Genomic DNA, 66,593 nt, shown 5'->3' on the forward strand with positions numbered 1-66,593 from the left:
AATATGTACAGAAATAAAAAAAAAAGGTTCGTGTTTTGAATTTATTATATTATTTTTTTATGAATTTATTTCCTACTGAGCACTTAAATTGTTTTTAATTGTTTTGAGCTCAACTCCACAGTTGAATGAGACGCGACTTCGGTTGGTTTTTCTCTTCCACCCTACAAGCTGCAATGAGAGGAAAAACTCCACAGTGCTTATATGTGGTAGTTTTCCCGTGCATTTTAAATGGCACCAACACATTCAACTGTGGAGTTGAGCTCAAAACAATTAAAAACAATTTAAGTGCTCAGTAGGAAATAAATTCATAAAAAAATAATATAATAAATTCAAAACACGAACCTTTTTTTTTTATTTCTGTACATATTTATTGATAGGTGGGTGTCTGGAGTGAGCTATTTGAGCTATTCAAGTTCATGTACAAACCAAAATCATGTTTAAATTCAAAATTTGTGAGGACATCTACTGGTGAAAGGAAGGTATTAAACGAATTGTACTTTTCACACGTATTCACAGATAGGAAAACAAGAGAAAAATAAGAGAAATTATCTGAAATTAAATTTGCGGGTGTTTTAGGTAAGGGGGGTACGAGTCGGCTCTCTAGGTATTCCTTCCTCTATGCAAACAGGTCCGACCTCGGTCCGAATCCGCTCCGCCTGAGGCGGAGCTGAGTCCGACTTCGGATCAGAAACTGGTCCGAAGGCGGCTCAAATTAGTATGGAAATTATAATCACCGCGAAGTCGATTGCATATGTATTGGTGTGGTGAAAATCTCCATTCCGAGAAAACGGAGCCGAAGGCGGACCTGAGCCGGAGCAGCGAAAACCTACCAGAAAGAGGAATAAGAAAGGGATGACATTTCGCATTTGCGACCAAAAAAAGAACAAGATTTATTTTTTTTTTCACTGAAACTGTTTTATTTTTTATTTTATTTTGGCAAACGAAATTTTCACAATAAATACAATATAAAATACAATACATTTTTTTTCATTTTATTTCATTTGATGCTGCTGCTGTTGTTGGTGTTTTTTTAGATACCCAATCGCATGTTTCACCTTCTAGATTTTTCTTCATCATTAGAGATTACATCTACAACACAAGAAGAAACAACATTTTAACCCAAACACTTTGAGCGATATATAAAACATACCTTTTTTGTTTTCCATATTGTTTATAATTTAATAAAATTGTTTATAATTAATAAACTAACATTATACAAACAACGACACGAGACACGACGCGACCAAACACTTCAACAAAAAATAACAAAATGACGCTTTGGCTCTTGTTGGCCTTGTCTTACTTTTCCTTTTCTCATTTTTCACCACGATTCTCGTTCGACTTTGTGTTCATACACAAAAAGTTGCAAGTGTGTGAGTGCAAGCCCGATTTTCGCGGTCTGAGGTCGGAGTTTCTTTGTTGAACTCAGTTTTCTTGCTTGAAGGGTGGGGAAACTTTTGTTTGGTGGAGGGAAATTTTAAAATTTTAGGTATAAGGGCCAGTAGCACTGGTGCAAGGTCCACATATGTAAAAATAGCCACATCCTTGCTTGAACCGAAGTTGACGCGCAACTAATCCGCCGAAAACGATGGGTAAAATTCCTGGATCCGAGAGGCTGAACCACTTTTGTACAACTGGCCCTAAGCCAGTTCCATGGGGAACTTCCAGTGAATTTCAAATTATGGGGTGGTGAGGTAGTTTGTAAAAAAACGTTTTTTGTACTGAAAAAAAAATCAAAAGCTAGAACTATATACACTTAAAATTAATTTAAAAATTAAGTTATTTTAATCAATTGTTTTTTAAATAAACTATAGTGAGTCTGATAAAGAAAGTAGTTTTTCTATTTTTCAATTTTCTCAAAAACTGGAAGGCATATTAATATATAATTTTCAGTGCTTGATAAGAAATCAATTGAGGCATTTTACTTTGTCAGTCAATTTTGCATTAAAGTCCAAAGTCTTTGTGAAAATAGTAGTAGTCCCCCCTCCAAAACGGGGAGACAACATAAGGTGTGTTTTTTATTACAACCGGTCTTAGCTGGACTAAAAAAAACGCAGTCTGGGCTAAGCAATTTACATGTTAAATACAACAACACCTTAGCCCCTTGGGCTTAGTTGTTTAGCCCGGGGATTTCTCTGGTCTTAACTTTTTGAACAGTTTTAAATCTATGCTACCAAACTATTTTTTTTATAAATTGTTTAGAATTTGTTTACAAACGTGAAAACTGACGTTTGGAAGGACAAAATGTATTTAACTAGTTTTGCTAGCATACATTTTTATATCTGTTTGTAAAACATATATGAAAAATACAAGAAAAATACGAAAGCGAAAAATATGACAACTCTTAATTTTTTGTTGTGTCTGCTGTTTTCGGAACATTCAATTTACAGTGCTCTGTTAAGATTTCAGGTTAAGCCCCGAGGCGTTTTTTTGTCCAGTTAAAGGCTTGGCCACACCCGAGGGTATGCGGTAGCGGTATGGGTAGAGGTAACGCCACTTGTATGAACAAAATTTCAAACTGACATATCAACGTTCAGATGTAGAATTTTTTTCATACGAATATCGTTACCGCTACCCGTACCGCTACCGCATACCCTCCGGTGTGGCCAAGCCTTAAAGGCTTGGCCACACCGGAGGGTACGCGGTAGCGGTACGGGTAGCGGCAACGATATTTGTATTAAACAAATTCCACACCCGAACGTTGATGTGTCAGTTTGGAATTTTTTCCATACAAATACCCGTACCGTTACCTGTACCTCTACCGCGTACCCTCCGGTGTGGCCAAGCCTTAAGACCGGTGGTAATAAAAAACACACCTTTATTCAACAATGATTGTATTTAACCCCTTTACAAAACGTCATTATCAATCCTTTGTTCTAAAGTTATCGTACTTTCCCCTCAAATGTTTCTGTTTTACTTGAGTAAAACTAAAAATCCGAACAAAAGCTAGATTTAAATGACCATATTTCGGTAATTTTCAATATTAAGGTATAACTACAACGGCCACTTTTTGCAAAAAGTCAAAAAGTAAAAATTTTCAAACTCATTTTGTGACAATTTTTCCAACCACAAAATTTAAAATAATGATGCAGAAAGCTTATTTTTTGGGTTAAAAATCAATTTTTTTTTTTTAAGTTTTTTCCAAAAATAAATAGCGCTAGAAAGAAATAAAAAATTTTTACTTTTGTAAATTTTCCACTTTTTCACTTTTTAGATTATTTTAGTCGCAGGCTTAAAGCCTGGTACGCTGCTCGCGCTAAATTTTAGCTGAGATAAAATTCCCATACAAGTTATCGATAACTTGTATGGGATCCATTTTATCTCGGCTAAAAATGTTCGATAATTTGTATGGGAGCTAAAATTTAGCGCGAGCAGCGTACCAGGCTTAAGGCTTAACTTACATTGATCTAAGAAGTGAAAAAGTACAAAATTAAACATTTTCAAACTGATTTTGTGGTGATTTTCCGAAATGAAAAAATTAAATAATTATGCAGAAATCGTATTTTTTGATCTAAAAAAACAATTTGTATTTTGAAATATTTTCACTTTTTGACTTTTGCAAAAAGTGGCCAATGTAGTTAAGGCCTTAATGCCTTCATTCTCCAAAAATAAACTCTCCATTTCAATCTTTTTTATTCTAATCTACTACAATATTTACTTTCGTTAAAAAACTCAAACATTTTGGCATCACTAAATAAAACCCATTTATTTCATCTATTCACCACCATCACCACCAGCGCCACTCTACCATCCCTGTTTTTGCGACCCAAAAAAAAACCCCCATACTTCAAAAAATTTGCACTCAGTTTGACATTTGATTATGAGACGAATGGTTGTGTATTCGCCTCGCCTTCGGAATCTTGTTTTCTAGCGTAGAAAAAAAAAAGACTTGACCTCTTTGTGGATTCGTTTACCATCTCCTCGTTTAAAAAAATAGGTCGCTCGCAAATATCGTCGTGGTCTGTCTTCTTGGTGGTGGTGGTGTCTCTACCGGAATTTTGCACGCACTTGTGTCAGTGGCATTCAAACATAAAGCAACAGATAGAACCAAATTAAAATATGAAAAAAATCTGTTAATTATTGTATTTTTTGTTGTTGTTTTCTTTGAATAAAAATTTCACCAAATAAAACGTGCGTTCAAATAATTTAGAAAAATAAGTAGAAAATTATCACATTTTTTTAACCAAACAGAAAAGTTCTTTTCCAGTTGCCTTTGGTGTTTTTTTTGAGTTAAAATTCTCTTCCAAGAGTTGGCAACAAGTTTAATCTGCGCCTGGTCGTTTTAACTAGTTTCTTCTTCTTCTTCGACTCGTGTGTCTGTCCTCTCGCCAAAGGATCGTGATCATTTTTAGCATTCCTTTTGACTATTCTCATAGAAAAAACTCCTTTTTTTTTTCCTTCTTCCTCGTCGTCGTTTGTTAGAATATCAGTTAAAATGAAAAGATCTGCCCTTAATCGGAATCATTATTTTGTATTCGGTTTCCTTCTCGGACTCATACTCAGTTTTTACATTCCCGAAGACATCTGGGAACTAGTCCAGAATGAATGCCCTCAAACGGCTGAAATTCATTCGTTTGAAAAGAAGTTTGGCCAAGACTTTGAGCCGCACTTGAACCTGATTAATAAACCACTTGCAGCTAAGAAGCCGGTAAGTGAAGATAGAAAAAAGAAAACCTATCTTTTTCTATATCGCTTGTTATTTTTCTTTTCTTTTATTTTGTTTGTTTATCATTTTTTTTTTATTTACCACAATTTATTTTGTGTATCTTGCCTCTTGTGTGCGTACAGAGAGTAGGTAACTATAACTTACTTAAGCATGTGGCAATGTCTTCCAATTGGCTTTTTTTTTTTTCATTATTCACTTTTTTTCAGGGGAATAGGTAATTATTCTAATAATAACAAAAGTATAGAGACAGTCTAGTTAGTATGAAATTGAAATAAGCTTTAACAAAGAGGTAATTTTTTTTTTGTTGGGATTCTCAAGGTTAGACAGATCGCGTGGATGACTTGACTGGATCTGGCTAGCTAGAGGTTATAATATTTTTTTTGTTGTGGTTTTTAGGTACTGCGAGAGAATCTCGTTGTTGTTGGGTCGGTCGTCAATTATCTTATCACAGAGGCAGAGCCAGAAATCTTTAAATAGAATTTAAAAAATGTGTTTAAAAAAATTTGTTTGTTTTAAAATAATTTTTTTTTTACTTGCAAGTACATTTTTTTGAGTAAACAATTGGCAATTTGTGCAGAAAAAAAAAGAAATACCTAAACAATTTTGGTACAGATTTTACGCATTTTAATTAGAAAGTCATAAGTTCGTTATTTTGTTTTTCCTTCATCTGTTTTCTTATTTATTCACATTATCTGTGCAAATAAAACACTAACTTGGTGATTCTTTAGATAGATCACGTCTTTAATATTTTCGGGATGCACGGTATACAATTATACATGTGTACCAACAAAAGTTCAAATATGCTTAAGCTTAAGCTAAGTATACACGATTTCAAGATCTTCCAATATTGGCTTAACTGGTAATAGTCCCGTTCAAAAAATTGCTAGACTTATTGGATGGAAGACAATTTTCTTGACAGAAAGGAAGGAGAATCTGAAACTTTATTCAAAAGTTGGATTGAGACAGAAAAAAAGTCGTATAGGAGATTGTATATTCTCCTCCTAAAGTGGTTGTCTGTAAAGTCGGTTTACGGACGATAATTTTGCGTGATAACGTCATAAGAAAACAGGTTATGCGCTTTTGTTAACAAAAAAATCAATCCATCACCCAAAAACCCAATTTTTTAAATATAACCTATAATAATTTGACGTGATAACGTCTTATAAATCGATGAACCATGGCAGCCATCACGAAAAAGTGACTCCATTTTATCCCGTTCCACTTTAAATTTTTTGAGCAGTGCGACAAAAATTTTCAATTAAAAATTAAAAATAAACTATTATAGATATTCTATAGGTTATTTAAAAGATAATAACCCAAAGTTGAATAAATTTGAAGGATTTAAAAAAAAATTCATCAATAGGGTAAATATGGGTAAAACAAAATTGAAAAAAGTGGCTATTTTCTAAACGCGATGCTGTAGAAAGTAAGGCTGACATTAGTATTGACAAAATTCTAAAAAATTTCAAAACCAAGTTATAAATGGTTTTTTAAAACTAAAACATGAGGTCAACCCCTTTGACAAAGTAGTGATTATAGGTAGGGAACATTTTTTTTGACAATTTGAAAAACATCATTCAAAAGATAATACAAAATAAATTTAGGGTCTGAAACGGATTTTTTTTAAGTCTCTGCGTTTTAAAATATGAATTTTAAAAAAATACTTACATTTTTTGGGTATTTTTGGCTGGGTTTTTATTTTCATAAATTTTTCGTAGCGTTCAAAAAATCTCAAGCTTATAGAACACACAGGCTTTGACCGTGCGCATGCTTGCACAAAAAAAATAGTATTCTTAAATGTTTTTTTTTACCAAATAACGGGAAAAACAAGTTTTTTTGTAACAAGTTTTTTGACTGCTTTCAACCGTTTTTTATTTTTATCTTTTTTTCTTCAACAGATAAATGAATGAAATTTATATTGTAGATGGATAACACTGGTTTACAAGGGTTTTGTTGCCGAAACAAAAACTTTTCTGAAGGTTTTTGGTGTGCTGAACTCGAATCCGGATTCAGAAACAACTAATCAGCTCACGTTTTTGAGATATTACCGTTAGAAAATGCAAAAATAGGTTTTTTTGAATTCTTCGGACCTTATTCTTTTGTATAAAGAAAATTGTTTGAGCATATTTAGTATCGGTTTCTATAAGAACTGTTTTCCATCTTTCGATATCTGTTTAAATCTTTTCAATATCTTTTATATTGCCCGAGATATCTCAAACTGAAGTAAGTGGGTTTGGCTTCATATGTATATCATAAAGAAGATAATGACGTTATAAAATTTATAAAAATATCAAACAACTTAGGATATCTCGGGCAGTAAAAAAGATATCGGAAAGATTTAAACAGATTTACTAAGGTGGTAAATAGTACTTATGAAAACCGTTACTAAATATGCTCAAAAATTTTCCTTATATAAAAGAATAAGGTCCGAAGTACTACATTTTCTAATGGTAATATTTCAAAAACGGGAGCTGATTAATTTTTTTTGACTTCAGATTCGAGTTCAGCACACCGAAAACCTTCAGAAAAGTATATTTTTGTTTCGGCAACAAAAAAAAAAGTTTAATTTTGTTAACCAGTGTAATAGGTGGGACTATATTTGTCCCAATCAATTTCGTATTCACAATTTTGAGATAACGGTAAAATAAAGTTCTATTTTTCAACACGTTCTCTCTTTTGATCTAGAGCACATACAAAATTGATTTAACTTTACTGAGTATGCTGATAAAATTACCTTTGATATAAAATTACATTTGATATATCACACATAACGGTACATTTACTACAACCTACACAATATTAAATTAAAAAACTTCAGAAATACCCTCAAAACACCTGTGGAGATCTGTTGCCCATGACCAGCCAGCCAGCCACCAGTGTGGAAAGTACCGTATTCTCAGTTTGAAATTTCGATATGGTTGGCTTTAAAAAAATTTAACTTTTTTTTGTAGACATCGTAGAAATATGATTTACGCGTCATATAAAAGGTGAAATAATAAGCTTTCTTATGATATAAAATTTAATAGAAATTTTTGTGGCACTGCTAAAAATTTCAAAAAAAGGACGGGACAAATTTTGTCATGTGATATTTGAATATCAAAAAAAACTTGAATAACATTTTAAAACTAATATAGGTACCTACTCTTATTCCTGGTAAAAGCAATTTATGAAATGTAAATGAGATTCTTAGAAAACTCATCAGAGTTCAATCGTACAATTGTACGACGATAAGAAGGAATTCGTTTTATTATATAATAATTACCTTCAATATTATCAATTTGTCAAATTGTTAAAAAAATGAAGCAGATCGGGTTTTGTTTTTCAGTAAACAAAAATCAAACTTGAATTTATCAATCAGCTGGCTATTCCAACACCTAGTGTAAAAACCTCAAACTAGTTTTTTGTCTAAAAAAATAGTTCCCCAAAATTAAAGTGAGGACAAACAAGTTCTATTCTATAGTTATAAAATTTTAAGTTTAGATTTAAAGGATACACATATAGTTAACGTATCCTTGCGTATGTGAGATGAATACCAAACTCACGTCTCAATATGAAGTAATGAAGCAATTTTTGATCAGGAGGGCTGAATTGTCAAACAAAAAATAAAAGTTGTGCTTTTGTTTTCTTCCCTCAAGTTTTTAAATTTTGTTTTTTTTTTTAATTTTTTTTTCTCATCACTCCAGTATTACCTACTAATGAAATATATGGTAAAAAAAGCCCAAGAACTGAAGCCAATGGGAGACTATAGTTATTCTAAGGTGCAAATCAATTTTATTCTTCGACTTGACACGGTAAAAACTAAGTCCATATAGAATATATCGCAGTGTATGTTTTTTTTTTCAAATCTGCAAAAATAAAAATTGTTTGTGTTTGAGTTCCAAAAAAAAAAATCCAATTTGGTTTTTGTTATTAATGAACACTTAAAACCAAGTTTTAAATAATGGTTTAAAAAAGAATAAACTATGTTAAAAAAAATAAAAACAAAAAATGTGATTATAAAACTTTAACGCCTAGTCGTTTTTTTACCTATTTTAATAGTTATCCCGATATTAACTATTCTTTCTCTGTGATTCTCTTTTTAAAGTGATTTTTTAATCGTTTATTGTTGTCCTTCTACTTTAACTTTGGACCTTGGTAAAGGCCACTTATTCAGGAATATTTATTTTTAATTCTACTGACGAAAAACATGTACACATGCCTGTAAACATTTAATGTTCATAAAAAGGTCAACAAACTGATAAGCCACGAATTTGCGTATTAAGCAATAAAACCCGATCAATTAAAATCAAATTTGTTGTTCCGGGTTGGATCACAACGAATGTTGATTTTTAGTACTTTTTGCTAATAAAATTTATTGAGAGAAAACAAAGTTTTATGTTTTACTAACTGAACTGATCTACCATACCAAATTATACATTTACTCAAATATAACATTCCATTAAAATTGGCATACAAAGATATACAAATTGTACTCGTAGCTGGCAAATAAATTAATTAGCTTCAAGCGGATGACTCTAAAACTATAGCACGACTATACAGCATTCACATTCACGTATCTATTTTTAGGAGAAAGACCGCATTTCTCTGTACCGGCGAGTGATTCAAGTAGGTAAATGTAGTTTAATCTGCAATGACAACACAGATTCCTTTAGACTTGGTGGAATTTGCCTTGGAATTTTCTATTACACTAAACAATTTTATTATAATTATTGTTTGCGTGTTAAACCCATTTATATTATACGTTCATGTTGTGGTTTTGAACCTGATCCTGTCTGGGATAGAGTACCACAACTGTCAATGGCAATTATTAGTTTTTTTGTAGTTAATTGGATTGCAGACATTTTTTTAAGGTCGTCTGTAGTATAATGAAGTAATTGATACCTCAAGGTTGAAAATAATTTTTTTTAAATAAGAGGATTTTTTTTGTATTAATGATTCTCCAAGATACACAAGAGCATGACATAACTATGAAAACTTAATAAAAGTTTTGTCATTCATTTAACTTGTGCAGTCAGAAAAACCTAGTTGAAAAAAAAAAACAAATATCTATTGATATTGGTGACCTTTTAGTACTTACATATATAAGTTTTTTGGTGAACGGGTTTCAGGTCAAATGAAACAAATATTTTCTTTTTGTTTTGTGACAAAAAGAAAATATTTGTTTCATTTGACCTGAAGCCCGTTCACCAAAAAACTTATATAAAAAAAAACAAACTTAACTTATTCGTTAAGAATATGTTTTTAAGAAACTGCTATCAATTTAAAGTACTTTTATTTGGAGTAAATATTGGTAAATTGGTATGAGTAACATGTTAAGATATTTAAATTAAATGAGAAGTTAACTAATAAGAAGTAATCCGTTACACTAAAAAAAAATTGCATTAAATTCAAAAACGTGAACATAAAATGGACTATACAGTTTTCAATGTTTTATTTATCTAGTCTAAAATTAAAAATCTGTCGAGAATAGTTAAAAGTTAACTTTAAAACGTTTTATTGTAACCCCCATTCAATTAAAAAAAAAAAACGAAAAGCCTCAATGCGTTGGAATCAGGGTTGTAAAAATACCAATTAAAAAACAAATGCATTTGAAATTAAAAAAAAATTATTTGTTGCAAATTAAAAAAAAATATTTATATTTAGAATTTGCATTAAAAACAAAAATATTTGCATTAAAAATAAATTTTTCTTGCAAATAAAAAAAAATTTGCATTAAAAAAAATTATTTCAAATAAAAAATTTTCTGCATTGAAAAAAAAAAAAAAAATTCAATGCAAAATGTGTGCATTAAATATATTTTTTAAAATATTCTTCCAATTTCTTACAATTTTGGCTATTTGACCATACATTAGCTATTTCAACAACTATAATATTGAACCAAGTAGTCCAAATTTAAAAAAATTCGACAAATATTAAAAAAAATATTATTAAGTTTTGTCATTCATTTAACTTGTGCAGTCAGAAAAACCTAGTTGAAAAAAAAAAAACAAATATCTATTGATATTGGTGACCTTTTAGTACTTACATATATAAGTTTTTTGGTGAACGGGTTTCAGGTCAAATGAAACAAATATTTTCTTTTTGTTTTTTGACAAAAAGAAAATATTTGTTTCATTTGACCTGAAGCCCGTTCACCAAAAAACTTATATAAAAAAAAACAAACTTAACTTATTCGTTAAGAATATGTTTTTAAGAAACTGCTATCAATTTAAAGTACTTTTATTTGGAGTAAATATTGGTAAATTGGTATGAGTAACATGTTAAGATATTTAAATTAAATGAGAAGTTAACTAATAAGAAGTAATCCGTTACACTAAAAAAAAATTGCATTAAATTCAAAAACGTGAACATAAAATGGACTATACAGTTTTCAATGTTTTATTTATCTAGTCTAAAATTAAAAATCTGTCGAGGATAGTTAAAAGTTAACTTTAAAACGTTTTATTGTAACCCTCATTCAATTAAAAAAAAAAACGAAAAGCCTCAATGCGTTGGAATCAGGGTTGTAAAAATACCAATTAAAAAACAAATGCATTTGAAATTAAAAAAAAATATTTATTGCAAATAAAAAAAAAATATTTATATTTAAAATTTGCATTAAAAACAAAATATTTGCATTAAAAATAAATTTTTCTTGCAAATAAAAAAATTTGCATTAACAAAAATTATTTCAAATAAAAAATTTTCTGCATTGAAAAAAAAAAAAATTCAATGCAAATTGTGTGCATTAAATATATTTTTTAAAATATTCTTCCAATTTCTTATAATTTTGGCTATTTGACCATACATTAGCTATTTCAACAACTATAATATTGAACCAAGTAGTCCAAATTTAAAAAAATTCGACAAATATTAAAAAAAATATTATTAAGTTTTGTCATTCATTTAACTTGTGCAGTCAGAAAAACCTAGTTGAAAAAAAAAAACAAATATCTATTTATATTGGTGACCTTTTAGTACTTACATATATAAGTTTTTTGGTGAACGGGCTTCAGGTCAAATGGAATCAGGGTTGTAAAAATACCAATTAAAAAACAAATGCATTTGAAATTAAAAAAAAATATTTATTGCAAATAAAAAAAAAATATTTATATTTAAAATTTGCATTAAAAACAAAATATTTGCATTAAAAATAAATTTTTCTTGCAAATAAAAAAATTTGCATTAACAAAAATTATTTCAAATAAAAAATTTTCTGCATTGAAAAAAAAAAAAAATTCAATGCAAATTGTGTGCATTAAATATATTTTTTAAAATATTCTTCCAATTTCTTACAATTTTGGCTATTTGACCATACATTAGCTATTTCAACAACTATAATATTGAACCAAGAAGTCCAAATTTTAAAAAATTCGACAAATATTAAAAAAATATTATTAATGCAAAATATTTTTGTTTGAAATACAAATTTTATTTTAAAACCAAATATTTTTCAGTTACAATAACATTTTTTTACGCAAAATCAATTAATTTAAAATATTTATCAGTTGCAATAAAAAACATTTTTTTTTTTCAGTTGCAATTAATATTTTTTTTTTATTTGCAATAATTTTTTTTCTTTAATTTCAAAAGAAAACAAATGCATTAAAAAACAGTATTTTTAACAACCCTTGTTGGAATATCTTTTGATCATCTTTCGCATCTTATGAGGAGCATCTTCATAAATACATATCATCATCATCATAATCATCACATCCTTTTAAAAATTAAGATATATTATACATATTTTTTGCTTGCATACATAAATATTTCAGACATTATTTCACTTAAGAATGATTTTCAATTTTCTAATTCAATGACATAAAAAAAAAATTCTCTTTTATCAACAAAATAACATACAACATTATACTGCTCAAGCACTCTAAGCGGGAAATAACAGATTGTTTTAAATTGGTTTCGTGTTTGGCAAAGAAAACAAGCAAATAAATAATGAATGAACGAGCCTTCTTCACAACCATTTAATAAAAACGAAAAAATAAAAAAAATTAAATTGCATATACTGTGCCAAAAGACTCCTCGTCATTTCAGCTGACCAAAATGTATCTGATGATAATAACCCATCCAATTAACTCGCCATCACCATTTGTATCGTTTGACCTATCAGGGTTGCCGTTCTCAATTTACGGATCGATTGACTTCAAATCTGTTTTTTTTTTTTAATGTTATTTTTAGAATATACACTGAGGGAAAAGTCACCATAAAACCACGTAAAATCAATGAAAACCACATTGATTTAACTATTTTTCGGAATGATTTTGCGTTGAAGATGAACATTTTAAAATCAACGTGGAAAAAAGGTTAATTTTTGATGGTTTCGTATCTTAAAGTCACATAAATCAAAGTAGTTCATCTTTGAAACAACGACGTTTCAACTTCAATTTATTTTTTCCCTCAGTGTACATTTGTATAAAATTTGTAAAACTCATTTTTCAAAATTCTTTATTTATGCAATCCTTCTTAAAATCTGGTTTTAATCATTTTCTTACTTTTTCGCAAACGATTTCAATTTTACGTTGCCTTAAAAACCCCATAAACAAATTTTCAGTGTTTTCAGTGAAAATGTTCAAAATTTTACTGTTAGATGCTTATTAATATTTTTTTTTTAATTTTAAATTGTTTTTTTTTTTTTAATTTTGTTTGAATGAATTATGTTTTTTTAACAATTTTTTGTCGGTACTCACATAAGAAAATTAATAGTGAATCTTGAAATTAAAAGAAAAGCGAATTAAATTCACCTACATGGCAACCCTGTAATGAATGTTTGTGACAGAAAGCCATCTTATTAATATAGACTGCTTACATGGTTGCCTGTATCACACTGTCAAGTGCAATTATAGACAATTGATGTTACAAATCATTGATTTCCTTTTTTTTTTTTTTGTTTTAATTTTTACAAACAAAATTAATGCAACAAATTTATTATTGATGAACCGCATCAACCACATGAAATAAGAGGGCGTACAAAAATCAATATAAGCTAAAAAAAATATTGTTTAAAAATTATATTTCTAAAGTCTACAAGTACATACTTTGAATTATAAAAACAAAAATGACTCACAATTTTTACTTGAATCAAAACTAAGATTACGATGATGGAGAAGTCCAAAAAAGTGGGTTTCGTCATGACGTACGTCGCTCTGTGCGTCCGTGCGTCCGTGCGTTCATCTGTACAAGTAGCTACAGCCTAAGCGGGTGGACGGATTTTGTTAAAATTTGGTATGGATGTTTTTTTCGTAATTTCCAAGGTTGTTTTTTTTTGTTTTTTAATATCTCGATTAGAACGTATACCTCCCATACAAAATTTTCGAGTTATTGCAATTTTCTCGAAAACGGCTCTAACGATTTTGATTAAATTTAACACACGTAATGCTGTACATAGTTCTAACATAACTGCGTTTTTAGTTTTTCTCAAAAAATACGTATAGTGGAAATATGGTCTTTACATTTTTTTAAATAGCGGATGTCGGCTCTTCCCGTAGTTTTTCTCAAAAAAATCAAGTCCAATAAAATAAAATTGTTTTTAACTAACATTTGGCATCCATGCCGGCTCTTCCCCTACATCAACCAAATTTCTTAAAAATGTATATAGAGGCAGCTCTTATAATCTACAAGTAAGCTAACATAAAAGTGCTTTGAACTGCAAGAGCAAGTACGTGCGGCCCCAGTCGTGCATTTTATTTTTATTGACTATATTCATTCATAGCCAAAAATAACTTATTGCTTAACATAATTCAAAACTGGTGGAACACTATCATGTGTATGAAATATAACTAATAAAAAATCCTAAGAAAGCGTGGTCTATGTTTACACAAGAAATCAGATCAATCGCCTTAAACAAAACTTGCAAAAGTGAAATATACACTCTGAGAGGTACGATTGACGTCATTTCAGCAAAAAATCTGTGGCCACAACCAATAACCGCTTAAGTCGAAAAAGAAAACAAAATTAAGTTTTACTATAATGCTCCGCATTTTTTAATTTACCTCAAAAACAACTCAATCTTTTATTAACTCGATGTAGATGGTTTTAATCTATCGTTTTTTATAGTTAAAACAGTAAAAATATGTAGACTTTGAATTGGAAAGCATCATAAGACCACTGAAAATTTTTTGTCTTAACTCACTTAAGCGGTTATTGGTTGTGGCCACAGAAATATTCGAACTTACTCTTGAAACATAAGGAAAAAAAAAATTCATAATACCTATTACAGAACATTTATGAAAATGAGCGTTAAGGAGAAATAAGTAAAGAAAAGAAAGTCGTACTAAAAAAGTTATTACAAATAAAAAATATGTCTGCATTAAAAATAAAATGCACGACTGGAGCCGCACATACTTGCTCTTATGGTAAAAGTAGCTTTTATGTCAAAGCTTTTTAAGAAAAATATTTTCAATTAGGTAGTCAAATTTGATTTTTTAACTATTTTCATAAGAAATGCAAAAATATGTACATTTTTTGCATGGTATTTCTTACGCTATTAGCTATAATAAAATCACTTAAAGCATTATGTATGTCAGATTTAGTCTAAGTAAATCGTTAGACCCGTTTTCGAGAAAATTATAATCAACTTATTAACGATGTACGGGAAGAGCCGACATCCGCGATTAAAAAAAAAAGTTAGTGTCATATTTTCACTATCCGTATTTTTTGAGAAAAACTAAAAACGCAGTTATGTTAGAACTACGTACAGCATTACGTGTGTTAAATTTAATCAAAATCGTTAGAGCCGTTTTCGAGAAATTTGCAATAACTCGAAAATTTTGTATGGGAGGTATATGTTCTAAGCGAGATATTAAAAAACAAAAAAAAAACCAACCTTGGAAATTACGAAAAAATCATCTGTACCAAATTTCAAGAAAATCCGTCCACCCGTTTAGCCTGCAGCTTCATGTACAGCTTTTTTTGACGACGCACCGACGCACCGACGCACAGACCGACGGACGTCATGACGAAAACTACTTTTTCGGACTTCTCCATCATCGTAATGTTAGTTTTGATTAAAACCTCGAATTATTTTTTTGACACGAAACCAATACTTGCCCTATTGAGCAAGTAAAAATAATGTAAAATTGTGCATCACCTAAATGTTTTTTTTTTCTTCGAATATTCTAATGTGTCCATAATTATGAAAGTGGACTAACACTTTTTGCATGGTTCCAAGAAAAACTAACTCTATAGTTTTATTTAAACGATTTAACTGTATTTCTTTTTTGAAACAATTGAAGTGAGCAATAAACAAGTCTATTCAGTGCAAATTCGCTTTCAAATGAAGTTAAAACTTAAAATTATAATAAGTTTTATGATAGTTTTAATAATTTTTTTTAAGAATGACTTAGTTCACTTTCATAATTAGGTGCACAGAATGTATACTAGACTGATTAAAAAAAATTGAACGCTCTACAAAAAAGCTCTTATTAATTTTTTTTGATAACCGCCCCGTTTCGAAGTTATTCAACTTTAAAATATAAAATGTAATTTTTTCTTCATTTTTTTTTTCAATTTTGTTGACGAAATTATTAGGTTTTTCAAAAAATTTGGCAAACTTTTCGAATTTTTTGTATCCTATGTTGTTTTTTGGTTTCAAAAATCCTTTTATTTAACTGTCAAACTCCTAATACTAGGTATTAAATTAGAATTTTTCAATAAATTCGAATTATTCATTTTCCATTTTTTTTCGCGTCGGTTTTTTTCAAAATTTTATAAATGCATTTTTGTAGAGCGTTTAATTTTATAAAAGAAAATGATTAAGTCCAGCCTTATTGATGAACCATTAAATATTATAAAATTCGCATTACATTGCACACATTTTAAATTCAATTTTTTTAATACAAAATATATTTTTTTACATTAAAAAAAAAAAAAAAAATTTAATAATTTTTTTTAATTTGCAAATTTATTTGTTAATGCAAAACCTTTTTATTTGAAATAACAAATTTTTTTGTAATGCAATTTTTTGTTTCATTTGCAAAAAAGAATTTTTTATTTGTAATGGAAGGGAAATGCATTTTAAAAAAATGATTTTTTCAGCCCTGGCCTCAATCAACTGACACACGGTGTAATAATGCTTGCACTTTCTAAGATTTATTTTAAATTTTATTGCAAAATTTATTGAATTTTTTTATTGAATTTCTTTAAGTCCTCCTTTTCCATATGTTTTTATCTTTATAGTTTTATTCCAATTTCCATTATGGTCGTATTGATTGAGATCTTTTTTTTTTTTTTTTTTTTTTTTTTTTAATTTGATTTCCGGATAAACGTGCGGTACTTTGGATTGTAATCCATAAATTGATCGTTTGTGTAGGTGGTGGGGGTGTGTTCTATTCGTGTTGGTCAGTGAGGCATATTTTGTGACGAGATTTCTTCGGTTCTTTTTGTTTTTTTTTTTTTTTTTTTTGTAATTCTCATTCACACTTTCGGTCGCGCCGAAACATCCGGATTAGAAGTTACGGCACGAGTACACAAATATATGAATAGTTAAACGCGTGCAACGGTCAATTTTATTATTATTCTTATTATATTGGAAAAACGTTTTCAAGTGCATGCAATATAAAAATGGATAGACATTAGACTTTCCTCGATTTGATTTATGAAAACTTGGATGGGGACGGACGGGGAGATATAAAAGTAGATGAACACAGATTCCAAAGAGGTCATAGGGTTCTGTATATTACATAGATGGAGAATTGAGATACTTGACGGAATCTGATTCAGTATTTAAGTGCTTCAATTATGTGTCGTAAAAAGATGGTTTTTTTTTCTTTGATAGAATAGAACGGACTTGGATTTCAAAGCTCCGCACGTCGTCGTCGGTCGGTCACTAGTCACTTGGTAGTCGTCAGAGGTATTTAGAATTCCGATTGTAGGTAAACTGACGAATGCATATGATTGAATATATTTTTTGAGACAGTCATAGTAGTCGGTCCGGTGACATTTGAAGAATGGAAGTCGAGTTAATGATTGCATGTAGGATTTTTCTATTCTTTTAAGTGGTTTGGATTTTTTATGAGGCTTTTACGTAGGCTTATTTTTATTAGAATGCAAGCATATGGTGGACTGCAATTTCATTTTAAATGAAAGTAAGCTCATTTTGATTTGTCGCTCAAAGTGAGATTTTTCTTAAAAAAAAAAGAACAAGTCAAAAAAATATGTAGGTATGCATTTCTTTAATTCATCAAGTTGTAAATACTTTGAAAAATCATTCAAACGATCTGAATCTCATAAACGCCCTTCACTATGATACAGATTTTTATTTGGTATAAATACTGCCCATAATCTCGTAAAGGCCCTAACTCTACAAGTGGGTCCCGCAGTTCGTGTCTGTCATAATCTACAGTCTTAAGTACCATAGCGATTTTCTCAAACATTTGTAGTGATGAATCTTTGGAGATTCCTTGAGGAAAAATTAATATTCTAGATTGATATAAAATTGATGGTACCTGTCTGCCATATAACCAAAATGAAAAAAAATTACTTTCTCAAAAACGACTGAAATTATTTTAATACTAAAGTTGCTGATAAAGTGGTTATTTTAAAATAAAAAACATATGTTTGTTGTCAAAGAACGTTTTTTTTTTCATAAGTCTGACTTTTTCGCAAACGACTTAACAGAGTTCAATAATAAGAATTGTGTAAAAGCGATTAGATAGCCAAAATCTTAAAAATAGTAAAAATTAGTAATAGTAAAATTTTCAAGCATATTAATTTTGGTTTTAACAAAAAAAAAAAAAAATAATTCAAACATTTTTCTTTTTTTTCAAATATCGATTTCTTAAAAACGGGTTGATACTTGTTAATACTTTTTAAATAATGGTTTTTCGATTTTGATTATTTCTTAAATAGGGCATATACATTTTTCTTTTAATGTTGGAAACTTTTTATACAGGGTGTCTTAAAAGTAGTGTTCCAACGGAATATGATGAAATTTTCTTTATTTTTTTTTTGTTTATAGAGTTTTCTGCAACTTTTCTTTTTTTACCAGGGAAATACTTAAATTCATTGTTTTATAGCAAGAACCATAAATATAGAAGTATGGGAAGGCTTAAAGCTGAATAACGGTTGACAAGTTTAATATAGAATTTGAATCAGGAAATCAGCCAGTTAAAAAAAAAATTCTTTATACCACAAGTGCCAGAAAAGGAACGAATCATTGTTGCACACTAGCATTTATATTATGGGCTTCAGAGTTCAGAATTGAATCTATGAAATCCAAGAAGAAGAGATTCATCCACAGCGTAATAAACTAATTTTCCCCAAAATGATGTTGAGATTTGTTTCACTGTTCGGGGAGATAAACCATTAAATCACTAGTTGATCGATTGCTTCGAAAGAAGCACTACGTCTATAAGAAGCTTATAGAAATATTTCTTAAGCTGAAAATTGAACAGTATTTTAATGCAATTGGAAAAAAAGGACGTAAGTTTTTAGTACCTTCTTTTAGAACTGGCTGGACAAATGCTATTTTCCATCCACTCGGAAAGAAATTGGTATAATGGGACACAGATGGAAAAGCTTACAAATTAGTTTTTTACAGCGAAGAAGAACATGTTTTCAGAACTATGAAATAGTTCTTCTTCCTTTTCTCAGCTCTGTTATGATCTCAATGTCGAGGGGATCATAATTGTCCCACGTATCTGCTTCAAACTAGTAATCCGCCTATGGGGTTCGCCGAGAATTGGAGAACGAGAATAAAAGCAAATAAATGAAAAAGCATCAATTGCGTTAGAAGTCAAAACACTATCCAAGTAGTGTGAAAGAAACACATTTTTCTTATTATTTCTGTCTTTACTATTTGTTTTCTAATATCAAAAGCTAAGGTGCTCCAAAAGCTTATATAAACTCAGAAATTACCAATTAAATTAACTTGAATAGCGATTTTAAAAACAATTTTAGAAGATTTGTTCGGTGTTTGAATTTGTATAAATCAGCATCCAAAAATTGAAGTTATAATAAGAAAAATTCTCATTATTTTTAACTGGTCAAATATAACTCCTATTAATCTCTTCAAAATGACAATGCACATGACTTCACTCATTTCATCAAATATGTTCTATGTATGTAGGTACATATGTATGTATATTCTGAGAAATAAAATTTAATTAAAACTTAAAAAAAAAACACACACACACATGGTACTTTGCGAGTTTCTCATGGTTTTGCTTATTTCGGAAGGATTCTTTGTGTAATTTAATACCAACACCATGTGTGGACATCCTTTTCACTTAAGGCAATTAACTTCTCAAGAAGAAGACCCTCAAGAATGCATTCAAATTAAAACAAAAAAATGCACTTGATGAGTTTTTCTCTGATTGTACAATTCTTTCAATTCACAGAATTTAATAGCTCTAAAAATAGACCATAAATGAAACACTTTAAGTCAACGAGAATCTACATAGGGGATTGAATAAATATGTTTAACGATGTCGCACATGAAGAATATTGTTTTGAAGAGATGCGTTGAAAGTGAATTCATTGAGATTTATAAAAAAAAAAAGAAAAAACGACCTAACTAACGATAAATTCCCGAGACTAATTTTGCACCAGTAATTTAAATTCTGAAACATCATTCAGGGTGTTTCTTTTTAAAGTGTGATAAAATTCTATCAATCAATCGACCAAAAACTATAGATTGAATAACACATTCCAGTTTTTCAGTTTTATTTGGAAAATAGTTAATTTTATAGACATAATATATTTGGTTTAAAAATTAAGAGCTCTACTAAATTTTGACTGACAGCTTACGTAATTTGAACAACCAAACTCAAACCTAAAATTCTTTAAATATACTCTTCTAAAATTTCTAACAGTGTCCAATCTGTCTGAAATACAAATTTTGACTTTTTGATAATTGACAAGTGACAGATTTATAACATCGACGAACGAAAAAAAAAAACACCCTTTATGACAGATTTCATGTTTATAATGCCTCAAGTGAGAAGTGAACGTAGTTTGTCTTCGTTTTCGCGCGCCACGCCGACATGTGCTTCAATTTCCAAGCAACAATTTTTATTTAATAAACAATTTGCAAATATTTGTATGTTTTGTGTATTGGATTTGTTGGTTTGGTAATGGATGTTCCCGCTTCCTGTTAATTATTTAGAAATCAAATTTATTCTTCTTCTTTTAAGAGCATGTGTGTAAATCCATCCAATTGAAAGCGAACTCTAAACGGAAATGCCAAAATGATTGTGCTTATGGATGAAATTAGCGTATAAGTTTCAATTTCTCGTTTTTTTTTTCTTTATTTGCATTGAAAATAAAATCATATTTCTATCCAGATGTATAACAGAAATGAGTGAGTAAAGTTGATTTTATGTTAAATAAAATTAAAATATGAACAATCAATAATGGTGTTTTACTAATTGCTTGAGCCAAAAGCTTTAAGGTCTACTTTTATTCTTAGGTTGCTGGTGCTTCGGAACTTTTTAAGATATTGCTTTGCTTTGAGGGGGTTTGCAGAGTATCTCCCTTGAACATGCACTACCAACTAAGTGTCATTTTTGGGATATTGTATTTTTTAACATGTGGATTTCAGGGTTGTAAAAATATTTATTTTTTTAATGCATTTGTTTTTCATTACAAATAAAAAAAAAATATTTATTGCAAATAAAAAATGTTTGCATAAAAAAAATATTTATTGCAACTGAAAAAAATTTGTTTAAAAAAAATTTGTATTGCAACTGAAAAATATTTGCATTAAAAAAAATATTAATTGCAAATAAAAAAAATTTACATTAAAAAAAATGTTATTGCAACTGAAAAATATTTGCGTTAAAAATAAAATTTTTATTATAACGAAGAAAAAAATAACAAAAATAACAAAAATATTATTATTATTAAAATTATTTTTATTTTAAGTGGAGTGATTGAATATAATTCAATATAAGTTCAAGTAACCTCAACTCCAAAAATTTATAAAGCGTAGGTACCTGTGCGAAACGCTTTATAAATTTTTGGAGTTGAGGTCACTTGAACTTATATTGAATTATAAAATTTTTATTGGTCAAATATTTAAAGCATACATTTTGCATTGATTTTTTTTCAATGCAGAACATTTTTATTTTCAAAAAAAGTTTTTTTTTAAATCAACATATTTTTATTTGTAATACAAATTATATTTTCAATGCAAATATGTATTTTTCGGTTGCAATAAAAGTTGCAAATTTTTGAAGTGAAAACTTCTTTAGTATCGTAGTGATTTGAAACAAGATGAAACGAAAACGCGACACGACTTCAACTTGTTATAACTTTTTTGTTTAAATAGATAGATGAATGAAATTTGTACTGTAGATAGGTAATTAAATAAATTAAAATTGTACAAAATTTAAATTAATTTCATATTCAAAATTCGGAGATAACGGTAAAAAGATGTTCTTTTCCAACACACGTTATATCTTTTGATCTAGTGCACATACAAATTTGGTTTAACTTTAATACTCATGCTGATAACATAACCTTTTATTTGATATATCACACATAACGTTACCTGCTCTACAAGTTACACAATCTTAAATTGAAAAAAAAATTAAAAATACCTCAAAACACCTGTGGAGATCAGCTACCAGTGTAGGAAGTGCCGTAATCTCAGTCTGGGAATTCAACATAGTTGACTTTAAAAAATTCTAACTTCTCTTGTAGACATCTTTGAAATATCATTATACAAGGTGAAACAATAAGCTTTCACATGGTATACAATTTTTTATAAGTTGTCAAACAAAAAAATTGATTTAATAGCATGAGAACATAAAAATAAATGTTTTTTTTTGCTTTTTGGATGAAATTTCATCGAGTTTAAAAAATTCTAGCTCTTTTTGTAGATGTCTCATACACCAGATCGATATATATATTTTGAGCTAAGCTTTCAGATGATATAAAATTTATCTAGGTCGTCATATAAAAAACATGGATTTGAAGGTGATAGAATAAAAATAGCTAGATTTTTTCTATTTTTTTTTTGCAGGAAAAATGATTTTTTAAGGTTTCACTTCTACCACGTGTGAATTGCACACATGATTTTTTTTTATTTGCAATTAATATTTTTTTTAATGCAATTTTTTTCAGTTGCAATAAATATTTTTTTTTAAATTTCTAATGCATTTTTTTTGTATTGGAATTACACGAACCTTTGTGTTTCTAACTGTTTTTCCCACTTTAACAAGAATTTTCTTAATTTTGAATATTCTTAGTTTATGGAAAGATTTCTAGCGTCGTCGCTAGCATTACTGTCATTTTACTTTAAATGCTGTAATTTTGTTTTTAAGTGTTTTTTTCTTTCTAATATTTACTTAGAAAAACCTAGAGGAAAAATCAATTTACAGTACAAACAAGCTTCATTAAGCCTTTGATAAACAAATTATACTTAATTTTCTTATAGACACAACTTAAAAATACAATTTCTTCATTAATATCTATTCAGTTGCAGATAGAGCGTACCTATTCATTAACATTTAATTTTTTTGTTTGTCAAATTCAACAAAAATATTATTCTTTTTTTTTAAATATGAAGATGAAGATATTCACGATGCGGTTTTTCTAGATAATCATCGTATACTCAATGACCGACTTGACTTTAATTTTATTTGCATTTGGATGAAGACACATGTTTGTCCAAGTCCATGGTTCATGTAACAACCCACTTAAGTTACAATTGCCTCCTCATACTTCAGACGATGCCATAATGTGAACAAACAAACATTCACCTGGTCAAGTAGACGAGTGGTATACATGTCATTATTATTTACCAACATCATCTACATAAGTGATTTTTTTTTTTTTAATTTCTGATAAAGTAAAAGTAGGTATATACGTTTTAGTTTTAGAATCATAAAAAAGAGAAAAACAAAAACCAGTCACAAAATCTTGAATCATTCATTTTACCTACAAGCTGGTAAATTTATTGTTTGCGTAGTTATTATTTGGAGTAAAATACAAAAAATTCAACAAAAGAGTCTCCTTCGATTTAAGTCCTTTAAGCAAATACGCACAACTCAGCTGTATCATTTATTTTATTTAACATCATATCCCGTAAAACCTGTATCCCTTTTTGCGTCACGATTTCATTCTCTTAAATTTTTTTTTTATAGAAATGTAAAACCTTTGATGCGAGTAGGTACGTCAGAGCTGGAGTCTGGAATACTGAAGATTATCTGGTTTTAAAAGTAGTAGCTCCTGAATTTTTGTTTCAGTGGTTTACACACAAGTTTATGTAATATTGTACTCATACATTACATTCACTGGACTTTGCGGTTTGTTTAATATAAAAAAGAAAGAACAAGCTATGTACATATTTTTATGAGATTCTAGAGAGATAAAGCAATAAACGAAGAAACTTTTGCTATTAAAAAAAAATTAAATAACGAGATACAAGACCACATTTTGTTAAGCGATGCAAGATAACAAAAAAAATATCAAGTCAACTAGAAGAACATAAACATTGCTAAAGGTAATAAAACTGTACCTCAATTTGAAATTGTAAATTGACGAAAGTGAAGATATAAAATACAAGAATTTCTTAATAATTCTATTACTAAATTTTCATTACTTATAAATTTACTGCATAACATTATTGCAAAAAAATGTTTAACAAAAAATTAATAAAATTTTCAAACAATATTTAAGGTTAATATTTTTAATGTTATTATAAATAGGTTTAAATGAGAATGTCAAAATTTACTAAAAATTAACGTTATCAATAGATTCGTGATTTACCACTCTTCCAGTAAGTTAATCCTCTGTCGGCACACGGGTGCGAATTTGGCAGGACAAAAATAATAGGTGTTCATAAAAAAGTGTCTTTATAAGGGTGAAAATACCTTTTTTTGAAATTGTGAATACAATATTCGAATTTCTCGAAAAATTCTACATCAATTTCATATATGATTCTCTTTAAAATAGTGAAACAGAAAAAAGTTCTAGCGACATGAAGAAGTATACACCAAATTCGCAAAAAGGAGGTGTGCTTACAGAGGGTTAAAAATCTCATTTTATAGCAATAATCTCTGATTTTTGGGGAAATCGGGAAAATAGCTAGTCGTTAAAAAACCTCCAGGTTTCCTTTATCAAACATTTTTAAACCAATTATTTTCAATTGGTAGGTATGTGATTTGCCATCAAAATTTAAAAAATTAATTTTTTAGTAACATGATAACATCATCAAGTTTATATAAAATTTCGAAAAATTCAGATAATTTCTTATTTACATTTATTTTTAGATTTTTCCATTATACTTATGTATTTTGGTAATAGAAGTTGTTAATACGCAATATCAAGAATCATCAAACATCTCTAGTTTTGAATTAATTTTTTAATTTTGAATTTTTTTTGTAATTAGAAATTAATTCTCAAAAAATGACAAACACTGTTATTTGGTTAAACAATAAAATGGACGATTATATCGCATGAACTTGCTCTTCGAGTTCCAGTTGGTTAAATTTGAGAAAAAAATATAGTTAAAATGCACAACTAAGTACGTACTCGTTCTTGTTGATCCAACTATCTTTATATTAGCTTAGCTTTTAAAAATTAAGCATTTACTTAGGTTATTAGATCAAAACTGAAAAAAAATTCAAGAGTTACCTAACAAATTTATTTTTTTTAAGTTTTTCTTTACAACATATAGGTATTTCAAAAATTGAGTTTGCCGAAAAACATTTGTCTTTAAATTTTGAATAAATTTACTGAGTGATAACTCGATAAACAAAATGTAAAAAAAAACGGCAACGCAATATTTTCATAATTTGATTTTTATGAAAAAAAAAAATAAAAATGCAATTTCAGATTTATCATTCTAAAAGAGCCATTAGAAAAATTCAAAATTTTCTTGGAAATACGAACCCTTGAAAATTCACTCGGAAAATCTTTTTTTTTTATAAAAAGGTGTGCCTTGTTTAAAAAAATATCATTTGAGCGTTTTTTTTAATCAAAATAGTTTTCAAAATTCTACTTTCAATTCTGTTTTACAAAATTCTGTTTTTAAAATTCAGTTTTTCAAAATTCTGCTTTTCATTATTTTGTTTTACATAATTCTGCTACAAATTAAAATAAAATGCACGACTGGGGTCGCACGTACTTGCTCTTATGCTAAAAGTAACTCTTATGTTAAAGCTTTTTATTTAAGAAACACCGTTTTAAATTATGTTTTACAAAAAACCAAGTATGCCATTTTATTACTTGCCTAAAAAGGTATTTTTAGAAAAAAAATTTTCCAAAATCGTTAGAGCCGTTTTTTAAAAAAATAATTTCTAACATTTAACAAAAAAAGAGTTGGTATGCCATTTTAAAGAAATAATTAATTTACACATAAAAACGAAATTTCAAAATTTTTCACAAACCCGTTTTCAAAAAATTGATTTAAAAAAAATTTTTTTTTTAAATATTTTTTAAAAATCCAAAAATGCACTTTTTGAAAATTTTCTAAAATTTTAATATTACCTTTATCTAAACGCCTTTGCATAAAAATTTTCGGATATCGGATTAATTTTGTACGAGATATTCAGAAATCAAAAAAACCGTTCTATGACAGTTACCGTTAATAACGGTACAAAAAAAATTTTTTTTATTTCAAAAGTTGGCTCTTATGTGCAATACTACACATGAAAATTTTAGTGAAAATCGTTAGAGCGGTTTTTGAAAAAAATTAACTTTTCTATTTCCTTTATATGGCAGGTACCGTTAGTTTTGGTCATAAAAAAATTTCAATTTCCCCTCTAGGGAATCACCAAAAACTGCTAACTACCAAGTTTGAACAAAATCATTTCACTCGTTTAGGCTGTAGCTTGAGGTATATACAGACAGAATTGCCGGACCCACTTTTTTGGCATTCTCCATCATCGTAATGTCATGTAAAATTGTTATCTCGAGTTCGATTTTTTTACGAATCCTAAACTTGCCCTATATCCTATATCGCAAGTAAAAACGGGGTGGGAAAATGTAAAAAGCGAGCGTTTTTTAACATTTTCCAAATCTTTTTTTTAAGTTTTTGCAGAATTTTGTAAAATTATCCTCTCACAAATGAGCAAAATTTACACAATTTAAAATGTGTTCCTTTTTTTTCATAATCTTCGTCGTAATTCTTACAAATTTTACTCTTTTACCTTACGGTATTCTTAATAATGATAGCTCAATTTGATATTTATGTAAAGTCGAAAATAATTTTAAAAAAATCTTAAGTGTAATAAATATTTCTTTTTATTTCTTGCAATATTTGGGTGGCTTCTTTTAATTACACTGCAAAAAAAAACAAAAAAAAGTCGGGAGCAAGAACTCTGTAAGGTGATTTTAATAAACTTGAGTGTGCTGAATTCAAAACAGTTTACAGATTTTTTCCATCACGTCTAGTTTTTGTGCTCTGCTCATCACAATTTTAGCTATAAAGTCCCAAAAACTAAATTTTAAATGAAATGTTTTTTGACATTTGATCTAAAAATATTATTTTTCAGTAATATTTTGCTATTTTTTCAACCGAATCAGGAATAGAAAACTGAAATTTACTTCAAATCTGCTTCAAAAATCATAAGTTACCTTAAACACCTAGATTTTGAGATATCATACCTTTCTATACCAAATATCTTTTAGAAAAAAATAATTTTAAAAATAAAAATAAACGTATTTAAGACGATAAAATAGGGCTTTTGAATATTGCATATGTAGTTTTGCGAAAAAAAATTTAACGGTGATGAAATTCAACGCCAAAAGTACCACAAAAACGCGTTTTTGACCTGTTAATATTTAAATATTTCGAAAACTTGACGTGCCAGTGAAATTTTGACTTCAGATTCGGAATCAGCACACAAAAGTCATATAGAAAAGTATGGTTTGGTTGAAGCTCCATTTTCGTTGCCGACCAGTGTTATTTAAACAATAAATATTTGTAGGTATATGGCGCAATGTTTCGAATATAATTAGGTATTCTTCACCATTAACAATATTTGTTGAGGAATAAAAATATAAACACAAAAATATAATATAATTAAAATAATATAAAAAAAAAAACATAAAATAAGCCACTAAAACACTTGAGACCCAGACCCCTTTTGAACTATATATTTTGTATTATTTCTCTTTTTGACTAAAAAATAATAAACCATTTTTTTTTTTTTTCAATTAAAACTTTTACTTCACAAGATTACAAAATTGACGTTGTCCAATTTTTTTATAAAAATTTGCAGATCTTCAAATTCATGATTCTCTTTTTTATAGATATTATTTTTAAAAAGCAGTAAAAGTTGGGATCAACAGACTCTTCAAATCATTAGCAACTTAATATGTGTGAAACATAATTCCTAAGACATAAAAAGTGTATCTATCTACTACATTTCTATAACACTGTTGCTTTTTTTATTTTTTTTTCATACTGGTTAGCATGCCTTAACTTAAAATAAATAAATAAAAAAAAAAATGACACACAATGATACGGATTATATCATTTTGTCTGGCTTGATATCAATCTCAAGTGACAATATATATCATAAAAAACGATATCGAGCACACGTACCTAGAGGTCATTGTCAGTTTACTTTTCGCGCTATATTTAAGATATCTATTGTGGTCGCATTGTATTAAAGAAAAAACATAAGACTTCCGGGATAAGCTTTGAAATATGTACCTATTATTTGAATAAGACTTGAAATAACAAATTTATTACCAGCTTAAGTACGTAAATGACAACAATAAATTAAAATAGAATTGAGGTACAAAATTTCCAAGAAGATTAATAGAATTGTTAGAAGTTTTATTTTATTGGTGGAAAAAACCTTTTTAATTTGTTAAAAACACAATTTTATTTTATCAATGGTGCTTAACATGACAGTTCGTAAAAAAGTAAGAGATAACAATGTTTTATTATTTAATATTAAAAAAAAAAAACACGACACCGCCAAAACACGTGTTCAAATTTTATAACATAGAAGTTGCAGTTTTAGTGCTTCATTTTGTAAAATTTTCTATCTAACTCTTCAAATAGCTACAAGCTACATATGATTAAGCGCCAATTTTATTATCGGTTGGATTTTTTTTTTTTTTTTTTTTTTTGAATTTTTGCTCACGGAAGCAAGCAAATGATAAGAAAATCGTGATAAATCGGCAAATGAATCAATTATAAATCACTTATAAGTGATAACACATTTTAAGTCTGTTTAAAGGTTAAAAATGATGAAGCTCAAATGGAGGTTTCGTCATACTTCTTATCTTTGATAGAGAATATACGTCAAGGTATTGCCAAAATAAACAGACAACTGTAACTTTTAAATAAAGAAAAATGGTGACAGGATGACAAAACAAAGTTTTCTTTAAAGATTTGCGAAAAAAAAATAAAAAAATAACGGGTCTGTAAAAAGAAATATATCTCCAAAAGTCTTGTTTTACTCCCTCTTTTTTGAAAACTTTTGTATATTCTTTCATAACTTCTTAACTACTTATCATAAATCGGCAAATGAGGTATCGATAAAAGCGTCTTGCTCATCCGCTTACTTATAAATTGTCTTTGCAATACAAATTTAAAGTATTTATCTACCTTTGAACCCTCTTTATAATATACATAAACAAAAATAGTAGCTATCTTCCCCAAACAAAACCAAGAAAATAAAGATACAAATTATTGAATTAAACCAAACGCGCTCAATCCACGATTTACTTTCTTGTCCACTTCAATTTAATTCAAATGTTGCACATATGAATCTAAATTGATAACAATCCAGCAGGCGATCGGTTGTTTAGGGGGCGCGGCAATACCCAGACAAAAGTTTACAAAACGCTTCTTCTTGCCCACTTGATGAGTATATGCACTTGACTTTAATATAAAATTACCATTTTTTTTTCATATAAATTGATACATAAAAACCTACAAAAAATATAAAAGAAAAAAAAATACATAAATACTTGTGCGGATGTAATCAATGTATGCGCTCCATGTGCGCGCCCCGCTTAGAAAAAAAAATAAGAGTCTATTTTTGAAATCAATTTTCAAATTAGTTCATTCGAGCAGAAAGCCAGTGAGTGGTGAATATTGTTACCGGTAAATTAACCACTTGCGTAATTTTGCTCGCTAGCTTGGTCTTTATTCTTATGTATAACAATAAGTCGTTATCAGTGAGCGTACATTTATAAGATACACACAAACAAGACAAAAAATTGGAAGCAGAAAACTGCACCAGACAATTTATGACACATTCAAAGAAGAAAGTTCAAGTATGTTTTATTTTTAAATTAATTTTTTTTTTTTTCATTAAATTGATGTGTATATATTTGTGTTTTTTTTTATATATGCATAGCACAGATTTTTAAAGACATTTTTTTTAAATTGGAACAAATTGATAAGATTTCAGAATTAATTGTTTGGGTTGAAGGACGTTGCGTTGTCGTAGATATACATATGTATGGATTGTGCCGTCATTAAATTGTTTTATAGCAATTTTATTCAAGGAAAACAAAATATTGACTATTAAATAATAACAAATGGTCTACAATTTAAAGTGTCTTGTGTTTGAATTTTAATTAGGATGCAAATACAGGGTGTTTTGAATTTTATAAGATACATTTTGTGTTATAATGGTTCATAATCGTCTTTGATAAAATTCATATAAAAAGTAAAACAATTTTCAAAAAATTAGTTATAGTTTTGCAAAAAAAAAAAAAAGTGCTACAAAGAAAACATCACCTAAAAACATACAAACTCGAGAACGAATCGAAAACGAGAAAATTATCTTCATTCGTTTCTCCATTCAGAATAACTCAAAAAATCCATATCGTTTTGGCACAAGGTGGTGACTGGGACATCCTGTAAAATATCTTGTTTAAAACAAAGAATTTTTGCAAATTTTAAAAAAACTAATGTTGGAGGCGTTTTTAGAAATAATTTTTTAAGATTTTCAAACATTAAAGAAAGAAAGAAAGTACTAATCCACACACAAGAACTAAATTTAAACAAAATTCATAGAATCGTTTTAAAAATAATGTTTTTAATTTTTTTAATAACCATTCAAAAAATATATTTTTGTTTCGAAAGACCTTGTTTTCGGCAGTATACGTGTTTTTTTTATCAGAGCCGTTTTACTCCAGTCAAAGCGTCGGAAAAAAGGGCCTCACCTTGCGCAGAGAGGCACTGTCAGTTTTTATTTCATGGATCGATAGGGGTATATTTAAAAGGCTTAAACCCAATTTCTCACCACCTGATCATTCTTTTTAGCGGAGTTATTCACAAAAATGCATTTTTTGGGATATTTTACTTCTAAGCTAATATCTTTGCTCCAGATTGTCGTAGACCAAAAAATAAACATACATTCTCTTCCTTATAATATTTTCTATCGTTGTATGTAATTTCATTGTATTTGAGTGAGTAAATACAAAATGGCAGCCATTTAAAGTCAAATTCTTGCTGTTAAAAAACACATTTTTGTCATTATTTCGAAAAAAGCTTATATCATGATTGACATTTTTCTAATTTATTTTGTAGCCCTATTCATGTCCTGCATTTTACAGAAAAAATCAGCTCTTTATCACCAAAGATGGCCGAGCAATTGATAAATGAACGCCTGCAAAACCGGTGCGAAAACACCCAAAAATATCGTTTTTTGGGAATAACTCGGCTTCAGAGTGTCTTACGACAAAAAATAAAGCTATTAATTGTTCGTTACAACATTTTCTATCGATTTGGTGCACATTATTTTTGTTGAAACAAATTAAAAATAAGTTATATTAAGTCAAAGACGTTTTTTTGTTTAGCAAACTTTTGCCTTATTATTTCATAAACAGTGCAAGTATTTGCTAACAAAATAAAATACTGTTGTAGCCCTTTAAATTATCTACAATTTAAAAAAAAAATTAGCTCTCTACGACCCACACGAGCCGAGAAATTAATTTTTTAAAAAAGTTCCAAATGCCCAACGAAAAACATGAGACAAATCCTCTTATAACAAGAAACAATGAAAACAACCCCTCTCACTGAGAACTATTATTCGACTTATAAACAAGGGAAATTTTTTTAAATTTTCTTACGGAATGATGCTTTCTTAAAATTATAATAACTCGGCTCGTGTGGGTCGTTACAAAATAAATTAGAAAAATGTCAATCATGATATAAGCTTTTTTCGAAATAATGACAAAAATGTGTTTTTTAACAGCAAGAATTTGACTTTAAATGGCTGCCATTTTGTATTTACTCACTCAAATACAATGAAATTACATACAACGATAGAAAATATTATAAGGAAGAGAATGTATGTTTATTTTTTGGTCTACGATAACCTGGAGCACACGGTGGGCAGGAAGCATCGATAGGTATCACAAAAATGTCGACAAAAACTGAAAGTTGGGTTGTATTTGTTGATGATTATACGTCCAAAATCCGTTGGAATTGAAATCCTAGCTGCTTCTTTTCAAAAGTTATTCATATTTTTGTATTTCTAATCGGGACAATTTGGAATAAAAATCTTGGGGAGAGTACGATAACTTAGGCGACAAGAATTGATAACGGTATTTTGTAGAGGAGTTTAATACAATAATTTTTTACTAGAGGAGGGGGGGTCCATCTCCCCCCGTTTAGGCGGGAGGGGCAATTTTCTAAAATATCACAATAAATACAAAAACAAATTATTTAAAAACAACGGCAACACTAACAGTTATGAATGATACCTTTTTCAAAAGCCAGAATTGTACATTTGATTCTAATTTTTAAATCAAATTATTGCAATTAATTGTTCTCGAAATAATCAACTTCAAAGTCAAAATTTGGGAAAAAAGTTGAAAAAAAATCACATTAAATACAGTATTTACCAAGATTGTAAATTTAAATATGAAATAAATCAATGAAATAAACTGACTCAATCAATTTCTTATCAAATACTAAAAACCATATGCTTCTATGCCTTATAATTTCCGAGAAAATTGAAAATAAGAAAATTACCTTTTTATCAGATTTTCATTTTCTTAACTATTTTCGCAAATATGAACAGCTTTTTAACTTAAAAGAAGTATCATGCCTGGCTCACTTCGCGGGTTCTCAGAATTCAAATTTTTTTTTGGGTCCTCTGTCCCGCTAAGACAACTTCGTTGCTTCGCTTAGGCCATTTGAAATTGGTCCTAAGAATCTCGCGATTTTTTTTATAAAAATGGTAAATAAAAATGGTTAAGATATGAAGTTCAAGGCGTATCAAAGTGAGATAGCTAAGAGGGGAGGCATGCTGCCCCCCTGCAACCCCCGTACTTGGGCAGACTATAGGATTGATTTGGGGTGGGGTCAAGGTTGGGTATGTACAAAGTTTCTTTTGAATAATTCGAAAAAACTTTTAATTTCTGAAGAAAATTTGCCTTCACCCAAACTCGCACCCACCCCAAATCCTATAAAAGTGAGCTCAACCAGGGGTGTTACAAGGGGGCATACTGCTTGCAAGCATTATGTTTATGTAAACAAGAAAACAGCTAAAAAATAGAAATTCGATAAAAAGGAAGTTTTTTAATTTTCAAATTTCTCAAAAACTAGAAAGCATAGAAGCATATAATTTTCAGAATTTGATTATAAATTAATTGAGGCAGTTTATTTCATTGATTTATTTTGTATTTAAATTCACATTCTTGGTAAAAATAGTATTTAAAGTTTATTTTTTCAACTTTTTTCCCAAATTTTGACTTTGAAGTTGATTATTTCGAGAACAATTAATTGCAATAATTTGATTTAAAAATTAGAATTAAGTGTACAATTCTGGCTTTTGAAAAAAGTATCATTCATAACTGTTGGTGTTGCCGTTGTTTTTAAATAATTTGTTTTTTTATTTAACGTGATATTTTAGAAAATTGCCCCTCCTGCCTAAATGGGGGGAGATGGACCCCCCCTCCTCTAGTAAAAAATTATTGTATTAAACTCCTCTACAAAATACCGTTATCAATTCTTGTCGCCTAAGTTATCGTACTCTCCCCAAGATTTTTATTCCAAATTGTCCCGATTAGAAATACAAAAATATGAATAACTTTTGAAAAGGAGCAGCTAGGATTTCAATTCCAACGGATTTTGGACGTATAATCATCAACAAATACAACCCAACTTTCAGTTTTTGTCGACATTTTTGTGATACCTATTGATGCTTCCTGCCCACCGTGAGCAAAGATATTAGCTTAGAAGTAAAATATCCCAAAAAATGCATTTTTGTGAATAACTCCGCTAAAAAGAATGATCAGGTGGTGAGAAATTGTTTTTAAGCCTTTTAAATATACCCCTATCGATCCATGAAATAAAAACTGACAGTGCCTCTCTGCGCAAGGTGAGGCCCTTTTTTCCGACGCTTTGACTGGTGTATTTTAGAGAAAAAAAAAATACTTTTTCCATTTTGATCAAAAACCAACATTTAAAATAAAAGATCCGAAAATCGCTAAAAACTTGGATTTTTATATTTGTTCAAACAAGGTTTTGTTAAACGGCTTTAAATACTCACACAAATTTTTTTCTCTTGCGCATTGAAGGTCCAGTGGGATGAAGAAATTGCTTAAGACTTAAGACGAGTTTTTCAAAAAAATAATGTATCATTGAAGCTAAAGAAATTAGCAATAAATTTAGCTAAAACCATCATCTACAGCCTGAATGGTTTACAGAATATTGCTCTTCAAAATTATCGTAAATTTTCTCAAAATCAAATAATTTTTCCAATATTATTTGTATTTAAAACAACTCGGTAAGTGGAAAATTTTGCACTTCAAAATGTGAACTGGTTTTGATTTGATTTGCATATTGTTTGGATATTGTTTTCTATAAAAACTAGTAAATAATTTTTAAAAAAATATTTTTTATCGGAATCTTCCGAAACATGGAATCACCCTGTATTGTGGACGTCAAAAATATACTCATGAATTGACAAAAAACCTAGCACTAATTAGATTTATTAACTTTCATACCCTCATGATACATGTGTATCGCAAATATTTGTTCGAAAATACTATGATAGTAACATGTAGTTGATTCTACATTTTTAATGTTTTTTCGTTATAAGGTTTCAACGACATCAATATGCCGTCAAGTCAAGTAACTACCCATACATAATTAATTTTAACTTCGGGACTCCACAATGCACTATTCTTTTCATATTATTGGTTGATGATTCCTGTTTGTTGAGAATAAATATTTATAAAAAAAATATTAAATTAAATTTAAAAGTTTTAAAAGGTAGGTACTACTCAAAATGAGTTTTGACGCTATCAATCTTCTTGGGTAAAAATTAAAGATTGACTTCTTAGAATTTAAACGATCCAGTTCCTAGACAAAATTCGCATGCGGAAAAAAATTGGTGTAGACCTTTGGCTCGTCGTTAATCAAAATTAAATGTCGAAGTGTCGGTGGATGTCATCAAAAATTATTCAAAGTATAGTTAAAATGTTATATGATTCTCTACGAAATAAATTGTGATATCATCCTGATAATAGAAATGTTGTTTTAACATTTTAAATATCATAAAACACATTTTATAGAGCATTTTTGGCTGATGTTTAAAAAATGTTAATTTGGTATTTAAAAAATGTTAAATTGATATTGGTTTTTTTCGGTGTACTCTTGCACTTTTTATGCGGTTTTAAAAAAAGTGCATAGATAGATTTTGATGAGGGAATCTGAACCTGCTATAGAGGCTGAAATACTGCGTCGACCTCGACACAGATCTTAAAAATTCATAAATAAATTTTTCTGACCCATTCATTTCACATTTCCTATCTCTGCTGGACTTAAAATATATAAAATAAGTTCTTTAAATGACTAATTCTTTCATATAACTCTTTAAAGCTCGCAACAGAGTATGCCATTTTATGCCATTTAATTTGATTCCGCACACTTTTGAACCAAAAAAAGAGACATAGGAAACAATTTTTCGTCACATTTTCTTACCCAAGAGCTGCAGAAAATTTTTTTACTGCAACTCTGGCAATTTTTTTTTAATAAAACTAACAGGTCTTAGCATATTAACAAAAAGCTTGTTTTTCTCAGAGACAACTTAAACGATTTCGTTTAAAATGTTTGACCGTCCTATATCTAAGATTTTGTATTCGAAATTAAAGCTTTTGGTTAAGTTATCAGAAGAGTAATAAAAAATTTTCGCAAGAAAGGCAACACAATATCCGAATTTTTTGAGAAAAACTTAAAAATAACCCAAAAATCATCTGGACCATATTTTCAGGCTCAACGGACGAACAGTGGCATGACGAAAACCATTTTTGGAATCCATCATCTTAATGTTGGTTTTTCGAAATTGTTGTTAAAGTTGCAGTTATAGGCGCCGCCGCCGCACGGTTGTCCAAAATGACTTATCTCGTTGCAAAAATCATAACTTTTGAACGGATTGAGTTAGTGATTTCTACAAAATGGCATACCAATTTTAATTTAAATATTTTTTTTTTTAAGAAAATCGGTTTTCGACCGATGATTCCTAAACACCCTGTAAAACAATTTTCTTGAAATTCATTGGTGTTACAGCCCTGGAAATTTCCTTCAAATTAAAAAAAAAACTGTACCGCTACCTCAATCCGTTCAAAAGTTATGATTTTTGCAACGAGATAAGTCATTTTGGACAACAGTGCGCCGTCTTACGATAATTCCATTTTTATATAATCTTTGAACAACAAACAATAACAACTTGAAGGTTGTCTCTAGCCAAGTCTTATGGCTAGAGTTAAAGTTCTCTCACGGGTGTCAATACGATCATCAGTCTCCTTTTTTTCAGTTTTTCTAATAATTTTTAATTTTAGTTGCCTTATTGGGTAATAAAATAAAACAAATTTTATAACGATACAAAAAATTTGTATCGCCAGTGATAAAGTTACAAAGCCCCTATTCTAGATACTAGAGTCTTTAACTTAAAAAAAATTTAAGAGTTGTTAAATAAAAATGATTGCATCAACCCCAAAAGTTCGTTATTTTTTATTGTAATTAACTTGCTTTTAAGTAAAAAATTATGTTATTTTTAAAAAAGTAAAAAATTTTATTTAAAAATTACATCACTTTCTTTCCATAGCAGACAGCATTTTGATTAGTTTCTTCAATTTTTATTTAAATTTTCTTGAGCATTTTATTCGTATCTGTTAATCATACTTTCAAGGTTGGAACTGGTAATTCTGTTTTATGGTTTCCAATTTATTTGCTATGAATAATTTTCTTCGCAAACAGTGGTGCCTTTATCAAACCACATTCCTATCTGTTACAAATACCTACTAGGAATAAAAATATCTAATCTAAATATTTACACGACCTTCACATAGAAACAGAATTTTTTTCTAAATGTAAATTCAAATTCTCATTAAATCGCTAAGCACGCGTTTCCCCGCTATAAAATATTCATCACTATCACACAAATGAACTTCTCTATATAGTGTAACATTTATTTTTAATTTAAATTTCCCTTTCAATTTCAGGTGAAAAACGTCATTCGGCCACGCTATTACTCCTCAGAATTGGGTATACGTGAAAAAATATTCATCGGTGTCATGACCTCACAAGATGGCATCAACACTTTGGCAACAGCGATAAATCGCACCGTTGCACACCTGGTCAATCGCATCAAATTCTTCATTAACGCCGACAATGTGAAGAGCAACTACAAGTTGAAGAACATTGTCGGTTTCACCGATACTCGCGAGAATCTTCGACCATTCCATGTGATCAAGTATCTCGCGGATAATTATCTCGATGACTATGATTATTTCCTTATTATTCCGGACACTGTTTATGTGGATGCAAGAAAACTGCAAAAGATGCTCTATCATTTGAGTATAACGTTTGACATTTACATGGGTAAACGAACTGATAGTGGGACAAATGAGAATGGCAATTTGGGAGCGGGTGGTGAAAATGGTGAAACAGCTGATGGTGGCAATCTGTCGGATGAAAATGATCTGAAAATGCAAAGTGATCGTAATTACTGTGATTTAAATGCTGGTATTTTATTAAGTAGTAGTGTTATAAGAAAAATGAGAAATAATTTAGACTGGTGCGTGCGCAACGGTATGACTGGGGTGCATAGTGTGAACATTGGCAGATGTGTCAAATATTCGAGTCGACTGTCCGGATGCCAAGAAAATTATCAGGTAAGCTTGCTATGATTTGTTTGTGTTGTTTTTTTTTGTCTTTGATTTGAATTATCAGGTGAGTATTTAGGCCAATTAAAACAAGTGACGTCAGATCTTTGTTTTATCGAAGTTTCTTTCTTCTTCATTCAATAAATCATCACAACATGCTTAGTCTATTTTATAGCAAAAAATTAATTTAGTTATAAAAGTTGATGACTTGTAAAGATAACAGTTCAAAATAGGTTCTGTAGAATTTGTACATAGTTGTTATAGTAGTTCTATGATACCTTCATTAGGTATTACTCATTATTGTTTTTATCAAAAACTTTAGGATATCGTTTACCTTTTTGGAATGTTTTGAAGTGTTCATCATTACCGGTAGCAAAAAAAAGTTGAGATAACATTTTTCCATGCCATTACCATTACCATGGTAGACAATGCCAAAAAAGTGGGTCCCGGAAGTCCGTCTGTCAGTCTGTCTGTATACGAACCCACAGCCTAAACGGATGGACCGATTTATGTCAAACTTGGTATGTAGCGTTATTTGGCGACTCTCCAGAGGGGTTTTTGGAATTAATTTTTTTGGACCAAAAATAACGGTACTTGTCATATACCGATTTTAGTAAAATTGAAATATCTCGAAAGCGGCTCTAATGATTTTGTTTAAAAAATTCAAATGTTAGTTTGAAGCTAAGGTGTATCTTTTAATGAAATTTTTTTTTTTTGAAAATCATTATTAACGGTACCTGCCATAGAACCGTTTTGTTCAAATCCGATTATCTCCGAAACTGCTTATTCGATTTCAACGAAACTTTTTGCGAAGAAGCATTTCTATAACTTAAATATAAACCAAAAATAAAATTTTCAAAAAAATAATTTTTGGATTTTTAAAAAAAATTAAAAAATTTTTTGAAAAATCAAATTTTCGAAAACGGGACATCGAATTTTTTGGAAATTTTGTTTTAAGATACTGATTAGTGATTTCTACAAAATGGCATACCAATTTTAATTTAAAACTTTTTTTCCAAAAAATTATTTATAAAAAATTAGTTTTTTAAAAAACGGCTCTAACGATTTTGAAATTTTTTTTGGGGTCGGTCAGTTTTTAATGGCCGAATTTAACCTAACTTACGTCTCTCGATAAGCTAAATAAAATTTGTTACAAAAAATTATTATGTTAAATTCTCCATCAAAACCATGAACCTAGTGTATATAATACGGAATAAGTCCATTTAGCAAAATTGTTGGGAAAACGCAAAAAACTAAATAGCTTCTATTTTTTAATGTTTGACCTTCAGATAAAATAAAGATTCTTCTTCCTTTGCTCGGCGCTGTTATGATCTCGAAGTCGAGGGGGTCATAACTATCCCACATAACTGCTTCACACTAGTGATCCGCCTGTGGGGTTCGCCGGGTTGACCTCAGAAATCGGCGACAAGCCTCCCGGTTTTGTATTGTTCCATTTCTGAGGCCAACTGAATGCTGGTGTTTTTGCATTTGCTTGTATCAGGAGTTTTTAGGCCTACCATTCTTTTTATTTCGTGTTGCAACGTTATATGATATTGCTTTTTTGACAGGCTTCTCAGGATCTCTGCATTGAACATCCTTTTTCATGTTTTTTTAGACTACTTTGGTATGGAATTTTTTTTTCTTCAATTTTTAAAAAAAACATTTTTCCGATATTAAATTTGATTCTCTACAACGAGTTTTAAGATCAATTTATCAAAATTATGCTTTGTTTACGAGTTATATTGAAAAAAAAACCAAAAAGGGGGTTTTTGTACCCCTATCTTCAATTTCGACCCTGTCATTTAATAGCACTCCACGGTTTAATCGTCTCTTATAACCCATTCAACGTTTTATGCAATTAAAACCTGTGAACGTCTTAGTTAAGACATAATCAGTAGCCTGAATCTGAAATCCTGGACTTATTCTGTTCTTAAAACTGACACAACTAAAAATATTTCATGCGAATGACACACTTATCGATAGAAAATCACTCATAGAAAATGTTTTGCAAAAAATATTCTCGATTTAACAACTATTCTTAGTAAAAAATGTATTTTTTTTATTTTCCTGGTCCAAATATGTATCATCAAGAAAACACAACGATGATTTTTGGTTTGTGTCTATGTTTTGAGACTGTGGGACACTCTGTATATATTAGCGGACCATTGGAAATTAATTAATTTGGCTTTTAGATGAAAAAAGAAAAAAAATTAGTTAAAAAATATATTTTTTTATTTTTCAAAACTTAAATACAAACTATACCCTGATTAAAATATGAAATATCCGTCTTCAGCCTTTAACGAGGTATTGGCGAATAACCAAAATATAATTATGTTAACTTCATTGAAGATAGATTTTTGTCCTTAATTTTGTAATACTTATGGACCAAAATAGTGGATTTTCAAACTCAACTATTAAAGTGCCTCCCCGCATTCCCATATGAAATCATTACAAGTAGACCATTCCTACTCAATAAACTTGAACCACACAAAAACTTTGAATGTCACTTAATCTTTCTTCATTTTACCGCTTCAATTCTCCCTAACCATCAATACAACTTTTCTTTAGAAACAAGAATTTATTTCTTATTACCTGAATTGCTAACAATTCTATCATGTCACGTTAGTAAAATTAATTCATTCTTATTTGCAAAACATAAAAGAATTTATGTTTAAATTGGCTACAACATTATTTGCATATGCTCGACATTTTTATCAAAAGCGAAACAACATTATAGTCGATTTGTCGTTGTTATTTATGTTATTTAAAAATAGCACTCATACGCCAGACGAAATGGGTGCTCATCAATGAACTTTCACGTAGCCTTGATCTTGGGTTGTGTGTAAACACATAATCAAGCACTGCCAAAGATTATGCAAATGAATTTTTTTTTTGCATAATAAAATAAAATTACCCTCTCAACAACTATTCTATTTATATAAGAAGACTACTGCATTTGCTTTAATATTATTTTTATTGAAAATATTATTGAATTGAATGAAAATATTTTTCTTCGCAGTTTTATTTTGAATTAGCGCCGGCAATCCATCAACATTTAATTAGTTTAATCTTAATCTCGAACACAGTAAATCAAAGATGCACATATTTGTAAGATATATGTATCTATTAAAGCGTGTTGCACTTCAGTCGCGTAATTAACAGATTAATTGTGTGTAATTAAATGTAATCTGTTTACACTTGATCAATATGCATAGATTTGATCTTAAAGTATCATTGTGACTGATTGAATCAAATGCTAACTACTATTGTCATTACGAGAAGTAAATAGACCTACATACGAGTATTTCTTCGTTTGTGTAATAGAAGGGAACATTCAATTTATGTCAGGGTATCCCCATTAGCGAATGAATGTGCATTATAAAAGCAAAAGCTTATTCAACTACACGTGAAACAGGTTTATAGCTGTAAAGTGTAGAAGCAATTAAATAATATGCATAATTATTTTCAATTTTAATTGAGTCCATGTCTGAAGTAGTAGTCACGGATTTAGCTTCACGTGGTGCAAACCTAAACGAAAACTTTTAGTAGGCAAGAACTTTTAACGGCAAGCTTCGAAAAAAAAGAAGAAATCTATAAATCTATAGATCTTTTAGTTTTAAAGGCAACGATTAACTTTTTTTGAAAATTGATACAGATGATTTTTACTTTATTCTGAAAATTGTTTGTTTTTTTTCTTTTTAAAATCTTAATAGCCCAGTAATTTTAGGCATTTTTTACCCCAATCTGCGGAAAAATTCCTACTGGGCTCGATTTTGGTATAGACCTCTATAACTTCTAACGCGGACGCGATATCAATGTCGATTTTTCACATCTTCAAAACAACGCCGTAACGAAGGTCTATACCAAAATCGAGCCCAGTAGGAATTTTTCCGCAGATAAAACCTAAAACTACTGGACTAAAGAGCCCCCGCACACTACAAACTTTCTATCGGCTGACAGTTTAGTCGGTCTCTTAATCAGTATGAAAATTTATGAAAGTGCGCACATTACAACGATTAAGTATCGGCCGATCAAAAAGTTTATTTGATCCAAAAAACAGTTTGTTTTCTTACACAATTGCCTTCAAACTAAAATATTTCCTAACAAGCCGACTTTTTAGTCGCCTGCCTATGCGCACACTAGGAGCCCAACCCGACTAAACTATCGGCCGATAAAAAGTCTGTAGTGTGCTGGGGCTCTTAACGTATAACTTTTTAGATTTATTGGCAAAAAAAACTCTAGGTGCATTCAACTGTCACGTACAGACAATGCTGCCTTACTGTTGACAGGGTTGTTAAAAACCCTTTTTAATGCATTTGCCTTCCATTAGGTACAAATAATGTAAATATTATTGCAATTATTTGTTTGCATTAAACAAAATTCAATGTAAAATGTATTATAAAAAATGTTTTACATTATCTTCTTATTGTATGGTGAAATAGTCAAGTTATGTAATTTTTTATGCAAAAAAGTTCGTTTTTCAAAAATATTTTTTTTATGAACAAATTTTAAAATTGGAATAAATATGAAGATAATTTCAGGTTTTTGCTGTGTCATTCGATTCTATAGATTCTAATAACAATTTGAATTTGTTAATTGTAATTTTTTTTTTTTTATTAATATTGTTTTACTAAAGCTTTATTCTTTTTCGATAAAGGTGTATTCCGGTCTATAAAATATACATACATACCTAATGTATATATACACTCCTGCTCAAAATCAACGCACTTCTGTTTACTTTTGTAGTTAAACCCCTATATCTTTTTTTTAAATGGCTTTAAAATTCTAGTTCTTATTTTTGTGTGTGTATACAGGGTGTCCCAAAAGTTAACGTCGAAACGAAAACGCTAGATAGGGTAGGTGGTGACAGTTATCAGAAAAATAATAAAAAAAATCGCAGCCATATATTTTGGGAGTTATGGGCATTTGAAAAAAAGTCGAAAAAATGGTCACCCTGTGACGGTTTTTCATGTGCCGTGACTACAAATCTTAATTTTTCTCATTTTTTTCTTTTGTTACAAAACCTTGAATAACCCTGCCAGCAAATGCATTTAAAAATTTTAACTCAGCTGCATCAGTTTTAAAGAAAATATTACTTTTTTACCCAACTTAGTACTAAAAAATTTTACATGACTCTAATTCAATGAACCGTATTGTAAAAAAAATGCTCTACGATTATTCGGCAAGTTGCCTTAAAAGTTGGTGTGTTCAATTCCCTTTTCTAAATGTTATAACATGTTGAGGATATTCCATAAATAACCGGGATAAAATTTATTTTCTTAAGAAATCCGACTTTTTTCTTAGGTAATTTTTCCATATTATTTAAGTTTTTGTATTCTGAAAGGTTCTGAAAGGGTACAAAACTTGAATAATATTGAAAAATTACCTAATAAAAAAGTCGGATTTCTTAAGAAAATAAATTTTATCTCGGTTTACTTTATATCAAGTCGAAAAAATGCATAACAGCAACAATAATACCAACAAAAAAAAAATGATGAACAAAATTTAACAATTCAAGCTCTGAAAACCGATATTAAGGATTTTTTTTTAAGAATAAAAAAAAAGAAATAAAAAGAAAATCTGATGTTAATTCCAATATAGCATATTTCAACTTGGAGTCTTCTATTCATTCCACGAATTAAGTTTTGAAAGTTTTACTGTTAAATATTCTACGACACTTTTTCACTGTAGTTTTCAGCTGATCAATATTGCTTTGAGATATATTCCGGTGCCGAACGCATCACTTCAGAATTTCCCAGACATGTTCTATTGAATTTAAATACGGATTTCTTGGTGGTTAATCCAAAATTGGTATATACTAAAGTCTTAAAGATATTCTGAAACCACTGTAACACTATTAACTCGTGCATTTTCGTACCCTGTGGACCAATTCTAGAGCTGGTTGGTAACGCGTTCTGTTCGAGGATATCTGAATTTAAGCTCACTCTTGTCTCATCTGAGATAAGAACCATGATACTGGTTTAAAGTAATAATAGCTTTTTTCTGGAAGTGCGTTAAATTTGAATAGAAGTGAATATATTGTATAAGGATTCCAAATACTATCTTAACATTTCAAGTTAATCCACTAAATACTTTTCCAGTCACTTTACTGATAGAATAGTCAAAATTGTAAGAAATTCGACCAATATTAAAAAAAAAAAATATTTAATGGACACATATTGCAATGAATTTTGTTTTTCAATGCAGAAAATTTTTTAGATTAATACCTACAATAATGTAATAATGTAGAACAGAGTTATCAATATTTAAAAGCACGTCTTCAAGCCACAAAATCTCATATTTTCAATCCTTTTTAAAAATAAATAAATTGCACGACTGGCGCACGCACTTGCTCTTATGCTTAAAGTAACTATAATGTTAAAGCTTTTTATTCAAGAAATTTAAAATTTGATATTTTGAAGAAATTTCATAAGTATAAAAAAATTAAATCTGTTTTTATAATTAATTAAACTCCGTTTTAAATTATCTTAAAAAAAAAACAAATATGCCATTTTATTTCTTGTATAAAAAGGTATTTTCAGAAAAAAATTTTCGAAAATTGTAGGAGCCGTTTTTTAAAAAAAATAATTTTTTATATATAAAAATTTTTTAACATTTTTCAAAAAAAAAGTTGGTATGCCATTTTAAAGAAATAATTTATTTACACATAAAAACTAAATTTCAAAATTTTTCATTGGTCCGTTTTCAAAAAATTGATTTTTCAAAAAAAAAATTTTTGAAATATTTTTTAAAAAACCAAAAATGCGTTTTTTGAAAATTTTCTAAAATTTTAATATTATCTTTACTTACACACCTTTGGGTAAAAAATTTAAATTGGGTTAATGTTGTACGAGATATTCAGAAACGAAAAAAACCGTTCTATGACAGGTACCGTTAATAACGGTACAAAAAATATTTTTTTTATTTAAAAAGTTGGCTCTTATGTGTAGTACTACGGCTCGTTAGAGCCGTTTTTGAAAAAAATTAACTTTTCTATTTCCGTTATATGGCAGTTACCGTTAGTTTTGGTCATAAAAAAAAATTTCAATTTCCCCTCTAGGGAAAAACTGCTAACTACCAAGTTTGAAGAAAATCACTTCACTCGTTTAGGCTGTAGCTCCAGATAGAGACAGACACACAGACAGACAGACATACAGAATTGCCGGACCCACTTTTTTGGCATTCTCCATCATCGTAATGTCATGTAAAATTGTTATCTCGAGTTTGATTTTTTTTACGAATCCTAAACTTGCCCTATAGTACCTATATCGCAAGTAAAAAATCTTCAGAAGCGTATCGCTTTTTCTATGTGAAAAAAAAGTTTTAGCTAAATCAAAAATGTTTCGGTCTGAAAAGAATGTCTCATAAAAGTAGTCTCATATTCAAATATAGCAAGTTCGAAATAAAAAAACTTTGTTATATTCAATAAAATTTTTTAAAGTATAGTAGTAAAAGTATAGTCTTGTTTTTCTAAATAAAAAAATCCAACCTTTATTAAACAACAAACTTCTTATTCCTAGCCTTGAACTCCAAAAGTAAGTCTCTGTCAGTCAGCAGTATAAATATTTTGTATTTATTTAAGATTTTGTTCATATCAGATCAGATCATAAACCATGAAAAAAAAAAAATAAATTTGAATCCGGTGTCTATATTGGCCGGCGGGTATGTGTTCAACGTGATATATTGTGTTAAAATCTTGTGCTGACAAATATACATACCTACCTTTCCTATAAATTTGTATTATCTACTCAACATTAAAGTATGATATCCCCTTGTCTGCAATTAACAAAACTCACGCGCTCCATGAATAAAAAAAAAAAAATACATTTTTATCTAAATTTTGATCCCACCTGGGCTTCATGTTGGTTATATTGAATTTTAAAACCCTTGTCAAACATCTTAGTTATTTTGACTCATAATATATTAATAAAAAAAAGCCAAAAGCATGGTTCTTACTCAATTGGTTGAAGAGACTTATGAAAAAAAAAATCAAAAATATCTATTTTTTTTTATTTTTTTTTGCATAAAAATACTTTTTGACATTTTTTTCTGTTATTTACGTTTCAGTATCACAGACGAATATTTTAAAGGTAAATTTTATTCAAAATAATAAATAATATGAAGAGGAAAGTATCCACAGGGGCAATGACACAAGTGTGCTTCTACTGCAAAATTTAGTTAACGCAAATATTGCGTCAGTACAAAAATAAATTGAGGTTCTTTTTTTTTTTTCTTTTTTAAGTTTCATATTACAGAAACGAAAGTATGGATTTTTTTTGTGAAAAATACATAAATTGTTGAATATGAAGGAAATTCTTTTGGTAACTTTGAAAAAAAAAGCTTTCAATAGAACGCATTTTTTTTAACTTAACAAACCATAGAGTACAAATGTTGTATTAAATAATGTAAAAAAGGAAACGAAACATAATCGGCTAACGTCCGCTCTTTTTTAATGACCCCAACAATTTTTTAAGTGACAGCAAGCTGACTCGCTTGAGTGAATTAGAACTTTCGGTTTCTGTTTATGAATCATTTTTGTCGTTTGTTTAATTTATTTTATGAACTTGAACCATTAGAATTGTAGTTATTTGTCAAATAGTTTTTACTTTTTTTTTTGTTGTATTATTTACAAAAGACTAAGCATTGTTCCTCTGTTGTTTGTCGTCGATTTGAGGCCAAAAATATTTAAAGTTAGTCGAAATATTTAGTTGTAATAGATATTAGATAATGAGTTACATTTCTGTATACCTACTTCGTTTTCACACGCATTTTTCTAATTCAATTTTTTTTTTTTTAAACTCATAATTTAAGTTAGTTTTCCAATATTAACAAATAAAAGGTTTTAGGTAGTTATTTAATTAAAAACTTCCTGGTAAATATTCAACTTGGGATGATTATCGTTGACGTAAAATAGTTAGAAACTTAAATTTGGTAAAAATACCTACCTAATTTTGAGTTTAAAAAAATAAATTTTTGAAAAATAGTTTCAAAAACACGTGAGTGAATATTTTGGAAGATTTGTGTTAAAATGGCATAGAAAAAACCGGATTTTTCGTTATTTATTTTCAAACTGGCTACATAATATATAGAATAAATTAAATGGCATATTTAATTTTGAAATCTAATCAATTAGTTTCAAAATCAAAAGCAAAAAGTTTTAGGCAGAATAAAACTTTTTGGTTCAAAGTCATCATAATTGAAGTTTTAAACTTCTTGATTGTAACGAAAACTAAGGCTTTGTGCAACCTTTAACATCAACTCTTCTTAAGTTGTTATGATCTTTCTCAATGACGTACAAAATGATGCGAGCCGAATCAAGGGGGCACAGTTGAAATAATCACAAAAAATCAGAGTGAAACTTTTATGGTAATTAGATTCAGTGAACAAACGAGTGTTTTGTTTTAAAACAGAAGAGTTAAACAAAAAAGAGACAAAAAGGTCAGACAGGAATTTGTTTTGATTTTATTTCCTGCGTTAGCAAGTCTGCGACAGTTTATTCGTATAAATTGCATCAAAATTCTGAAAATAAAAAAAGAAAGAAAAAGAGCGGACATAAGACTTAAATACGACAATCAGAAGACAGACTGGGTGCTTTGTTCTTTGAAAGATATCAAAATGCCTTGGGCATTTTGCTTAACTTTATTTTATTATATCCACTCTTTTGAAAAAAAAAAAAAATGAAGATAACAGAGATCCTTTGTTTTATTTAGATCTTTCAGGTAGAATATGGGTTTGTTGCCCTTTTTGTCGGAGGATGTGTTTTCCAATTAATTCAGATCTCAGAGCATCTAACATGATCGAAAGGGGATTTTTTTTTGTCTTGTAAATCAGAATTTCAAAGAAGACAGAAAGAAATAACTGCAAGTTTTGCGAATTTTGTGTCTATAAAGCAATAAATCAATCTTAGATTTTCCTAACTTTTTTAAAATATTTATTTTTTTGTGGAAATTTTTTTTTTGATAGATAAAGTGATTCTTGAAGAGCCAATTAACCGATACAAGTTCATCCATATTTTGTAATTTTGTACTTCGATTTTGTTCAGCAAATTCAGAAAAGATATCATAAGTGTAGACTTACAACAGTTCTCTAGACACAAAGTTTTATTGATTTAATGAAACTCTTCGACCTATGTATTTACAATATACTTGCTGACGTTGCCTGTATGCACGCGGTATAATTACTTAATAACGTAATATACGAATGCCAAACCCGTTTTCGGAGACGGAAAGTTAAAAAAAAAATATTTGCAAGGGAAGCTATATATATGTGTGACTCCGAAGTAATTTCTAAATTCGGAGAAGTTGATAGCCCGAATTTTACAATTTTTTGTCATTCAGATTTTAGAACACTTGGAAACTGATGCATATATAAAATCGTTTGCAAATTCCAAAGTACCTATCGATGCGAGCAGTTATTTTCACCCATTAGAAGGATATGTCAGTAAGTTTTTTTTTTGAGAACCCGCTTTTTTGGCCCCTCGTAACCATTGAGTTTGACATGCTTGTTATAGATAATTGAAAGATCTAAACTTTTGTATTTTTATAGATAATATAAGGTCTGTTTAATGAATCTGATCCGCACAGAAAAGATCCGAAAACTACAGGTTTGTGTGTTTCATGAAGGAAAACCTTGCCCTAAACTGTTCTACAAACTGTCATTTTGTGTTCCATGAAGTTTTCCAGCACAGATTAGTACAAGTTTTTCTGCTCCTACTTTTGAGGTAGAGCAAACGAGTGAGAAGTGTCAAACAGCAACTTGATTTGTTTTATTCTTACAAAAATATATTTAAATAAATTCAAAATAATGGAAATTTGTTTAGAATCTTCATAATATAAAGAAAAATTCAAAATGTGAACAAATATTCCGATTAATTATAATTTATTTGAATGAAAAGTCATAACAAAAAAAAAATATTTTAATTTTAAGTTTCAAAACTGATAGGCAAAAGTCAACCCTTTAAAATAGGAAGGTGTACTTTTCTGATCTTTTTTGTTCTGACAGTTTTCAAGAATTTGTGCTGTTCTAATCTTTTCTGTTCCAGTTTTTCTTCATTAAACAGACCTTTCTCACAAAACCTGAAAAATATGTCAAAAAATAATTTTTAAAACAAAATAATGGTTGGATCAAAATCCAAAAAATTTACTTGAAACATAAGGAATACTAAATTTTGTTTTTGAAAAAATGATCAATTTTTCAATTTAAAAGTATTTACTTTTTTTAAGATGGTTTCCATGGATCAAAACTGTGTTTTATGGATTTTCTAATAGTTTCTATTACTCCAGTCAAAGTCGGAAAAAAGGGCCTAACCTTGCGCACAGAGGAACTTTCAGTTTTTATTTCATGGATCGATAGGGGTACATTTGAAAGGCTTAACCCCAATTTCTCACCACCTGATCATTCTTTTTAGTGGAGTTATTCACAAAAATTTAATTTTTGGGATATTTTACTTTTAAGCTAATATCTTTGCTCCACTTTGTCGTAGACCAAAAAATAAACATACATTCTCTTCCTTATAATATTTTCTATTGTTGTATGTAATTTCAATGTATTTGAGTGAGTTACTACAAAATGGCAGCCAGTTGAAGTCAAATTCTAGTAGTTAAAAAACACATTTTCGTTTTTGCTTTTCGAAAAAGGTTTATAATATAAACATTTTTCTAACCTATCAGCCCTTTATCACCAAAGATGGCCGAGAAATTGATAAATGAATGCATGCAAAACCGGTGCGAAAACACCCAAAAATATCGTTTTTTGGGAATAACTACAGCAAAAAATTAAGCTATTAATTGTTTGTCACAACATTTTCTATCGAACATTATTTTTGTTGAAAGAAATAAAAAATAAGTAATATTACCTAAGTCAAAGTCGTTTTTGTTTAGCAAACTCTTGCCTTATTATTTTGTAAACGGTGCAAGTATTGGCTAACAAATTAAAATACCACTGTTGTCCTTCAAATTATCTACAATTTAAAAAAAAAATGTTTTTCGTAAGATTTTATGTAACATTGATAAATGTTACGGTTTTTGAGTAATTAAAGTATAAATTTTAATCAATAGGGCAAAATTGTAAATAATGATTAAATAAAATTTTCGAATTTAAGCTTTTTTCATTTTTTGAATTTTCCCAGAACATGTACTATGGTATACTAATGTAAATTTTTGCTTACACAATCAGAAAGTAGACATTTTAACGAACAAAATACCTACCGATTTTTTGAAAAAAGCTGATATTTTGACACGTGAATTTTCAATTGAAAACTAGGGTGTTTTTTTGGTATTAAGTTAAAATAAGGTGAAAAAAATAATATTTTAAATCAAATAAATTACTGTGTATTTGAGACATAATAAGGTAGGTTTTCACCAAATTTCATAGAAAAAAACATTTTTTTTAAAAAGATAAAAATAAAAAACCAAAAACTCGTTTTTTTTAATTTTTCACATAAATAAATAAAATGTGAAAAAATTATTAATGCATAAGTTGTAGATCTTTTTACTACCTACAATGTTGTCATACAACTTTTTTCCATAAAACTTGTAGTTTTGCCGGAAATCGAGATATACCATTTTTTACCATTAAAAACTCAACCCATCCACTTCCCGAACTCGGCTCGCCCGTAATTTATTTTTCCTTTCATTATTATCGTATTCACCTCCTTTTCCAATGGGTTTCATCCTACTATGATTTTTTCTTACTTTTTAATGTTTTTGAAGGCTTCGGCACTGGTCTATATAGGTACCCAAATAATGTAAAGAAAGGAAATAGCGTTCAACTTCAACATCTTGGAGAAAATCAATTGTGTTAGACTTAAGTGTTGTTTCTGTCTATCAAGGACAACTTGAATTCATTTATCAATTATTTTACGTAATAAATTATAGGATCAAGGCATAAATTATAGCTTCAAGTTTTTTTTAGTGATTATCTTCATTATTATTTTTAATATAAATTTGTGTTTTTTGTTTGTTGTCGTTATAAGTATAAGTTACCTTCCTATTGTCTACTCAAATTAAATCGAACAAAAATATTGTATATAAATTAAAATTTTGTTAAAAGTAAATAGAAATACAGTGATATCACACTTAACCGAATAATTTTGTATTAAAGTGGATTTTTTACTGGTATATATAAATAAATAAAATATTTGAGCTGTCACGGATGGGACACTTGTAAAATGAATGTATTTTGTCTTCTACAAATTCTACTCATAAGCCATAGCTATACAAAACTTAGGGTAGAGTTGCCTAATTCCGGCCCTCTCCAGTAGCCGGCCACCTTTCAGAAAAATATTTATAACTAGTGATTTCGTAGGATTTATTCCAAATTTTTGCTCTTATTCTGTTCTTTCAAATGTCTCTCCTAAAATTACAATATTCTTATTATTCTTGCTATTCAGTTTTCTTAGAAAAAAATAAGTTTTTGTGAAGTGATCCAATCGGGTATGGTTTTTTTTAAATTTTACTGCCGAAACCTACTATCGTAATTAGTGTTTTGTGGAAACAATTTCGGAGCTAATGCTTTGAAATGTTGTTTTTCTTATTAAATATATATTATTCTTCAAATAAAATAGGTTTTAAATAGGGAAAAGATGTGAATTTTTGTAATTTTAAGGGGGGCCGGAGATAGAACACAAAAAAAAAGCTTTGAAATTCAAGAGTTTCCTGTATTCGGCCCCCTTTTATTGATAAAAGTTTAAAAAATGGGGAAAATTAAATACATTTTTAAATCATTTGATGTTATAACTTATTAACAATCAAAATTGTTTCTAAATTCTTAAAACACAAAAATTTAAATAAAAAACATTCAATTTATTTAAGCTTGACCTTAAAAAGTCAGTGGCCGGAAATGGGACACTAGATGGCCGAAAATAGGAAACAAAGGCCGGATTTAGGAGAATCGGACTTTTTTATGCAAAAACTTAAATAAAATATTTTTGGGAACTATTAATAACTATTTTTTTAACCATACCAAAAATTTATTAAATAAAGTACATTTTATTTCAAGAATCATTCGAAAATGTTAATATTTGACGTTTCTGTGCTTTATTTTATGAGACAGAATCCTTAAGGGGCCGGCTACTAGCAACTCTACCCTATATAGACTTTCAAAATAAAATTTGTTAATTAATTGACAAAAAAAAAAAAACAATCTCATGGAATCTTCCAAATATAACATGAACTATCTAGCTATTTCGAATTCAATGAAAAGCATAACATAACTTTTTAATCTTTGTTTTTATCTTTAATTTGTCAAAGTTTTTTTTTTGAATCAATTATTCCAGATAAGCGGAACACTACTGTGGTTCACTTTAAATCTCTTAAAAAAAAAAGAACTATATTGTCATTAAAGAAGTAGTTGTTAACTCAATTTCATAGGAATTAAAATATAAGAAACTTAGAACTAATTGCGCAATTTGCTTACCCGTGCCACCCGAGGTTAATGCCATTGGCCTGGTGTAAAAGTCAAGTTCAATGTTTAATGGGAAAGAAAACAAAACAAAATATATTATTTATTCATTATGGAGACTTAGAGAGATCAGATTAACAAATTATTTATTGATATGGAGAATCAGCTTAACAATGAAAACTATACGGACAAAATAATAAATTATAAATCGATTGAGAAACAAAAAGCTATATTCGTTCTGAATTTTGAACCTCAGATTTTTATTTCTCATATATACCTATGTATGTATAAAATATCTACTACTAATGCAATATTATGAATAGTTGAAACAATGTTCTGGTGTAGTTTTTCAAGTATTTTCCTTTTATCAATTTTAATGATTTATTGTATTTTACATTGACAGCTCAATAATACATAAATAATATATTTTTAATATTTATGTTGGCAATTGTATTTATTGATGGCTTAGTTAGATACAAAAAATTGTGTTTTGGAAAAATCAGTGTAACTTTTTTTTAGAAAACTTCCAAACCTTCTTCAGTGTCGTCAATTTGAAGTATACATTATATTTTTCAACGAATAAGTCATTGATATGAAATACCTATTCATAAAACATTATATACTTTATCCCGAACAAAATTTGTAAGAATTGCTTATTCAATCAATGAATAATGATATCTTCCGATTTCTAAGGCAAAATCATCTCACACTCCTTATTTCTAAGAAAATATACATACATACATCAATGATTACTCGAAGAAGTAAAATAACAAACACCACCTGAATCTAGAACAAGCACAAATCAGCGCAAAAAAATATTTCATTGATCTTTTCTTTTCGCCAGAATTGTTTGGTTTTTATATCTTCGTGTAGAATGAAAACGAAAATTTTGTTGTGTTAGAAGTTTTATTAATGAGGCTATACAAAAAGATTAAATTAAAAGGTATGAAGTAAAAATATCAATGAAACAGGGTGATCCAAATTAAACAAAGATCTAATAACACTAGTCGGCAAGGAAAATAGAGCTTGAAACCCTACTTTTCTAAAGAATTTTTGTGTGTTGAGCCCGAAATCCGAAATCAAAATTTCACTGGCACGTCATGTTTTTGAAATACTTGAATATTAACAGGTCAAAAACTCGTTTTTTTTTGGGTACATTTGACGTCTAATTACATCACCGTTAAGTTATTTTTTGCAAAACTGCTTATGCAATCTCAAAACGCCATATTAAAACGTCCTTAAGGTATTTATTTTTTTCAAAATTATTTTTTTTTTCTCAAAGATATTGAAAAAGAAATTTATGATAAATATCTCAAAATCCTGCTTCTTTTTCTTTTTCAATGATTTGGTTTATTTTTTGAACCAATTTCCAGTTTGCGTCTTCTGATTTGGATTTAAAAAAGCAATATAATACGGAAAAATATACATATATTATATACAGGGTGTCCCAAAAGTAATGGATCAAACGAAATATGCTGATAGGCCAACTTTAGGGCTCTCAGAATTTGGTAACTTGTTCATCCCAAATCCTTACGATTTACGATTTAGTGCAGTTTTTGTGAAATTTCGAAAAATCCCGACTTTGCAACAGTATTTTGCTTCCTCCGCTCATAATTGATTTTTGTTTTTTACAATTCTTTCACTAAAACATTGCCTAATAATAAGAAATAATTAATTAATCAAAATATTTTTCATTTCATACGCCATTTTGCAGCAAATTAATTAACAGTCCCATGTTTTAAAGAAACTCAATTTCCTTCTTTTATTTCAGAGCAACACCCTGAAAAAAATTTGTATGGTGTGGAACTGGTTTATTATTTTGAAAACTTGCCGTGTTATTGCAGTTTTCAAAAATGTATAAAAGTTTCCAAAGTTGAAGTTAGAACTGAAGATATTACAATTTAAAAGCAACAAAACAGGGCTTTTCAGAGAAAAATAACAAAGAAAAATAAACACATTTTCTCGACTGTTGTTTGTTTATTTCTTTTTGAACAAAAGCCTCGATTTTTGTTTGATATTTTGCTCTGAAAACGTCTGTTTTTTTGCATTCAAATTGTAATATCTTTCGTTATAATTTCAATTTTGGAAATTTTTATACATTTTTGAAAACTGCAATAACACGGCAAGTTTTCAAAATAATAAACCAGTTCCACACCATACAAATTTTTTTCAGGGTGTTGCTCTGAAATAAAAGAAGGAAATTGAGTTTCTTTAAAACATGGGACTGTTAATTAATTTGCTGCAAAATGGCGTATGAAATGAAAAATATTTTGATTAATTAATTATTTCTTATTATTAGGCAATGTTTTAGTGAAAGAATTGTAAAAAACAAAAATCAATTATGAGCGGAGGAAGCAAAATACTGTTGCAAAGTCGGGATTTTTCGAAATTTCACAAAAACTGCACTAAATCGTAAATCGTAAGGATTTGGGATGAACAAGTTACCAAATTCTGAGAGCCCTAAAGTTGGCCTATCAGCATATTTCGTTTGATCCATTACTTTTGGGACACCCTGTATACTAAACATCAAAAAGAACTTAATTGAAAATTAGTTTTTGGGAGTTTAAAACGAAAATAGCGATGGTGCAGCTCAAAAACTAGACGCGATAGAAAAAATCTGTAAATAGTAGCACACTAAATTCAACTAAAATCACCCAACAAAGTTCTTGCTCCCGACTTTTTTTTGCTTTTTGCCGACCAATTATATGGTTTGAGATAAAAAAAAATAATAAGTAAACATGATTGACTAAGGTCCAATTTATTCACACTCTATTAAATTTAAAATCGATTCTAACCCCTTTTGATTAAAAGGTACTAACACTTAATTTTCTTTATATTCCAGGGCATCACACAAAAGTCTTATTCAGTGAGGCCATCAATAAAATTATACAAGGACCTTAGCCTATTGTCATCAGAAGAGGCCTTTCGAAACGCCTCTGTAATATATCCTATAACAAGTGCAGATGATTTTTATCGACTTCATGCCTATTTCTCAAAAGTGAGTAACTTCTTTTATATTTTTCAAATTTTTGTATCTAATTAATATTTATTTTTTCTTTCAAGTACCATTTAGAAAACCTTCAACACCGCAGCTTTGATCTTGAACATAAAGCCTATCACATAGCGAATGGAACAATATCGAATAATATTTTAGAAATCCGTTGGCCATTAGGAGTGCCAACTAGCAGCTCGCCAGAAACTCGCCATGACATTCTTGTGTGGCACTTTATCAATAGTACTCACATTTTTCTGCCAAATTCAGAGAATGTCGTAGAACCATTGAGTCGCATCGACTCGTTAGACTTTCAAACAGTCTTAGATATAAGTGTGCAATATGCACGTCACAAGTATCCAGGATTAGCTTACTCGAGTATACACACGGTTTACCGGAGATTCGATCCAACCAGAGGCATGGACTATCATATGCATTTGAATTTTTTAGATGCAAAGCGATATGAACCAAGATTGGTCACGAAGAGGTAGTTAATTAAAATAACTTTCAATTTTTAAGTTGGCTTTAACTCATCTTTTTGTCAGCTTTCAGGTAGTTAAGCCTTTGGGTCGGGTAGAAGTTGTACCCTCGCCATATGTAACTGAAAGTACAAGAATAGCCATAATAGTGCCAGCATTTGAACATCTAGCCAACGATGGTGTAGAGTTTGTTCGCCAATATGAAAAAATCTGCATGAAGAATCAAGACAATACCTTCCTTCTTATGGTAAGCAACAAACAACATTTATCAATTATTAATTTTTTAACGCATTTTATTTCTTACAGATTTTTCTTTACAGATATGATTCGCCTAGCAAAGGCGACAATGATCCATTCCGAAATATTAAAAATCTTGCCTTAAATTTATCCACCAAATATAAAACCGATGGTTCTCGGATAGCGTGGCTTTCAATTCGATTGCCAGCGATATTAAGTGATGTCATTATGCCTGAGGATATTATGCTCAATTCAATTTATGCCCGAAATGAAATACTCAGTTTAGCTGTGGCTGACTTGGCCTTGCCAAAAATTGGTCTTGAAAGCTTAATTCTTATGGGCTCAACATCAAGTGTATTTAAAGCGGATTTTCTCAATCGGGTAAAATTCAAATTTTAATTGATTATTTAGAATTTGATGTTAATGAATGTATTCTTTTTGCAGGTTCGCATGAATACGATACAAGGATTCCAAGTGTATTCACCAATTGGATTCATGATGTATCCATGTAAGTTTGCACATTTTTGCAAAGAATGTGAAACTTGTGATGTTAGTCAGAGTGCTGGTTACTTTGACAGGTGGAATTATGATGTGATTGCTTTCTATAGTCGCGACTATGTGCAAGGTAAGTTAGTAAGGATACACTTTATTTCATAAATTATATTTGATTATTTAAAAAAAAGTGAAGTACATATTTATTACTAGCCTCATGCTTTACTTCCATAGATGAAATGAATTTTGAGCTTGAAAAAAAAACAACTTTGTTTCCATATTTTGTATCTTTAGTACTTTAGTCCAAAATCGCTTCTGAATTTTCTTTCAAAAATATAAGAGGAAATATGTTTTCCAACCTCCTAGTCTCCAACTTCAAAACCTCTGAAAACACGTTCCCATCCGAACTCAAACAAAAATCAATCTTAGATCCAGTCACCTAAAACAAAAAAATAGGCTTAGATTGCACCGAACTGATTTCATGGTACGTTGCTTAGATTGAATGATAGTATTTAACCAAGTGGAGCTTCGAAAAACTTCTTCTAACTGCTTAACTTTTTCTTAGCTTTTAGCATATATAGATTCTAAAAGCTGCATTTTATAAAAAAAAATCACCTGGAACCAGTTAAGAAATTCTATATTTGCTACAATTTCAGAAAAATCGCAACTTTGTGTGTCCAAAACTTCAAGTATAAGTCCTTCCCAAATTACCAATTATTTTAGCTATGAGTCACAAAAATTTGTCGCGGACTTCATTTTCTTAAATAATATCTGTGAATAAGTCATGACTAGTACCAACGGAATCAACCATTCCATTAGAAATTAATATTTTCTAGATACACTAACGATTTTGATTTCAATTTTCATAAGTTCCTGTTGTAAATTACACAGGTCGACAAAAATAAAAATATTTTTTGTGCTTGGGTTTAATTTGCCCTTTTTGGGTTCATGGTAAACCAAAACAATAGATAAATCCCCTTTCCCCTTCTAAGATTTCCTTTTGTAGGGTTGGGAGCAAAAATACAATTTTCATACCCTGTGAGCCAACCTCGAGTTTTATGAGCTATAGTGCAAGAACCGTGCATTGTACAAGAAAACCGTAAAGGTATAAAATGTAGATAATTTAAAGTTCTAAAGCATTTTATTTGACTTAAACTATAAGAAAAAAGTTATGATGAATACAAGGGTTTTTTAGCTCTGAAAAATCCTATTTTGTTCAATTCAAACTATAATATTTTTGATCTAACTTCAACTTGTGAAACTTTTATACTTTTTTGAAAACTACAATACCGGGACAAGTTTTAAAAATAATAAAATAGAGTCACACCATACAAATTTTTTTCGTCTTGTTGGAACTGTTAATTATTTTGCAGAAAAATTGGCGTATGAAATAAAAAATATTTTTATTAATTAATTGTTTTTTATTGTTAGGCAATGTTTTAGTGAAAGAATTGTAAAAAACAAAAATCAATTATGGGCAAATTACTGTTGCAAAGTAGGAATTTTTCGAAATTTCACAAGAACTGCATTTAATCGAAAACCGTAAGGATTTGGAACAAGTTACCAAATTCTGAGAAATCTTAAGTTAGCCTATCAGCATTTTTCGTTTGAAACATTACTTTGGGACATGTATATGTAACAAAATAATAAAAATACTATTTAAACAAATTAATTTCATTTTTCAATAAATAAAGAATTTCAATATCAAATAGTTTGGATACAGTTATTTGTGTCAGCAGTTATTTTTGTATAATAAAAATACCATCAGAGTGAATTACTTTTACCATAAATATCGAAAACAGAAAGAATCAAATAATGTCTCAAGTTTCCTTTGACAAAAATTCAAACAAAACGAAAATTTCGATTTAATTTTTCTTTTTTCTTCATTTGGTTTTTTTCTGAATATGTTTTTAAATGAAAACAAAATTTAAAATAAAGAAAAAACAAAAATCAGCCAAAGACGTTCTCGAGTTTTTGCCAAAATTACACGTCACTTAATTTTTAGTCAACATTTGTTTTTACAAAAACACTTAATTTTGAGGGATATTTTTCTTGGATAACATTATAGTCAACTTTCCACCTAAGCTAAAAAGACTTTTTTGACAGCTGATCTGTTTTAACAAAGACCCGAAACCTTATTATTTCCTGAACTATTTTATACTTTTCAAAGGATTTGTGAACTCATATCTGTAAACCAAAACTTGTTTCGAGACCTTGATCCGAAAATATCTGCTTTCGAATTTAAGAAAAAAAAAGAAGAACATATTTCGTTTGGAAATAATTCAGCGACCAGACCTGCAAAAAACTTTTTTAGTTATGAAGAAAGCTTAAAAAGGCCTTTCTTTTGATGTATTACTCGATGGATTTCGATAACTTTTTTGAATTTTTGAAAATGAATTATTTTTGGACAAGGGGTTAACCTTGATTTTTTCTCGAAATTCTTATTAAAATAGATTTGTAATTTTCTTACATAAATGGATAGGCCTGTTCATTGTGAACTCATATCTATAAACCAAAACTTGAAATTAAGAAAAGAATGCATATTTTGGATCAGCAACCAGTTATGAATAGATCTTAAAGAGGCTTTTCTTTTTATGTACATATGTGTTACTAATTTTTCGTTTTCAAAATTATTTGTGGAAACAAGAAACAATTAAATTGTAGTAAATTGCCCTTGTGTTGGGCGGGATTACTTCGCTTTGGAACATATAAACGATGCACAGAGAAATGTTTTGAATATTTTTCTACATTTTTATTGATATGTATTAGATATTATGTAAAATACTTCTTTGGGACCTAAATGAGGGTTAGCTTCCATAAAAATGGAAATAAATAATTAAAGTACGTTATGCCTAAGAAAAAACACTAATCACTTTTCTATTTCAGCTCGCAAAAAACTCGAAGATACTGTACCGATAGTCCACAATGACAACGACATTGAGTTACTTCTCAATCGTGCCGATAAAACAATTAACACAATTTTAGATATATTTGTTGGTGCTCAATTACCAATACACATATTGCGTGGTGTTGAACCAAATTTACGATATGGCACTGCCATTAAAAATTTCCTCGAAACTACAAGTGATATACCCAAGTGCCCAGCTTATAGCAGCTTAGACAATAATAATAATAATAAAAGTAATACAAATCAAAATAATAATGTAAATAATTATTCCAATGAAATACCTTTAAGATCTGACAATCTTAGCAGTAGTAATAGTTTAAGTAGCAAGAAATGTATACACTTAGCGTCTAGAAAACAAATTGGCGATTCGATAATACGCTTTGAGGATAAAAGTATTAACAATAATCCAAGAAGGCATTAAAAAACAAATGAAAACAAAATTGAAATATTTTATAACTTTAGTCGAACAAAAAAATGCTCAAAATTACTGTCCTACTAATTTTATTACAGATATTTTTTCTATTTCATTTAAGTTTGAGTTGATTTTTGAACTTTTAAAAATAGTAAATAATATGTTATTTAAACTTTTTCTTTTAAACTAATTTTAAGAATATTTATTATGTTCCCATATTAATTTTCGGTTGTTGCTTTTCTTGCTTTTTTTTATTTATTCATTATTTAACATTATAGCATCCACTTGCCAACTCTACATTACGGTAACGTTACAGAAAAGTTTAAAGAGTAATGAGAATATATTTTAAGGTATATTTTCAATTCGGATCTACAGACTGAAACTTTGAAAAATTTTCTTTTTGTTTTTATTATTTTTGAATCTCAAATTTCTTTTCCTTATTAAATTGCGAGGGTGAGAGTGAATACTTGGTTGCTTTTTGCTTACTCCAAAATACAATTATTGCAAAATATTTTTAATTATCTTAAATTGAAAATAGCTTCCAATATTGTTGATGTACACGAAATAAATCTGAAATTAGTCACAAAATTTTTCAAATTAATTTAAAAAATAAATAAAACGTCATCTAGCGAAAACAAAATGTCAAGTTAATTGATATGTGAGTTATAATTACGAACACAAAGGTCCGATCAAAGACTAAAATTGTTTATCATTAATTTAATTTTTTTTTAATTCTTTACTATTTTATCTTCTTGGGCAACTATTTTTTATTAAAATTAAATATTGTTTAAATTTTTATTATACATAATTTATTGTAAGACAAAGTGCCAAAGGTTTGAAACTTCTATAATTTAGTTAAAAAACAAAATTGTTACTCAACAATTAGTATCTATGTATTTATGTAAAAAAAATTATATATTAGTAGTTTTATTATATCATAGTATTATAATTGAAATTAAAGTTTCTATTAAATTGTAAGACTTTATTTTCGTTTTTATTTTTTCCAGTCTTAGGAAATAGTCTATTTAAATTATATTTTGTAAAAATAAAAAACAAAAGTTTAAATAAATAGAAATAAGTAGGTAGTTTTTAAAACTGAAATATTTTTAGATAACTTTAAAGAGAGAGAAATATTTTAAGATTGTATGTTTTATATTAAAAAAAAAGTAAAAATATATTTACTACATGTACATATTTTTAGTAAGAAAATGTTTAATTTTTGCATTTGATTTTTAAATAGACTATATAAAATGGTAAGTATGTGTTTTTCGTGACATTGACAAATGTTTTTGAAAAGCAAACGATTATTTCAGAAGAAATGAGCACTTAGTATATGATAACTACACACATTTGGATCGAATCAATTGCCAACAAATGGTAGGTAGATGAACTCATTTTATTAATATAGGAATCCAGAAATAAGTTCGCAATAAAATTCTGCTCTGAGCCGTTCCGGAGAGGACATATCGACGCTTGTTTCCAGTATATCTCGTTAAAGAAGCAGTCTTTTTTCATGAAACTTGGTGGGTCTCAAGGGCTCATGAAAAAGTTGATGTTCTTGAAGTTTCATGAAAAACTAATAAAACGTAGTCAAATTATTCCCAGATAAGGACGGCAACGGAGAGGACGCATACTCGTCTTCTCCGTTACCGAATATCTCGAAATTTGATTAAAAATTAGGTACTCAGCAGCCCAGAAGAAGAAACTTTCGAGTATCAATTAAGAATAGTACTAACAGACAACTTTCTTTTGATGTCTCACTCGATGGATTTGGAGGAAATTTTTTAAAATGCTTTTTTTTTTTGCAAGGGGATTCTTGGATTCTTGTCAAAAATCCAATAAAAATTCAATTTGAATTATTGTACCTAAATGCATAGGTCTATTCAATATGAACTCATAGACTCATTTTCAAAACATCCAATAGTAAGAAAAAACAAACAAAGGAAAAAAATAATTAATACAGTAAAATAAGGAGAAAAAAGGGGTAAATCTCGGAATGAATGTTAGTAGAAATTTTTTTTGCTCAATATCTTCCTTTTACCATTCTATAACATATCTCAAAAGTCTAGAAAAATCTCATGTCCGCTTGTCGCGATTTCAAGGTCAAATCGCGAAATGGAGATTTTCAAAATTAGCAAAAATAGGCTATGGTATTATATACACATATGATACATGATTTCAAGGTATTTTTTAATGCTGATTCCAAAAAATCTAAAATCAAGACAATCTGACGTCTCTGGAAAAAGTTATACCTGTTTTTCATCTGTCAACTCATATTATTATAACAGTTGCAAACTTACTGCCGAAAAAACCTTAAAAGTTATGGTAGATGAACCAAATTTTGCATGAAGATTTTAGAATCCATCATTATTAAAAATCAAAACAATCCATTACAAAAAATATATATACCTACGAAATAATGGTATTTTTTAATGGAGGGGCAAATATTAGGATATGCACTAAAGAAGATTCTTGTTCATCTTAGGAATAAGTGCTAATAGGCTAATTTTTTTCATTTTAATCTTTGTTTGGATATTCTTTAACTACCCTCAAAAATCTAAAAAAATCTCATGTCCGCAAGTCCTAATTTTCTTGGTTTGAAGATAAGGTGCAGATTTGAAAAAATTGAAAAACTACTCTTCAGATATTTGTGTCAGATCAACATGAATAAGGTACATTACTTATCAGGGATGGTCATATTGATTTGTTTGTGGGTTTTGTTGGAATCAGCGTTAAAAAATACCTTAAAATGATATGGATTATGTTGGTATACATATAAGAATCTAAAATTTTCTTATTATTTTTTTTAAATCTGCACCTAACTTAGTTTAACCTGGAAAATAAGAACTTGCGGTCATGAGATTTTTTTTAGATTTTTGACATAAGTTATAGAATATCCAAACAAAGATAGAAACAAAAAAATTAGCCTATTAGCACTAATTCCAAGATTGTACCAGGATGTTTTTTAGTGCACATCCCAAAATTTCCCCTTTTCTCAAAAAATACAATTTTGTCATAGATATAAATGTTTTTTTGCATTGCATTGTTTTGATTCTTAATGATAATGGATATGAAAAGCCTCATGCAAAATATGATTCCGCTACAATTACTTTTAAGGGTTTTTCGGTAGTAAGTTAGCAACTATTATAATAATATGGGTTGAAAGATGAAAAAAAGGTATAACTTTTTCCAGAGACGTCAGATTGCCTTGATTTTAGATTTTTTGGAATCAGCATTAAAAAATACCTTGAAATCATGTATCATATGTGTATATAATACCATAGCCTATTTTTGCTAATTTTGAAAATCTCCATTTCTCGATTTGACCTTGAAATCGCGACAAGCGAACATGAGATTTTTCTAGACTTTTGAGTTATGTTATAGAATGGCAAAAGGAATATATTGAGCAAAAAAAATTTCTACTAACATTCATTCCGAGGTTAAATCCTTATTTGACTGGATTAAATGAAAATTATTTTTATTTTTAAAACGGAGTGATTGAATTTAATTAAATTAAAAAGTTCAAATGACCTCAACTCTATATGCGTCTTAGTAAGGGTATGGCAGCATCTAACTGATGGTAAGAAAAAAAATTTCGTTTGAAAAATAACACATTTTCTTTGAATTTATTTTTAAAACGAGTCAATGACATTGCCGTTAGTAACGGTGTTAAAAATATATTTTGTTTATTTCATGAACGTTTTTCGTTTGACAATCAAACAAAAGTGGTACAAAAACAAATAATTAAAAGAAATTGATTAGTATATATGAAACATTTTTATGTTTGTATTTTGGGATTGTTATTTTACTCTGTATTCGTATTTGAACACAATTTGATGTGGTTAGAGTAGCACATAACCGCGAATTTATCATAGGCGCCATAAAAAAAGAGTAAAAATAGTTATTTTCCAATATTGAGAACTATCAACTATTATGAATACATCCACAATAAGTTCGGCTACAATAGGGCTAAAATCAAAATGTAAAGAGATTTTTCTGTTAAATAAAGTACGTAGCGGTATTGTCGCTTACGGGCTTAAGGGCTCAATATGTTCTAAATACAGTATTTGCAAAGATGTTAATTCAAATTGGATTCAAGAATCGAACCGAGTATCCGACTAGTTCAAAATCGGATAAAAACTTCTACGAACCGATACCTCGATAGTGTTTTACCTATATATCTTGATGTCTTTTGATAGTATTTTCAAGATTGAGTTCCTCTTCGGGATAAGTGAAAGTAACAACGATAATTTATTTTTAGAAAAGAACTGTGATCCGAAACCAATCAAATATTTAAGACCAAGCCCATTCGCGATTAGATGAAATTGAATTTTTAAGTAAATGAATACAATACAATATCATTTTATTTGACTCAATAGAATCATTCTTTATTATTTATATCACTTTATTAATTTCATAAAGTTTGATTATTAAAATTACATACAAAAAAATTCAACTAATTTTAAAGTAAAAAGCTGAGGTCAGATTGTGGCGGGTATTCAACTTGTTCCTTATCTCTAAAAATAAAAATTATCATTTAAATCACTTTGATAATAAATTAATAATATTGAAATAACTTACGCTTTAAACAACTTTGCATTCCGATCCCCCATCAGAGTAGCTTTGTCCCCATCGACTAACAAACTTGTTCCTTCACGCAATCCCAAAACAGGCAGACTATGATAATCTATATATTCATTAATCCTTTCATCACGTGTTTCACCTTTATGTTTTGTTTCTAAATCAGTTTCCAAATAATGTGGATTTATATTGAAAGGCACCAATTGAAGTGCATCAAAAGTGGGTGGATAATCAACTGGCATATCATTTGTTGTATGAATTGATCGGGTAGCAACATTTGTTCCAGCACTGCTTCCAATGTATGGAATACCATTTTGAAGTACCCTTTCTCGGATAGTTTCAACTAGGTTCTTTTCATACAACGTTTTTAAAAGAACAAATGTATTCCCACCACCAACAAAGATAGCTTGGGCATTTTTGACAGCATCGATTTGATTTGATTTAGTATGCAGGCCTTCGACTTTGTAACCCCAGGCACTGAGAGCATTACCAACGGTTTCTGTATATTTATCGTGATCTTTCAATGCATATGGTACAAATAATACAGTATCTACTTCTTTCCTATGGAGTGAGAATAAATTAAATTTATAAAAATATTTGTTGATTTTCAAATTTGTGTAAATACATACTTTTTGAGTAAATTATTAATTTGATCTTTGGAATGTTCCAGATATTTAAATCCATGAACCCTGGAGGAGGATATTAATAGAAGTTGTCGTCTGCTCATTGTAAAAATTCGGTTGATACTGAAATTGAAAAAAAGAGAAGTGAACATTTTAGGGTTTGATAAGCTTATCGTAAGATTAAAAAAAGAATTACCTACCACAATAGCTGTTTACTTTGAATATTGAATATATGAAAGGCATTAAACAAAGAACTGTGCATTAAACGAACAAAATTGAACAGAAAATAAGGACCGACGTTATGAATGATTTTGAGGAATGGAAACAACTCATAATGTCTGGGAGAAAGCTTTGGAATATTCTTCATGCTAAATTTGCTATCCGCTCTCTATTGCATTTAACAGTCATTTAAATGAATTTTTATAGCGAAAGGTAAATAACAAAATTAGGCAAACCCAGACTTTGCTTTTTGTTTGCTTTCTTTTGAAGAAAGAAGAGGTAAGTTATTAAATACAAATGCATTTTTAGCTGCCTATTAAATTTTCTTGGTTTAGCTACTATTTATTGTCTTCAATGTTTTCTTAAAAAAATTTAAACAAAAAGATAAATGAACTTACCTTCTCTCTCGACACAAATTTCTATTAACATATTTATTTTGATGCCTAAGTATTGACATTTCATCGAGCTTTTGCTGTGTCAAAAGACTGTCATTAGGTTAGGTATATACCACCTAGGGGTTTGCATTTGATGGTTTGCTTACCAAGTCGTATACTTTACTACGTGGCATGATTATCAATTGGTGTATTTCCTTCGGGCTCTACGAGGCGCTTCATATATTTTTGACAAGATTTCTGAGAAGAAAATTTTTTGGATTAATTTTTCGGTGATATTTTTTGTTAGTGGGACGAATCTATTATAATACTATTACTTCTAACTCTGGTTCAAAGCACTTCAAGGACTTCAATGGAATGCAGTTGTTAAAACTGAAACTGGTACTAAAATTTATACATATACTGTTACTGAAAATTTTTAACAAAACCAACCCGTTTTCGAAAATTTGATTTAAAAAAAAAAAAAAAAATCCAACCTTTTTTTTTTTAAATACATATCGTCGGTCTCATAAGGAAACCTCGTAACTCCACCTTTTTACGAGGTTTCCTTATGAGGCCGACGATATCCAAAAATTTGTATTCAGGCAATATAATTGCTTTTGCATAAAAAAAATCTCTTATTTGGGAGATAGTCAAAATTAAAAAAACGTTTTTTTTTCTTTAAAAATAGACACCCTGCCTAAGAACTGATACTTAATTTTTTAATAGAAATTTTAGGAGCTGTTCTTGAAAAAATTAAACTTTTCCAAAATTGGTATTTTTTATTGTTATCTCAACTTTTTTTTACGAAAAGTAATAATTAATAGAACCGTTGTCTTGATTTTTGACTCTCTCTTTAACGACGTAACCAATTTTAGCGAAAATTGTTGGTAAAAAAGCTACTTAATTAATTTTAAGGAAAATTTTTGGTACAAAAGCGTTTTGGTAATCGTAGAAAAATTCTCAAAAATATTAATAATTATTTGGATTAAAAAATAAATACATATGTACCTATATTTTTTTTTATTTTTTCAAAAATCAATTTCCTTAAAACTGCTTACTTAATGAACTTCATTGAAACTTTGTCTTAGACTGGAAACTGGCCGAACAGCTCCGATTTAGATGTTTTTTTTTTATAATCGTTTTCAGAAGATAAAAATACCTCAACCCATATGGGTTA

At 29.0% G+C, this 66,593-nt stretch overlaps 2 protein-coding genes across 3 annotated transcripts; one reads left to right on the plus strand and one right to left on the minus strand.

Moving 5' to 3' along the window:
• The first annotated feature begins 3,807 nt into the window (after positions 1 to 3,807).
• Positions 3,808 to 60,557, plus strand: LOC129909292 (chondroitin sulfate glucuronyltransferase). Its single transcript, XM_055986368.1, has 8 exons — positions 3,808 to 4,648; positions 37,037 to 37,708; positions 54,942 to 55,097; positions 55,163 to 55,578; positions 55,637 to 55,817; positions 55,877 to 56,188; positions 56,252 to 56,432; positions 59,186 to 60,557. Exons 1-8 carry the CDS (start codon positions 4,436 to 4,438, stop codon positions 59,626 to 59,628), a joined length of 2,574 nt encoding a protein of 857 aa, XP_055842343.1. The 5' UTR covers positions 3,808 to 4,435; the 3' UTR covers positions 59,629 to 60,557.
• Positions 60,558 to 63,974: 3,417 nt separating this feature from the next.
• Positions 63,975 to 65,552, minus strand: LOC129909305 (probable alpha-aspartyl dipeptidase). 2 transcript variants are annotated; one of them, XM_055986390.1, is made up of 4 exons: positions 65,441 to 65,552; positions 64,830 to 64,946; positions 64,201 to 64,761; positions 63,975 to 64,136 (listed from the first exon to the last, which is right to left on the minus strand). In XM_055986390.1, exons 1-4 carry the CDS (start codon positions 65,497 to 65,499, stop codon positions 64,082 to 64,084), a joined length of 792 nt encoding a protein of 263 aa, XP_055842365.1. In that variant the 5' UTR covers positions 65,500 to 65,552; the 3' UTR covers positions 63,975 to 64,081. The 2 variants fall into 2 exon arrangements, with proteins under 2 accessions (XP_055842365.1, XP_055842364.1); XM_055986389.1 differs by lacking the exon at positions 65,441 to 65,552 and adding an exon at positions 65,024 to 65,309.
• Positions 65,553 to 66,593: the final 1,041 nt, after the last annotated feature.

Source organism: Episyrphus balteatus, chromosome 2 (assembly GCF_945859705.1).
Source record: "Episyrphus balteatus chromosome 2, idEpiBalt1.1, whole genome shotgun sequence".
Lineage (NCBI taxonomy): Eukaryota > Metazoa > Arthropoda > Insecta > Diptera > Syrphidae > Episyrphus > Episyrphus balteatus.

What these genes read in the sequence shown, in the direction of transcription:
- LOC129909305 (XM_055986389.1), bottom strand. Translation starts at nt 65,190, where the DNA reads ATGAAGAATATTCCAAAGCTTTCTCCCAGACATTATGAGTTGTTTCCA. An exon ending in ATTAATAATTTACTCAAAAA is followed by an intron (nt 64,762 to 64,829) that starts GTATGTATTTAC and finishes CTCACTCCATAG; the next exon opens with GAAAGAAGTAGATACTGTAT. An exon ending in AATGCAAAGTTGTTTAAAGC is followed by an intron (nt 64,137 to 64,200) that starts GTAAGTTATTTC and finishes TTTTATTTTTAG; the next exon opens with AGATAAGGAACAAGTTGAAT.
- LOC129909292 (XM_055986368.1), top strand. Translation starts at nt 4,436, where the DNA reads ATGAAAAGATCTGCCCTTAATCGGAATCATTATTTTGTATTCGGTTTC. An exon ending in ACAATACCTTCCTTCTTATG is followed by an intron (nt 55,818 to 55,876) that starts GTAAGCAACAAA and finishes TATTTCTTACAG; the next exon opens with ATTTTTCTTTACAGATATGA. An exon ending in TAGTCGCGACTATGTGCAAG is followed by an intron (nt 56,433 to 59,185) that starts GTAAGTTAGTAA and finishes TTTCTATTTCAG; the next exon opens with CTCGCAAAAAACTCGAAGAT.